This window comes from Lactuca sativa, chromosome 3, assembly GCF_002870075.4.
Source record: "Lactuca sativa cultivar Salinas chromosome 3, Lsat_Salinas_v11, whole genome shotgun sequence".
NCBI classification, from domain to species: Eukaryota; Viridiplantae; Streptophyta; class Magnoliopsida; order Asterales; family Asteraceae; genus Lactuca; species Lactuca sativa.
In genome coordinates this window covers 39,403,533-39,475,621 of record NC_056625.2, presented here as the reverse complement: position 1 = coordinate 39,475,621, position 72,089 = coordinate 39,403,533, and the positions used below count along the sequence as shown (strand labels likewise).

Below are 72,089 nucleotides of genomic sequence, written 5' to 3'. Positions count from 1 at the left end.
ACTATCCATTTGTTGTTGTCCTTTTGAGGTATAAATTCGGTATCTTGATTTGTTATTATCTAGATCTCTTGGTTTGATGTTTTATCTTGATTTTGGTTTTATGTTTGGGCAGTCCCAAGAAGTTGAGGATTACAGGGGTTATTATGTTAGATCTGACCCTTTCATGACCTCTCTTGGCTTAAAGTTGCAAGCTTTACTAGGTTCTAGGTCCCATTCATTCAATAAGTCCTTTATTAATCTATTTTTAGTCCTAGGGTTCCTTTCTAGCATGCATGGACGTGAAATTGGAAACTTTACGTGATTTTCCAGCCTTGGGATTCTAGATCTGTGTTTTGGGACTAGGTTTTGAGGGTTTAAGGGCTTAATGGGTTAAGTCTCACTCTTTTGTGAGTAGGGTTCAGGTTTGGGCTCATTGTGGTGGTTCTTAAGGGTAAAGTTGGAAACTTTACCCTTCTAGACATCATTTTGAAGGAGATTTTGTAACGCCGAATTACATTCATAATCTCATTCATAATCGTATTACAAAACATAACTCCATTTCCACTTGTATGATAAACCAGGATCCTCAAAACATGACTCTTTCTCTAGTGTGTACAATCGACCCGGTGCCTTCCCGTGATACTGTAATAACCTGAAACACACAACACAAAACACTGTAAGCATGAAGCTTAGTGAGTTCCCCAAAATACCACATACAACACACATTAGCCACTCGAGGCTATAACTCTGTTTGACCCTCTGGTTAATGTGTCTCAGTGGGGCCCTCCAGTCCCTCAACTCTGTGGACCCTCTGGTCCTAAGCTCGTTGGACCCTCCGGTTCGGTCTGCTTGTGCCTTCCGGCTCATGAATCGTTGGACCCTCCGGTCCAGTCTGTAAACTCCGCATAGCATAAATCACAAAGACATAATGCATAGCATGTCACATACAATAGGATAACATAATACTCAATGTAAGCACATACGACCTTCCGGTCACACATAACTACCACTCAAAGTAACGTATAGTGAGAAGACTTACCTCGCGTATCTCGATAACTCGCAAATCCCGGAAATCACTCGTGCTCGATCCTCCGAGCTATAATCCTCCTATAACACCATAGATATCTAATTAACCCTTTCTCAACTAAGGTTGACTACCCCTATCAAGTCAACACTGGTCAACTCTGGTCAACGGTCAACGGTTGACCCGACTCGCCGAGTCCCTACGGGAACCCGATCCCTCTGAATCTCTTCCGACTCACCGAGTCACTCACCCGACTCGGTTACTCCACCCCTGGTTCGTAATCACTGAACAACCCGCACCAACTCGCCGATTCTGGGAATGGACTCCGCGAGTGCATTCCATGCACAACCCCAAACGACCTTCTGAGGTCAGATCCGCTTCACTAACTTATAGATCCAGTCTCCCTAAGCTTATTAACCACGTAAAGTTCAAGTCTTGATGCTGATCAAGCATTGAATAGCTCATGAATGGTGTTTTAGCCGTAAATACATTGATCCCAAGCCAATACCTCCATGGATGCATATAAAGCTTTGGTAAAGAGGTGCTCTGGACCTCTTTGGGTCCAGATCCAGGACCTTAACTCGCTAAGGGACCATGAGGACACTAGATCTAGCCACAAATGGGTTCAAAAGCCCTAAATCTACATGAACATCACAATAACAGAGAATGATTCGAGATTGTACCTCATTTGTGATGTTCTGGACCTCAAATCTTCAAGAATCCACCCCTCTCTTGCTTCCTCTTGGCTAGATCTCCTCTTTCCTTGCTAGACAACAACTCCAAGATCAATAATGGCTCCTTCCCTCACTTGAATCCCTCATTTGCTCTAGGGTTTCACTCTGGGGACTGATGAGTGCAAATGATGGCCATAAGGCCCTTTAAATATGCCTCAAACACGAGAAATTAGGGTTTCATTAAACAGCGTGGACTCGCCGACTCCGGACGCGAACCCACGCCCAAATCGCGATCATACTCGGCGAGTCTGAGCTCCAACTCGCCGAGTCCCCTCACAAATCACCAAAAATTATAAGAATAGCTAATACCTGGGAATCCGGGCTGTTACAATTCTCCCCCACTAGAACTAGACTTCGCCCTCGAAGTCTCGCTCTGCAAATAACTTCGGATGTTGCTCGCACATCTCCCGCTCCGGCTCCCAAGTCATCTTGGACCCCTTACGATGCCGCTACTGAACCAAAACCCAGGGTATCTCCTTTTTCCTTAGAACCTTGATTTTCCGATCTCTGATTGCCACTGGTCTCTCAGCATAATTCAGGCTCGCATCCACCTGAATATCCTTTAATGGAACCACTTGCCGACTCATCGACTCTACATTTCCTCAGTTGCGACACATGAAAAGTGTCATGAATCTGCCCCAACTCTGCTGGCAAATCCAAACAATAGGCCACCCGGCCTACCCTCGCGATCACTCGGAATGGACCAATATATCGGGGCCCCAACTTGCCCCTCTTCCTGAATCGAATCACTCCTTTCCAGGGAGAGACCTTCAGGAGTACAAGGTCACGACCAAAAATTCGAGCTCGGACCGGCGCCTGTCTGCATAACTCTTCTGGCGACTCTGAGTGGTCAACAACCTCTGCCTGACCTGTTGTATCTGCTTTGACGTCTGAAGCACAATCTCTGTACTTCCCATCACACGTTGCTCTACCTCTCCCCAGAAAATGGGGTCCAATACCCCCTTCCCTACAACAGCTCAAAGGGCGGCATATTGATGCACTAATGATGGCTGTTGTTGTAGGAAAACTCTGCCAAGGGCAATTACGGGCCACAATTCCCCCCCCCCCCCCCCGAAATCTAATACACATGCCCGAAACATACCCTCGAGCGTTTGAGTCGCTCGCTCTCTCTGAAGTGTCCACATACATCACTATGGTAAACTCTAGCTCGTTTCTCATATTCATCTTCGATACCGAGCACCAGGTCAGCTTTTGGCCCCACAGCTGAATCCCCAAAGGTCACACATAACATGATCCAAAACATCTCACTAACTTCCTCCCCGTGACCACTATCACGGCCCAGTAACATGCAAGTCACGAAATTCCCTATTCCTCATGAATAAATACAATCCAATCAAAGATCGACTCAGCTCTAATCTCTGGCGTCTGCTGCGCATATTCTCCCGCGCGCCTCGCTGACCCTCTCGGTAGAGACGGAGACCCCAGTCTCGCCCCGGTTTTAACCACTAGGCTCCAAAAACTCGACACTAGGGCTACTCAAGCCTAAAACTCTTCTGCATCATGCACTTACCGGAGAACACTCCATCATCACACTCTCTTGCCATCTAGTGGGTACTATGGCTTCCCACACATTACAACAGCCTCTGACTAGTGAGTACTACGGCTCCCCGTAGTATCACCACGCCAACTAACTCGTGAGTACTACGGCTCCCCGTAGTACCACGACTCCCTCCCTCTGACTTGTGAGTACTACGGCTCCCCGTAGCATCACAAAACCCTCTGACTGGTGAATACTACGGCTCCCCGTAGCATCACGACTCTCTCTCTCTCTCTGACTTGTGAGTACTACGGCTCCCCGTAGCATCACAACACCTCTGACTGGTGAATACTACGGCTCCCCGTAGTCTTCACCCTATACTCTCATTCTCATTACAACGCCACACTATGTTCAATAACTCATGCACCGAAGACTATCATAGATAGCTACACACACTTGCCCCGATATGCATTACGGACTCTGGCGGCAACCGCCATAACACAGAACCTCCCTCTGCGGAGATCCACTTCCTTAAATAATCCCTCTTGATGACAATACACGAAGGGCTCCCACTAGAACCGTGGATACATGATACATCACTGGTCATCTTAAGCCCAAGACTCTAAATAACTCTGAAATCGGGACGCTATACGCGGAAACCACAGAACACCCTAACAAAGCATCACGATGTCCTGTCTCTACCACTGATTCCCTTACTCCCAGCACCATACACATACAACAATACATTTCCTCTGAATCCCATAACAATTTCCTATATCACTCGATGCGCAACTTCAGTGCATCCATACACTCAACTGGAATACAAGGAAGGCGCTAACCCTTCAGAACACACTGATGATCTTCCGAAACCCTTTCCACTACTGCTCAAAATCCAAGCAAGAATACACCCAGCCCGGGAGTTGGCTACTCGACAATCTTCTACCCATTTTCAACCCAGAAGTTCTCAACTGCCCATACCATCATTACGAGCCTTCCACTTGAGACGACTCTGACCACCACCAGATTCCTGATCATTGACCACCCGCCGTGGAGACACCCATCCTTCTCTCAGACATATACCACATGCATTATCTCTCCCTGCTCCTTTCCTTGATCACCAATGACCCTGATCTCATGAATTCAAGTCGCAGGTTTCTACATCCAACCCCTAACCGCTATTGCACAAATCTCCGGGTCTCTCAATAAACCACCCGGTTCTCCCCCATTTAGGGTTCGAACCATCACTATCTGACACATCAACAACCTCACGAACTATTTTCACCAGCAACAACGCACCTACCCCTAGAAAGTGCTACACAACGCCCGATAATCCCCTTTAAGGAAATCAATCGATCTCATAACTCTGAACCTCAGGTGAAATCCTCAAGAACTTCTCGTCACGACTGCCTCTAGTCGTTCCAAGTCTCATACCAATCTAATACCAAGCAACTCAACTGTCCAATAACATCACTGACTCATAAACTGGACCACGAAATCATCATATTCCCCCACCTCGACTCATCAACCGACGTTCCAACACATGGATCATCCCAAGAACAGGGACCCACTCCCATATTCAATACGCAACATAAATAGGAAAACCACTGCACTGATTAACTCGACTGGACTCCCCCACTGATACCTCTACAATACGCCTTACTATACTCAAATAGGTGTAACGTGGTCCTTGACTATCTCAGTCCCATCTGACTATCTGTTCATGGTAAATCACTGTCTCGCAGCACACATGCTACCTGATACTCTGATGGAAAACCTTCATCAATGACAACCTGCAGGGTTTTACCCCCAAACCCAAAACTTAATCATCAGGCCTCTCATGTTCCGCACACGAACATAAACAGCACCACTCAGGTCATAGAGGGTGACATCTCCTCTATCGACTGATTGCTCAGCTCAGACCGAAATTCGCCCCTCCCTCTAACTCCTTACCAAAAATACCCTGACAGGCTCTCGACCTCCCTCTCAAGGGACGCGTCTTCGAACTCAATCATGGCCCACAGGCCTAAAACCCATAGCGTCTAATCTCTACCTCATCAATCATGACCGGATAACCGAAGAACCACAAGCATCATTCACTACGAACCATGGTACTCATCCCATGACATCTCTTCTCAATATGCTCCGGTGTATGGTACCCGAACCATAGCATCACTCCTCCATCTGCTCCGATGTATGGTACTCGAACCATAACATCATTCCTTCATCCGCTCCTATTTATGGTACTCGAACCATAACTTCACTCCTCGATCCGCTCCGATGTATGGTACTCAAACCATCACTTCTCAATCCGCTCCGATGTATGGTACTCGAACCATAACATCACTCCTCAATCCGCTCCAATGTATGGTACTCGAACCATAACATCACTCCCCAATCTGCTCCGATGTATGGTACTCGAACCATAACATCACTTCTCAATCCGCTCCAATGTATGGTACTCGAACCATGACATCACTCCTCAATCTGCTCCGATGTATAGTACTCGAACCATAACATCACTCCTCAGTACGCTTCGATGTATGGTATTCGAACCATAACATCACTCCTCCATCCGCTCATTAGAACCTTCAGAATATTCCCTGTATCAAGTATGGGTCCTCTGCTTTTAGTAGTACGGGCCCATACTACCTGCCACATCTACCCATACTTTCCACACGGACTATCCCGGAGCTCCTAAGTAGCTGCTCGACCTTCTCGTTCACCAATTCCGTCGCGCGCTTGCTCCCCAGCGAAATTCTCTACTCTGCCAGCGCACTCATCTGGCTAAGGTTACTCCTTAGGCTCTTCCTAGATTCCCACACTTCTCTGCCATCAGCTTTTGAAGAGCTCCTAATGATGCAAGCCATCTACCTCCTGAATATCGTCATATTCACTTGGTAGCTGACTCCCATCATCGAGAGTTCCACAAAACACGAAGCAAGCAGCATTCGAGCATCGAAGAATATATATGACTCACTCTGGGTGATAACTTCGCTTGCTCTGCTCATCCTCGAAAGTACCACCGAACTCTACAACTCTTCCCCTCGCGGGTTATAACTATTCTTTCTCTAAGTACCACGGTACTTATCTAGGTATCTCCCCTAGATTACTCCTCTACTCAAATCCCCTAAAGGATTCCAACTAGATATTCTCACTCATCACATACTCAAAAGCACATCGCATATAACAACAATCCCTAGGCTAAGGCATCACAAATCAGGCCACTCTAGTCCTAAGATATGAAATACCTAGCCTGTCTCTAGCATGCAATAATATCTCATAAAGTGCATCATACATATCTCATGACACAAAAGTAAGGGTATTTTGGGAAATCACCGTTCGGGCTCTGGCTGATTGTACACACTGCTCTTTCTCGCTTTCTCTTTGAACTCTTATTCTCTTTAGAAAATTATTTCTTTGAAAAATTTTCTTACTTCCTCAGTTTGAGTCCAGATTTACCCGAAGGCGCATCCGAATCCCTCAAACCAAGGCTCTGATACCAACTTGTAACGCCGAAAATTTCAAAACAAATTTTCATTTAAAATAATCGTTTAATTCTTAAAAACACTTTGTTAAAAATCTCATTCATAATCGAATTACAAAACGTAACTCCATTTACACTTGTATGATAAACCAGGATCCTCAAAACATGACTCTTTCTCTGGTGTGTACAATCGAGCCGGTGCCTTCCCGTGATACTGTAATAACCTGAAACACACAACACAAAACACTGTAAGTACGAAGCTTAGTGAATTCCCCAAAATACCACATACAACACACATTAGCCGCTCGAGGCTATAACTCTGTTTGACCCTCTGGTCAATGTGTCTCAGTGGGACCCTCCAGTCCCTCAACTCTGTGGACCCTCTGGTCCTAAGCTCGTTGGACCCTCCGGTCCGGTCTGCTTGTGCCTTCCGGCTCATGAATCGTTGGACCCTCCGGTCCGGTCTGTAAACTCCGCATAACATAAATCACAAAGACATAATGCATAGCATGTCACCTATAATAGGATAACATAATACTCAATGTAAGCACATACGACCTTCCGGTCACACATAACTACCACTCAAGGTAACGTATAGTGAGAAGACTCACCTCGCGTATCTCGATAACTCGCAAATCCTGGAAATCACTCGCGCTCGATCCTCTGAGCTATAATCCTCCTATAACACCATAGATCTCTAATTAACACTTTCTCAACTAAGGTTGACTACCCCTATCAAGTCAACACTGGTCAACTCTGGTCAACAGTCAACGGTTGACCCGACTCGCCGAGTCTGGCATGGACTCGCCGAGTCCCTACGGGAACCTGATCCCTCTGAATCTCTTCCGACTCACCGAGTCACTCACCCGACTCGGTTACTCCACCCCTGGTTCGTAATCAATAAACAACCCGCACCAACTCGCCAAGTGTGGGAATGGACTCGGCGAGTGCATTCCATGCATAACCCCAAACGACCTTCTGAGGTCAAATCTGCTTCACTAACTTATAGATCCAGTCTCCTTAAGCTTATTAACCACGTAAAGTTCAAGTCTTGATGCTCATCAAGCAATGAATAGCTCATGAATGGTGTTTTAGCCTCAAGTACATTGATCCCAAGCCAATACCTCCATGGATGCATATAAAGCTTTGGTAAAGAGGTGCTCTGGACCTCTATGGGTCCAGATCCAGGACCTTAACTCGCTAAGGGACCATGAGGACACTAGATCTAGCCACAAATGGGTTCAAAAGCCCTAAATCTACATGAACATCACAATAACAGAGAATGATTCGAGATTGTACCTCATTTGTGATATTCTGGACCTCAAATCTTCAAGAATCCACCCCTCTCTTGCTTCCTCTTGGCTATATCTCCTCTTTCCTTGCTAGACAACAACTCCAAGATCAATAATGGCTCCTTCTCTCACTTGAATCACTCATTTGCTCTAGGGTTTCACTCTGGGGACTGATGAGTGCAAATGACGGCCATAAGGCCCTTTAAATATGCCTCAAACCCGAGAAATTAGGGTTTCATTAAACAACATGGACTCGCTGAGTCCGGACGCGAACCCGCGCCCAAATCGCGATCATACTCGGCGAGTCTGAGCTCCAACTCGCCGAGTCCCCTCACAAATCACCAAAAATTATAAGAATAGCTAATACCTAGGAATCCGGGCTGTTACAGATTTGAGTATTGGAGCTCCTTGATTCGATGGAAATAGCTTAATGCATTAAGCTGTTGGATTTCTGGCTAACTCGACGAGTTCACAAGTGAACTCGGCGAGTTGATGAGGGGTTTCCCGATCTGTGAAGTTAACGAAGAAACTCGACGATTTGGGTCAAATCGGACCGTTGACTTTGACCTTTGACTTTAATCTTTGATCAAGTTTGACTTTTAAGGGGTTTTATGGCATTTTGGGTTGTATTTAAGGAGTTGTTTCTATTTAGGGGTTGAGTAGAGTTGATATTCGGAGTCGGGACCTAGTTAGCTATCGTTCGGTATTTGAGATGAGTCTTCCCACCACACTCATGGGTAGAAGGGACCAAGGCCGGCCCATTAATGGTTACGAAATTATTTGTATGGGAATATGTAATTGTTTGTTATTGGATTTATATGTGTAGACCATGGGAGGAGCATATGGCTCAGGGATATAAGACCATGGGGGTAGCCTATGGCGTTCCAATGAAGACTATGGCAAACTTATATGTATTTATGTGTGTGCATGGTATTATGTGATTATATGATTCGAGTGTTTTGGAAAACTCACTAAGCTTGTGCTTACAGTTTTATTTCATTTTTCAGGTACTTCTTCTGATAAGGGCAAGGGCCCGACTTGATGGCGCGACATGTATTCCCCCGGTGTCTTCACATTTAGTTTGTGTACTCTGAATTTTAAAATGATACGGATATGTAATGTGATTTTTGGATATCTTGTGATTGATATTTATGAAATTAAAAGCTGAAATTTTCTGTAAAAATTTGGGTTGTTTCAAGTTGGTATCAAAGGCTTGGTTTGAGGGATTCAGGCACACTTCTGAGTGTGTCAGAACTCAAACTAAGGAAATGGTAACAAATTTCTTTTCAAAGAAAAAAAAGTTAAATTTCTTGAAAACAATTTTGTAAGAAAAAGGGGAGAATGCAATGCGCGTAATCGGCCGAGCTCAAGTAAGTGTTCCTAATGTTTTAGCCATGCTATAGTATATTTGGAAATTAATGTTGCATGGATTATATGCTAAGTGTATGCTTTCAAAGTTGTACATGTTTAGGATTGCATAGCCCTAGAATGATGGAATCTACCTTATTCATGTTCCTTGTTTGGTTGTGGTTTAGGGTAGAATCTTTATTTGGCAGTCTATGTGATTCTCTTTGTGTATAAATTGCATGTATAGGGCAACCTGCTATGATTAACTTGTGTTTCTGGTTTGGTGTGGGTTGAGAATCTTAGAGCAGTCTAGGATCTGAGTTAGTGTTGTGTTTATGAGTCATGATTTGTGATTGGATGATTTAGGGATATCAGGAATGGCCTTGGGGAAGGTACAGGTAGGTGTGGAAGGTAGTATTGGGCCCATGCTACTGAAAGCACATGACATGTACCCGAATCAAAAATAGACCTGATAGTTCTTAGAAGTCCGGTGAGGAGGAATCTCTTTCGAATTCCTTATCTTGGTTATTTGTGATATTTTCAGTTGAGGATGGTGATGATCACGCGAGGTTTAGGTTCAAGATCAAGATCAGGTTCAGGTTTAGGCTCGAGTGCAGAGCCCTTCGATGAGAGGTTGCGCGATTTTATCGCAACCGAGGTGACTCGTGGCATCCTTGACGCTACCCTGGTGATTTTCGGTACCATCAGTGAGGGCATCATGGAGATCATGGAGGAGCGGTCAGGTCTTTCCGAGTCGAGATTGTTGCATACTAGATTGGGGCCTGAGCTCCCTCGTTCAAGGAGTTTAAGGCATCTGGAGCGCCTGAATTCTTTGGGGTCAGGGATCCCATCACTAGCCGACGCTGGGTGGCAGACATGGAAAATGCCCAGCGCACGAGCTCTTTCCCCGAGGCGAAAAGGTGGGGTTTGCATCTTGTATGTTGAGGGATCGAGCACAAGATTGGTGGGAGGAGGTGACCTCCGCGAGGTGGGATCTGTGGGTGTGGCTGAGATGTCTTGGGAGGATTTTGTAAGGAGGTTTGATTGAGAGTTTGCACCACCCATTAAGGTACAAAGTTTGGTGAGAGAGTTTCAGGATTTGCAGCAGATCACCGAGACTGTGGCGAAGATCACCCTCAATTTTCAGTAGAGGGCACTACTAGTCCTGCAGTATGCTGCGGATGAGGATATGAACAAGACGAGGTATCATTACATGCTAAGGCATGATATCCGGGAGTTTGTGAGCTTTCGGGGTGCAAGACCCTAAATAAGATGGTGGAGAAGGCCCGGGAACGGGAAATTGAGCTAGAGATCTGCACGAAGTGGAAGCCTGAGCAGTGAGTCAGGCCAAGAAGCCTAAGACCGATCCTCCTAGCAGGGGTTAGCAGGGTCATGGTCGTTGTGCCAAGTGCGGTAAGCCGCATAGTGGAGCCTATTAGGGTGCTCTGCATTGACAAAGCCCTCTGGCTGACTCATGTAAACATCTTCAGCTAACTTCCCATTAAGGAAAGCGATTTTGACATCCATCTTCCATATTTCATAATCATGAAATGTAGCTATGGCTAGCATAACCCTTATAGATTTAATCTTCGCAACTAGTGAGAAGGTCTCATCATAGTGAACTCTGGGAGTTTGAGTAAAGTCCTTTGCAACCAATCATGCCTTATACGTGTGTACTTTCCCATCCATTTCGATCTTCTTCTTGATGATCCATGTGCACCTGACCATCTTATGACCTGACACATTGTCAACCAAGTTCCAAACTTGATTGTCATACATGGATTGAATCTTTCTTTCCATAGCCTCTTTCCATTTCGCAGACTCCGGGCCTGCCATGGCCTTCTTGTAGTTATTAGGTTCATCCATATTTATCAGTGTACTATCACTAATAAACGTATCACCCTCAGTAGTTATATGGAATCCATATAATACGGGTGGAACACTAACTCTACTGGAACGTCTAAGAGGTAAGGATTCGTCAATCGGTTCAACATGAGTTTTTTCCTCGGGTTGATCGTGTTGGATTAGTGTCTAAGTCCATAACTATTTTGGTATGTACTTGACCCGATGGTGCATGGTCCTTTTGGGTTGCCTTCACCAAAGCAACTTGATAGGATGAATTATGGAGAGAAAGGATTAAATATGATTTATTAATATATTATGAGAATAATATATTAAAGGAGAAATCATATTGTTTAATTAATATTAGTCAATAATTAATTGGTAATTAGTTTTGTGACTAAAAGAGATTAATTAAACTTAAGGGACTAGAATTGTAATTATAAGATAATTGCAATTTGGGCCATGGATTGCCTTGTATTAAGGAGTGGACGAATTCTATGGGGGAAACCCATGAGGAAATCGTCCAAGCCCTTAAGGAAAGGAATCCATGGGTTTCTTAGGGCTTAAGCATCCAAATTAGGGTTTCCTTGTTAGATAACCCTAATAGCCTCACTATATATAGTACCCTTGTGACCCAAAAACGTGGCTAAGACTTCTCCTAGGGTTTCACACGTTTTAGGGCAGCCTCCATCCTCTTGCTCTTGGTGTTTGTGAACCATTAGAGGAGTGACATTTGTGACTCTAAGCTTTCTAAAGTCAATAGAAGAAGGAATTGGGATTGTTATTGCTATATAACAATCAAGGTATGATCTAAACCCTAATTATATGTTATATTGGTTATCATATTCTAGATCTAGGGTTTATAGTGTTGGATAACCTCCATGTACAATAGAGAAACCTAGATCCAAGCATTAGGGTTTGTATGAGCACATAGGATGTTCTTATGACCAAAACCCATCAGTGGTATCAGAGACTAGATTGGTTTCTATTGTATTGATGCTTTGTATGTTGAAAAAATTCGATTTTTGTGTTTCTGGGGGCTGAACTCGCCGAGTTTTTTAGATGAACTCGCCGAGTCCATGATGAACTCGACGAGTCCATGCCTGACTCGACGAGTCGGCTGGTCAGAATGAGGGAAAACCGGGATTTCTTGCTGTTTTTGCTTGAGGATACTTGCCTTATCATATTAGATAAATATAAATCCGATTTTTTTTGATATATATGACTATATTCTTGATCTAATTGAAGATATTTATCAATTAATAAAATATTTGTTTCCTTATGTGATAATTGATTAATTATTTTGATTAAATTGGTAAATTATTTTGCAAGAAATCATTAAATAAATCAAATATGGATAATTATGTGATTAAATGTTAATTTAGATTATTTGTTATTTGATCCTTGTGTTATGAAATGTTTCATATTTTCCCCTTTAGGTTTTATAGTTTAAATTTGACCTCAAAAGTTTTGTTGTTTTGAAATTTAAATAGTTGAAACCCTATTGTTTTGAAAATTGTTTCAAAACTTGCTCTCAAGTTTTGGAATTTAAATTTTGATTAATTGTGTAATTTTGATGTATATTTAAATTCTAAACCCTAATGTTTTGAAATGTTTCAAAACTTGCCCTCAAGTTTTGAAATTTAAAAGGTGATTAAAAGTTTAATTTAGGAATGTTAAATTCTAAAACCCTAGTATTGTTTTGAAAAAGATTCAAATCACACCCTTATGGTTTTATTAATTAATTAAGGTGTATAATTAAAAGAGATTTAATAAATCCATAAAGTTTTGGTTTACAATTTAATTGACTTAAAAGTATAATTGTTAAATTTGACCACCTAATATTTTAAAAGTGTAAAATACACCCTATACTATATATATAACATTAAAAGTCTAACATTATATATATATATATATATATATATATATATATATATATATATATATATATATATATATGAGTAAAGTCAGTCTTACCGTTAGTAGGCCTCATTCACGAAGCTGGTCTATAAGGGATGTTTAAGGAAATTGCCTATAAAATGGCGATTGAATGGGTATCCACTCTTACCCACCGCACTCTTGACTAGTGGAGGGTCGTTAGCCGAACGGGTAGGATAGGATGAAACTTTCCATTATAAGTTCCTTGAGGTAGTCGTGGAATTCAATACTAAGGTACTCACCTACTCGATTGGATCAGAGCATCTTAATTTTCCTGCCCAAGTGATTCTCCACTTCTTGTTTAAACTCTTTGTACTTTTCAAAGGTTTCTGAATTGTGCTTGATTAAGTAGATATACCTATATCTGCTATAATCATCGGTGAAAGTCACATAGAAGCGGTTCACATCCCTTGTGGTGGATCTAAAGGGCCCGCATACATCGGTATGTATGAGATCCAATAAACCCTCACCCCTTTCACAAGTACCAGTAAAGGGTGACTTGGTCATCTTTCCAAGTAAACAAAACTCGCACGTGTTATCGTTCCTAAGGTCGAATGACTCCAACACTCCATCCTTTTGGAGTTGGGCTATGCGCTTCTTGTTGACATGTCCAAGACGACAATGCCATAAGCATGCTTTATCCAAACCACTGGAAGAATCATTATACAACACCTCATTTCCTAAGTTGTCTACAACCATCACAGTTTCTGATGAGTTGAAAACCTTTTTAGATCGATTAGACCTTCAAAAGGTTAATGAAAAACAAATAATCAAACAATGCAAACAAAAGTTGAATCAAAATAAAGCTTAATGATTCCAATATAGTCACACCTCAGCAGAGCTCGATAAAGAACTTCCGCTGTAGAGGTGAGCTAGGGTTTTAGAATGCAATTAATGAGAGTAATAATCAAAAGAGTTAATGATAAGATTGCATGCGTGCAACTTATATACTAAACTCTATTACAAAACATATGGCTGGACAGGCCCAAACCGGTGACAAAATTGGACTAACAACCGAGCCCAAGACGCAACACTATAAGCCCAACAATCTCCCCCTTTGCGTCAATTGGGGCGAGACTTCACTTCGGTGGAGGTTGAGGAGTTCGCTTCACAACTTTGAACAACCTTGGAATAATGGCAAGTATAGTTCGTCTCAAATCCATATACCACCAAATCATGTCGGTGAACTGCTTCTTGTCTACCTCACTGTTTTGATCACATTCCTGGACAATCTCGAGAATATGATTCAAGCAGGAATCAGAGAATAGATGTTTATCAGCAAGAGCAAACAGACATCTTTGACCTTCACGCCTAATAAACATAACAGTTTGAAACTGTGAGTCTATTTTACCCTTCACCATTTGCTGCATATCCCATGCCTTCCCGATTGGCTTGATTGAAGGCTTTTTTCGAATCGCTAAGGCAACCTCTTGATCCATTTTAGCTACTTCGTGAATGTAGCAAACCAACCTCCTCTTGATGTGACCTATTATTGGTTCATACTCCTCTGGGTTGCCAAGAAGAATGTTGTTCAGGAGAATCCAATCATGCGGATTCAGATTCGGTAAGTCAGCAAGTGTGATTGTATAGCCGAACCGTCTGATCCTCGAGTCAGTTTGAGCTTGATGTTGACGAACTTCCCTGCTGGAGTAGGCTTCAGTACTTGAACAGTTGTAATCTTCTTGTTACTCCAAGTCAGGTACTGGGGTTGAGAGAACTCATGATAATACTCAAGCAAGTCCTGATCAACCTTCGGGTCTAAAGAAGGAATCGCCACTGTAGACTCAAAGCAGTGAAAGATGAAGGCCTTGCGAGTGATTGGCATATCGAATTGAGAATCTTTAGAATTCTCAATATCGAACAGGATCTATCCAATGAGAGCTTGGTGCTTCAATAACCTCCTTTCTAAGCCTTTCTTACGACAACAAAGGAAACTTCAATTTCCTTTGATTAATTAGATTCACTTCTCTCTCTCTCTCTCTCTTCATTCTCTTGATTGATCGCTTCTTGAACCTTATATTTAATCTATTGAACAGAGGGCTTGGCTTTGTAAGGACTTGATTTAGGAACCGTTTCTTCAATATCATCAACATCGTCCTCATCATCATCATCAACAGTTCCTTTTCCTTTATTTTGAACACCAAAACCCGAAGCTTCTTTCCCCTTCAGTTCAGTAACTACCTTCGGTTGTTGTGGTTTCGGTTGTTGAGGTTTCGGTGGTTGAGACGAAGGCTTCTTTTCTTCTGCCCCTTGTTGTGGAGGGACAACGGACTCCGGAACACCCTTAATGCGACTCAGAATATCAAGCGATGGCCTCAACTTCTCAGCCAGATGACATCTAACAGAGATTGTAAGAACTGAATCATGGGCTTTTAGAAGATGAAACCCACTGAGGTTTTAACCACACGCCGCTCTGAAAGCAATGCTTCAAGTTCCTTATTCGCTTGATTGAGGTTCAGAGTCTCGGTTTTAGTTGAGTGGTTTTGAGAGTGAGCTCATACATCACTCTGCTTTCCAAGGCAAGATTTGCCTGAACTTTATCCAAACGTTCAGAGACAGTGACTTGTAGCTAGAGTTGATCAGAGGTCAATTTCTTGCGAGTTGCCTCAAAATGCTCTTTCTCTTTTTGAAGAGATTGAGTTAAGCTCTGAATAGAGGCGTTGACTTTGTTGGCATTTTGCTTTGTAGCACCCTGTAAGGACTCAAGAAAAAGATTAGAATCTTGAATTAGTTTATTAACTTTTTCGGTCGCTTCAGTGCAAACTTTGGTTGAAGCATCAATAGCATAGGTGGCTTTGGTGATTAAGGCTTCATGTTCCTTGACCCAGGTGGCCATCATGCTTTTGATAGCAGATTCAGAAGAAGAATCCTGAGTAGATGATGAGGCCATAAGCTTGTCAAGCTTTTCGTTCAGCTCCTTGATATGATAGTTAGTGATAGGTGCATCATCATCATCATCGCTTTGCACTATATAGGCACTGTAATAGAATGTGTCAAAGTCGACATCCTCTCCTCCAAGAACTGGGGCGGTTTTGGTTGATGGTGTAGGTGAGAGATGTTTAGATGTAACAGGGGGGTCAGCCACTGAGGTACGAACCCCCGTATCAGATACGTTGGCACGAACCTCAGGTTCGGTAGTATGGGTAGCCGTGACAGTGGTTGTTGTAGTGAATATAGGAGTAGGAATGGGAATAGTTGTTGTGGGATTGGAGGTGATAACAGATGGGATTGGAGTTATGGAGATTGGGATTGAGATAAGTGGAGATGAAAGTGGGATGGAGCAAAGAGGTACCACATGTGCAGGTGAGACAGGAGGTGTATTACCATGGGCCGAACTTTCATCATCCGAATTGAAGCTGGAGCTTTTGCTTTTTGGAGAGTTCGGTTGACGATCTGAAGGAGGGTAGTCTAAAACATAGGAAGAAACACGACGTGGTTTCTTGGAAAGTTTCTTAATCTTTTTCTTCTTTGTTTGGGAGGGGCTGCCTTCTCAGACTTTCGCTTCTTAGGAGTAGTGACCTTGGAAACTTGACCCTCCTTCTCCTTCTTCTTTAAATCAGGTTTTTTGCCCCTCTTCGATGGTTTATCAGCTTCCTCTAAGGATTGAATCATATATGGAGTTAACTCTCTTGGCCCAGAAGAAGGAAGAGTTTTGTATGCTTGAAAGAGTTGGGTTGCATCAGGCACACAAGCATACTTGGAGGCAGGAATAGAACCGTCAAAGGGAAACCTGGAGGGATCGATGACTATGATCTTAGTTGTATGAAACGTAGCGATTGAGGAAAGTAATGAGTCATCCATGATAGGGACATGAAACCTATCCATAGCCCAATGGGTGACCAGAGTCCAAAACCTACCACATGAGATTTCTGAATGACACGAATTAAGCTAAAGAAAGACTTTGCACCAACTATGTCCCAAGAATAGAACCATAGTCCAGGTTTACGCCAATGTAAATACCATAGAGAAGAGCCATGAAAAGCTTACTAGCCCCATCTGAACCAACAACCCTATCAGAAAGACCTTTGAAGAGCAGGGTGAAGAGGCCATTCCATTGAGGAGGAGACTTCTTCACTTTGGTTACAGTGGTGAGGAGTTTCGTATACCCCATACAGTAGAACATGGAGAAGAGCTGAGAAGTAGTGATTGATTCAGGGTTGACCATGGCGGTGTCGTAAGGAAGTCGTAGCAACGAGCAAAATCTATCCTTGGAAATAGACGTCTTTTGATCAAGAACTTCAAAGAAAACCCTCTCTTTTGTCTTGTCATAGGTTGCTATGGAGTACACATGTGAGAGAAAAGACATTGGTACAGATTCAAACTTCGTCAAAGCGATGACGAGTGGAGAGTACTTTAGACATTCCACCACATTGAGCATATAGGGATCGTAGGAAAACGGTGTGAGATCGATCAGAAGATTCTGATTTGCCTTGATGGAGAGAAGAGTTGATCGAGCAGAGGTTTCATAGACTGAAGAGGATTCTGCCATTATTGAAGCTTGATGTAGAAGAAGATGAACAGTGGAGAAAGAATTGCCGGTATTCGCTTTGAAAATATGAGAGCAGTAAAAGAGTAAAGGTAATTTGTGAAAACCTTTTATACTATCAAGCAGGAGAGAGAAAGAAATCGTAATCATATCACAAACAAAAAAACCTCAATCGATGCCTAGAAAACCGGGATTGTAAAACTGTTACACCTAGATAGGCGGTGACATCAGCGATCGTTTCAAATTCACATGTCTTTTCATACTTATCTCATCCTTATCGATTCAAATGTCGGACTCTTCATATCCATGCTGACTCATCTTTTCGCTTTTAATAGACTACATTCCATCATAATGAACCGAAGCTATATATCTGAAAAAAGCTTATTAGAAACCGAACTAGAGATTGGAAAACCAAAGATCTTCGTGCAAGATAGTGTCAAAGATAAAGAAATAAAGAAAATAATTTGTAGGATAAATGTGATGTCTAGAAAGACATAAAACAATGGATCCCGAGCATGAATCTCTACCTTCAAACTTAAGTGCTTGTTTGGTTTCCCGTTGATTTACGATCAAATGCCTGTAAGAGACATTGAAAGGCATCTTTTTATATATAGCTATTAGGGTGGCTTTGCGCTTAAATCCATACTTTGGTACTTAATATAAGACCGAAAGTGGAAAAAGTACTTGTGAGACTAGTGTAGCCTTTTAAACAAGTAGGTTTTGACCATTTTCAGTGACTGGGTGATAAAGAAAATCTCAAAAACTAAAAAAATAAAACTGGACTTATAGGAAGAAACTTCTTGGTGGAAGACAATTTCATAAATACCACGCAAAAATAAAAAGAGATTTCAAGTAATAGCTCGAATGTATACGTAATCACCATCAATTCATATAAGGTGTTGGATTTTGGGTTTCACTTAGCACGTGGTGAACGTATCTAAGATCATCAACACAGATGTTGTGTAACCATAAACCTTAGGGGTAATTGCTGAGAATCTCGAGGGTTACAATTGTGGAATGAAGGAGATGGAGAAAAAAGATAAGGTGGCTAAGAAATCGTAAGTACCCTTGCTATTTGAAAGTGACAAAGCATAAAACTCTTAACTCAATATGAGAAGAGTAAGGTAGCTCATGACTTGAGTAAATTTAGCAGCCTAATTGGGAAGAAATGATTGGTGTCAATCAAATCATTAAGGCTTCACTCACAGTCTTGGAGGCTTCGGTCTACATACATCAGCATGCTTCTAGGGACACTTAACTAGTACAAAGATAGAAGTGGTATACCTGCTTTAGCTAACCATTATTGCTCCTGTGATCGTCAAGATTAAGAAAAGAAACAACAAGAATCAAAACAGATTAGAAAAAATATTTTTGAAGTTTTGGAATCTAAAAAAATAAATAGAAAACAAAGAGAACAGAAAATAAAATATTTTTGGAGTTTGTGAATAATAAAAAAAAAATATATTTTTGGATTTTATGAAAAGTAAGAAAAAAACATAAAATAAATAAAGTGTACAAAGGGTACAACCGAAAAGTCACCATTTTATATGAGGCGAAAAGGACCGAGCTTTCGCTCTATTTCGCTTCCAACTTATAATGAGGTGAAAGCGATTTCGGTACAGATTCAGCTTCCATCATTCCTAATCCTTGTAATATTTTATTAAAACTTGCTTCAGGCAAGGCTTTTGAAAAGATGTTAGCTAATTGATCAGTGGTAATTACAAAATGTATTTCGACATTACCGTCTTCCACGTGATCCTTAATAAAATGATACCCCTAGTGCTATGTGTTTCGTTTTGGAGTGTTGCACTGGGTTGTGACATATCCTTATTGCACTTCCAGAGTCACAATATAATGGAATTTTCTTCATGTTCAGACCATAGTCTCGAAGTGACTTTGTATCCAAATGACTTGTGATGTACATGATGTTGCAGCTATATACTCTGCTATGGCGGTAGAAAGAGACATATAGGTTTGTTTCTTCGATTGCCAGCTGACAAGTTTGCCATCAAGGAAATGGCATCCTCCAGTAGTGCTCTTTCGGTCCAGTCCACATTCTCCTAGATCAGCATCTGAGAATGCCTGAACAAAGAAACCTGATTTTGTTGGGTACCATAGACTGAGAGAAGAGGTTTGCTTTAAATAACAAAAGATATTCTTCACAGCCAACATGTGAGGTTCTCGAGGATTAGCTTGAAACCTGGAACAATAACAAACATAAAACATTATGTCTGGTCGACTTGTTGTTAGATACATCAATGACCCTATCATTTGACGATAGAGGGTCATGTCAGCAGCTGGTTTATCCAGAGAAGGTGTTAACTTCGTGCCAAACGCCATATGAGCCTTCACTTTTGAGTCTCCCATCATTCCAAACCTAGCAAGCAAGGTCTTCGTGTAAGCCTCTTGATTAATAAAAATGCCTTCGGGTCCCTGTCTAGTATTTAAGCCAAGGAAGAAGTTAATTGGACCCATTGAGCTCATTTCAAATTTAGTCTCCATCAACTTTCTGAATTCTGCTGTTAAGCCAGGATTCGTGGAACCGAAGATGATATCATCGACATAAATTTGAACAATCAAAAGGTGGTCACCCTCTTTCTTACGAAAGAAGTTTGGTTCAACCGAGCCTTGTTTAAACTTTGACATTTTTAGAAATCGAGTTAATGTTTCATACCATGCTCTTGGTGCTTGCTTCAGACCATAAACCGCCTTGTCCAGAATATAATAATGATTTGGATACTTCTCGTTCACAAAACCTGTAGGTTGCTCTACATACACCGTTTCTTCTAATTCTCCATTTAGAAATGCACACTTAACATCCATTTGATATACTTCAAAGTTCTTGTGAGCAGTGTAGGCCAAAAAGATTCTCACTGATTCTAACCTGGCTACTGGAGTGAAGGTCTCTTCGTAGTCTATTCCTTCTTCTTAACAGTATCCCTTCATAATCAGCCTTGCTTTGTTATGAATTACATTCCCTTCTTTGTTCATTTTGTTTCGAAATACCCATTTCAGACCAACTACAGATGCATCCTTTGGTGTAGGAATCAATCTCCATACCTTGTTTCACTGAAACTCGTTGAGTTCGTCTTGCATTGCCTGTACCCAATCAGAATGATCGAGTGCGGTGTTGACAGTCTTTGGTTCAATTTTGGAGATAAACGAATTAAACATGCAAAATTCCACTTGAGAGAATAATGCAGTTTGCTTCGCTTTCAGTTGAGACCGAGTAAGAACTCTTTCTGATGAATCACCAATGATTTGGGTTTTTGGATGATCTTTTGATCATTTGGTGAGAGGAGGGTAATTTGGATCATAGGAGGGATCCAACTCAACATTTACTTCTTCTTCGAAATCTGACTGAGTATCAACATCATTTGTATTTGCATTCTCCCCTTCAAATGATGAGACAGTTTCGGCTTCAGGCATTGAATTCTCCCCCTCAATTGGAAATTCGGTTGATATGTTGGTTGATGGGTTCTCCCCTGGAACAATAATTCAGGGTCATTTGATGAAGATGAACCCTCCCCCTGAAATGTAGAACTTTCTTTTGGAGGTTCGCTTTGACTAGGCTATTCGGTAGACCCCGGTTGTTCTTTTTCCATATCCTTCGCTGCGTCATCAATGATTCGCTTCAAGGTATCAATCTTATTGTCAGTTGCCTTTGCTTCAGAGTGAATGGATTTCTCTGATTCATCAAATAATGACATGTATTACTCAAATAGATTCAAAATGGAAACAGTGACTTGACTAGACGTTGGAAAGATTTCCTCCATTGAACCTTCAGTTGTTTGAAGCTTCTTGACGTAGTTGTCATCGGAGGTGACATAATAGGTTTCTTCAATTTTATTGGAACACTTGTTCAGAACCCTATATGCCTTGGAGTTTAATGAGTAGCCAAGAAAAATTCCTTCATCATCTTTGACATCAAACTTGTTTCGGTGCTCCTTTGAATTGAATATAAAGCATCTAGAACCGAACACATGGAAGAACTTGACATTTGGTTTACGATTGTTCAAGATCTCATAATGAGTAATAGAAAAATGCTTGTTGAGAAGAGATTTGTTCTAAGTGTAGCAAGCAGCATCAATAGCATCAACCCAGAAATATAAAGGTAACGAGGCGAAACTGAGCATGGTTCGGGCTGCTTCACACAATGAGCGGTTTCGCCTTTCAACGAAACCATTTTGTTGTGGAGTGTAGGGAGCAGAAAAGTTGTGAGATACTTCTTTTTCAGCAAGAAAGTCTTCAAATTCATTATTCTTGAATTCCAACCCATTTTCAATTCGAATATTTCGAACCAGCTTATGTATTTGAAGCTCTATTTGCTTGATAAAAGCCTTAAGTTTTGGTGTAGCCTCAAATTTCTGTTTAAGAAAGAACACCCATGTGAAACGAGAAAAATCATCTACAATTACTAGTATGTATTTGTTACCACCAATGCTTTCAATAGCCGACGGTCCACATAAATCAATATACAGAAGCTCAAGTGGTTCGATGATCTTTGTGTTGACACGATTTGGATGACTTTTTCTGCTTTGCTTTCCCATTTCACATGCAGCACACAGATTCTCTTTATCAAACTTGATTATTGGAAGTCCTCGTACATGATCACCAATAACTAGCTTGTTGATGTCGATGAAGTTAAGGTGCGAGAGCCTTCGGTGCCATAACCAACTTTTTTCAGAGTGTGCTTTCATTAGCAGACACACAACTAGCATTCCTCGAATGGGATTCAGGTTTAGTGGGTACATTTCACCTTTTCTTTTGGATTTTAACAGAACTGTTTTGGATTTCTTCTCTACTGTTTGAGATCCTTCATCATCGAACGAAACCTTCAGTTCTGTTCCCACTACCACTTGTGAAACACTAATGAGATTGTGTTGTAAGCCCTCTACGTATGCTACTTTTCTGATCGAGAATTCACCATTTGTGATCATTCATAGCCTTTTATTGTGCCAAATGAGTTATTGCCATACTTAACACATCCACCATCCTTAAGAGCTCGAAACTCCCAAAGCTCTTCCTTTCTCCATGTCATGTGACGTGAGCAACCACTATCAATCTATCATTCGTCTTCAAACTGCTCGTCACGCATAACCTGCAAAAATTTAAGCAGATTTAGGAACCCAAAATTTCTTGGGTCCTTGTGAGCGTTTTTCAGAACAGGGTATTACAATAGAAGAATCAACCAAGTAAGTTCGTTTTATTAGGGTTGTTTCATCTTTTCGTTTTATTGTAAGAACCTTGATTTTATTTTCTTTTGACACTTCGACCTTAGGTTTATTGTTTTCTAACTTTTGGTTTTGTTTCCCTAGGTCAGTATTCATCTTCTTTTCGTCTCCTGAGACGATCTTCCCTTTTCTCTTCACATCTTCTTTAGAATTGTGCCTTGAGTGAGAGGAGTGTGTTTTAGAAGCAAAACATTGCTTTCGGGTCCTTTCGCTTGAGGATGAGGAGCCGAAACTACCCTTTCGGTTGTTGGGTTGAGGACCAAAACCACTTTTTCACTTTCCTTCGCTTCTATTTTGGGGACCAAAATTTCCTTTTTGGTTTGTTTGGCTACATGAATGGCATTGAGCACGAGAAGTTGATTGATTCATTGACGCTCCTTTATCCTTAGCATTTGAACTCTTGTCTGATCGAACATAATTTGGGTTTTGGGACTTCCAAAACTGTTTCCTTTCAGTGAGATTCTTCTTGTATCTCCTGTTACGTTGATTTTTCTTTTCAAACACCTGTTTGGGAGTTTTATGGATGTTTACCTTCGTTTCAATCTATCTTTATGACATTCGCTCTTCAACGAGGAGGTTTCTCTTGCCACCTTAACTGATTCACATTAAATCTTTTTGGTACTACTGGTTGATGGCACATCAAAACGTGTAGGCTTGTGGAGTGGTTCTGCCACATATCTGCCTTTAACCGTCCATGAAGTTCTCTTAGAAAGACCGACTGTTTCATCAGCATTGTCTATTGGTGCTGACCAAAAAAATTCATCACATCCTCCAGCATTATCTTCATCGACTAATGTTGTGAGTTCGGCTGTTTGCTTCTATGTAACGCCTGTAGCTATATAGACTTAATTTGGCGTGGTTTAAACCTTCTGATACACCACAACTTTTTCTTTCATGACTTTGGACTTGTTTTGGGACAAACGAGCGAACTCAACAGAATTTTCAAAAATAAGATTTTTGGTAGGTTCGGGTTCGCTCTTGACAAATTCAGAACTGTCCACCTCATCTTCTACAGATATTTCACTCATATCATCATCCTCGTCAAATTCAGAAGTATTTTCAATATTAATTTTTGTTTCTGAACTCAACTTGGCATTCAAAGAGTCAAATTTCTGTATAGTTTCGGTTCTAATCTTCAATTTATCATTTTCATCCAATAAATTCTTAAGCATGTCCTTATGGTCTTTGGACTGGATAAAAGATTTAATTTTGTCAAGACCAATTTTATAGCCAGGAGAAACTTCATCAGACGAGACAACAACTTCACAATCATAAACATCAGCATCAACTTTGTCCTCTTTTAATTCAAGGAAAGGAAGAATCATTATGTGGATTTTCCTGCCTATTTTTCACAATCTAGATGCAACAGAGTAATATTGGAATATAAACGTTTAGCAATTAAACAAAAAACGTTTCTCTGTTTTTAAAGCTTCAAATTATCCCTTTGCAAATAAATTGTCTCATCCTTAATTCTAATTACCTCTTTCTCCTTTTGCTCAATCCATATTCGCCTCTCTTCACTCTTCAAAGACACCCTGGTGAGTTGATCAGTTAGGTTAGAATTTATGAGGCGATTTTGGGTCAAACTACCACTTAAAATAGAAAATTTAGATTTTAAACCATTCAGTTCTTTTTCATAGTTTGTGACAGAGATTTTTAACTATTCGAGAATAGAGTGTATCTTCTTGATGAATTGATCACACTCACTGACCTGCTCTCCAATAGGCTTGGCAGCGAAGCACCTTTCTTCTCATTCCTTCGCTTCTTCTTGACCCCCATCGGCGGTGTAACCCCTCATCTGTGACACTCCAGCTGTCACCATCAAGCATTTTCCTTCAGTAACATGCTCATCTTCTTTTTCCACGAAAGCCCTGCCATGAGTAGGCTTTCTCACTTCTTCATCCTCTGAGTCGGTGGACCAAACTTCAACACCACCAAACTCTTCATTTGCAACATTTTCCAGCACAATAAGAACATTCATTGTGTTATTTGCAACAGCTTTCTTCTTCTTGATCTCTTCCAGCTTTCGCAGGTGGTATGCTTCATCATCTTCACTTTCATTCTTCTTCGTCATCTTTCTTAACATACAGTCTTTGGCAAATTGGTTTTTGCCTCCATAAAAGTGACAAATGAATCCTGAGTCACTTGACATCTTGATCTCTTTCTTCGGTTCTTCTTGTTGGTGAGTGATCTTCGGTTCCTCCTTCGCTTTTTCGGAACTGTAGTTTCCTTGCCAGTTTCGGTTCTTATTGGTGGGAAACTTTCTTCGAATGAACTTCTTTGGGTTTGACACCATCAATGCATATTCTTCATTGGTCAAATCGAATTCAGACAAATCTAAATCTTCTTCCTCCTCAACTGTATTCTTTCCTTTGGAAATTAGAGCCAAGGAACCCGTGCTTGAAACCACATTCGTTTCTTTAGTCACAACACCTTCATGTGACTTCAGTATCCCTACTAGCTTCGCCAAAGAATAAGCCTTGAATTGTTCATGGGCCTTTACTGTAGATACTACAGCCATCCATTCAGATCTTAGGCCATTCATGAATGTGACCTTCTGTTCAATAACTTTCCTCTCTATGCCATGCTTTATCATTTTGCTAAGAAGATGATCAAAGGCTTAAATAAGCTTCTATTCAGGTTTCTGCTTGAAGTCTCCAAAATCTGAAAGCAATAGAGTCTGAATTGAATGCTCAAGATCCTCATCTGTAGAATACAACTCTTTTAGTCTGTCCTAAACCTCTTTTGCCGTTGTGCATGAGCTAACCAACCGAAAGGTGTCAGACTGTAAGGCAAACCTGATCATTCTAAGCACTTTAATATTGGATGCAAACTTATCCTTCTCATCTTGAGGAACATCTTTAACATCAACCATAAGTTGGTTGTACTCCTTCTGAGTCTTTATGATTCTATCAGTGCCAGAGTGAGCGAACGGACCAACAGTGATCTCTTCCCAGATCACATGGTCTTCAAAGTGATGTGTTCGTACTTCGTAATCCTGAGTATAAAGAATGGGAATTCTAGTTGTGGATCCAATGTTGTTTGAAATATTAATAGGGTTTGTGTTGGAATCGTCGTGTGACATGATGATATTATGAAAAACATGTTCAAGATCAGACTTGTAAACAAAGTTAGTGTAAAATCGAAATCTAAGAACAACGTCAATAACAAGATGACGGTTTCTAACAGAGATCAATATTAGCGGAAAAACCCTAAAACCTTCTTCAATAGAAGATATGTGTATAGATTACATAGTCTCTTGCTCTGATACCAATTGATGAGTTGAAAAAATCTTTAGATCAATTAGATCTTCAACAAGTTAATGAAAAACAAATAATCAAACAATGCAAACAAAAGTTGAATCAAAATAAAGCTTAATGATTCCAATATAGTCACACCTCAGCAGAGCTCGATAAAGAACTTCCAGTGTAGAGGTGAGCTAGGGTTTTACAATGAAATTAACGAGAGTAATAATCAAAAGCGTTAATGATAAGATTACATGCACGCAACTTATATACTAAACCCTAAAACAAAACACACGGCTGGACAGGCCCAAACCGGTGACCAAACTGGACTAACAACTGAGCCCAAGGCGCAACACTATAAGCCCAACAGTTTCATATATACCATTACAAAGCAATGCTTCAAAATAGAAATTACGATTAAAGAAAGCATTAATAGAACCATTTTCATTATTAAATAAAAATCTAAAACCTTGTTTATACAAATCATGAAAAGAAATAATGTTTCATGTCATTTATGATGAATAGCAATAATTATTCAAATGTAGACCTAACCCACTACTAAGCACTAAAGAGTAAACTCCAATCTTGGTGACAGACGACGCTTTCCTATTCCCCATTATCAAGTTTATCTTCCCATGCTCCACATCCCTACTTCTTCTTAGACCCTGCAAATCAGAAGAAATGTGAAAACCACATCCTGTATCGAGGACCCAAGACATAGCATGTGATGAGTTATTAGATTGAATAGTATAAATACCAGTGAAGGTGGGCTTTATCTTCCCATCCTTGATGTCCTACAGGTACTTCGGGCAGCTTCGTTTCCAATGCCCTTTTTCGTGGCAGTAGTAGCACTCTGCATCCTTTGGGTTGGAATAGGGAGCAGCAGGACCAGCTTTGGTTCCATTAGAAGAGGTACCATCGTGAGACTTTCCCTTATGGCTCTAAGAAGGAGCCCTCTTCTTTACCTTTCCTTGCCTAATAACCAAGACAGGGGCAACAATAGTAGGAGTAGATGTAAAAGATTTGCCTTCCAGACTACTCTCAGCAGTCCTTAGCAGGCCTTGAAGCTTCCTTGTTCATGTGGTAGGTCATACGAAACTGTTCGTAGCAAGGAGGTAATGAGCGTAGAATTATATATATATATATATATATATATATATATATATATATATATATATATATATATATATATATATATATATATATATATATATATATGGCCAGCTCCTCATCGAAGTTAACATTAAACTTCAGCAAGCGGTCCACATATCTCTGCATTTTCTACAAGTGGGCCGTGATGGACTCTCCATCCTTCATTTTGGTAGTGATTATCGCAACGATGATCTCATACCGTTCCTGCCTAGCAATTTGATGGTACATTTCCATTAAATCTTGGTGCATCTCGTAGGTATAGTAGTCCTCATAGGATATTTGGAGTTCAACAATCATTGTTGCGAGCATGATGCAATGAACCTTCGTAGCATCTCGCTCATGAGTTTCGTAAGCAGCGATTCCTTTGGGAGTGGCAGTGTTCACATTAACCACCTTCAACTCCTTGTCGAGAACATACTCTTTGTCCTCGTACGGGTGACCATGTGAATGTTGCGGATCCAAACATTAAAGTTGGACCCATCGAATATCACCCTCTCACATAAGTTCATGAGTGAGAATGAGCCGGAAGGGGTCGAGCCAGAAGCGTTGTTGTTGTTCGAAGTAAACATTTGAAATAGAAAAGGAAAAAAGTTTAGATTAGATAAGAATCCCCAATTAAACACCCAAATGAGAAATTAGGGCTAGGAATCAACACAATTATTTACAATTCAGAAGAGGGATGTCGTAATCTAATTGCAAATCATTTGAAGGTAGGTAAATGACGATTTACCAATTTCCACCATGAAAAACGAAAAAGACAATTAAGTTTTAAATGTATTGAAATTCCTAGATCTTTTGATATTTATTGAACTTTTCAATGGCATGTTTAAATCTCGATATGCCCTTCAAGTTTATGACTGGGATACCGAGGATCACAAACAAGGTGTGCATAACCATGCAAATGTACTTGGTACACTCAATGTCATTTACCACCTACTCAATGTGCCAGTTAGCCATATACGCTCCATTGATATATGATAAACAACGAGCTAGCCTTTGCCACTTTTGCTAGTCCCAAATTAGTGTGCCGGTTATCCACACACGCTCCACTAACGACTTGGCAGGGTGCAAAGTGTAATTTCATGGAATAGCATCATTTCACATTTTTCCTAAAGTAACTAAGATTGGGAATTTTATAAAAACATTTAGTTACTTTATTAATCATTATACTTATTAGTGAGGAATTAGTTGCCATATCCTACCCATTCGGCTAACGACCATCCACCAATCAAGGAAGCGATGGGTGAGAGTGGACACCCATTAAACTGCCATATTATAGGTAGCAACCTTATACCCCCCTTATAAATCGGTTTCATGAATGAGGCCTACTAACGGTCAGACTAGCTTAATATTATACATATATATATATATATATATATATATATATATATATATATATATATATATATATATATATATATATATATAATTAATCATATAATGCTATAATAATATAAGGGTTGAATTTTAAACTTGTAAAATTCTAGAGTTTGGAATTTAAATATTTCAAAATTAAAAATTTAAATCCCAAAACTTAAGGGCAAGTTTTGAAACTTTTCAAAACATCTTTTAGATCAAATTTGAAAAATAATTAATTAATCATATTATTAATATTTATCACATAATTTGACCTAATCTATTTTCTTGACAAGATAATTCAAATCAAAATACAATAATTAATCTTTATCACATGAAACAAGTAATTATCTTATTTATGACAATTATGTTTGAATTGCATTAGGATAATCCATAACTTATTGAAAAAATCGGATTAACAGCCAAAAAATGTTTTGGTAATTATAATAATTCAATTTTAGTCAAAATCCTGAAAAATCAGCCCCCAGACTGCCCGACTCGTCGAGTCACAGAATGGACTCGTCGAGTTCATCAGGTGACTCGATGAGTTCATCAGGCAGAGGCAAGATTTTTCGATTTTCAGCTTTGAACAATTTAACAATGCATCAAATACAAAAGAAAAATGACCTAGGCTTTGATACTACTATTGGGTTATAAGCAAAACATCAATCCTATGGTGCACATGCAAACCCTAAAGCTTTGGATCTAGGTTTTTCTATTTTTACATGCAATAATCATCCAAAGCTCTCAAACCCTAGATCTAGCATATCAAAATCGAAATCAACATAAATAAACTAGTAAGAATGCTACCTTTGATTGTAGCTTGATGATCTTGAGCTTTCGAGAACCTAGCACCTCAAATGCGATGCCTCTAATGAATCACAAAAACCAAAGTAATTAAATGATCTTGGAGAGAGGGGGAAGGTTCAAAACTGACTCTATAATCCTTAGGGTTCAAGTGGTTGCTTTTGGGATGCCAAAGGGGTCCTTATATAACTGAAGAATTAGGGTTTCAGTCAAAGACCTCATCCGGTTGCTTAGGCTCTAAGCAGCCCACAAGAAATTTCAAGCACCTTAGCCCTTGGACGAAATACTTATGGGCTCCTATAATATTTTTTCCAAACCCTTCCAAAGGGTTCCTCAGCCCATTATGCAATTATCTTATACTTACAAGTTCAGTCCCCTTAATTCAGTAAACCTCTTTTGACCACAGAATTAATTCTTGACCAATGTTACTGAAATAATATGATTTCTCTTTTAATATATTATTCATATAATATATTAATAATCCATAATAACCTCTTTCTCTATTATTTATCCAGTCAAGTTACTCTGGTGAAGGTAACCCAAAAGGCGCATGCTACAACAAGGTCAAGTACATACCAAATATAGTTATGGCTTAGACACATAATCCAGCACAGGGTACTGATTGTGCGAGATTTTCCTGATGTATTTCCAGAGAAGTTACATGGGAGGCCACCCGAGAGGCAAGTGGAGTTCCATATTGATTTAGTACCTGCTGTGGCTCCGATAGCTAAGGCGTTGTATCGTCTAGCTCCGCCTGAGATGCAGGAGTTGTCTACGCAACTTCTGGAGCTGCTAGACCGGGAATTCATTCGTCTGAGCAGTTCCCCTTAGGGAGCACCAATTTTGTTCATGAAAAAGAAGGATGGGTTGCACATGATGTGTATTGATTATTGGGAGCTGAACAAGCTAACGGTGAAGAACTGTTATCCGCTTCCGAGAATTGATGATTTGTTCAATCAGCTTCAAGGTGCCTCGTGGTTTTCCAAGATTGATCTTCGGTCAGGGCATCATCAGATGAGGATCCAGGATGAAGACATATCGAAGACGGCGTTCAGAACTCATTATGGTCATTACGACTTTGTGGTGATGCCATTTGGGCTCACCAATGCTCCTACAACGTTCATGGATCTCATGAACCAGGTTTGCAGACCGATGTTGGATCAGTCTGTGATTGGTTTCATTGATGATATTTTGGTCTATTCTAAGACCAAGGAGTAGCACGAGTAGCATTTGAGAGCGGTGTTGGAGACCTTGAGAAGGGAGAGGCTTTATGCCAAATTCTCCAAATGCGAGTTTTGGTTGCTTGAGGTGCAGTTTTTGGGGCACATCATCAACCAAGAGGGTATTTTGGTGGATCCTGCCAAGATTGAGGCGGTAATGCGTTGGGAGGTTCCAAAAAACACATCTGAGATCAGGAGTTTCTTGGGATTAGCGGGGTATTATCGGAGATTCATCCAGGATTTCTCCAAAATTATTGTACCCTTGACCCGTTTGACCAAGAAGAGTGTGACCTTTCGGTGGGGTCCAGATCAGCAGTCGGATTTCGAGACATTGAGGTGGAAATTATGTGAGGCCCTGATTCTAGCTCTACCAGAGGGATTGGATGATTTTGTAGTGCATTGAGACGCTTCAATGTCAGGGTTGGGAGTTATGCTAATGTAGAAGGTACATGTGATTACTTATGCCTCAAGGCAGCTGAAGCCTCATAAGGCAAATTAACCCACTCATGATTTGGAATTAGGGGCAGTGGTTTTTGCCCTTAAGATTTGGAGGAATTATCTCTATGGGGTACGATGTACCATCTTCACCGATCACAAGAGTTTGAAGTATTTAATGGATCAAAAGAATTTGAATATGCATCTGAGGAGGTTGTTAGATGTGGTGAAAGATTATGACTGTGAGATATATTCAAATCGCGGAAAGGCCAATGTGGTAGCCGATGCTTTGAGCCGTAAGACAGAAAATGCCCCGGTTCAAGATGTTTGCTTAAGGATGACAGTGATTTCACCTTTATTGGATATGATTAAGGAGGCACAGGTGGAGGGTTTAAAAATGGAGAACTGGAAGATCAAGCGGATTTGGGGGCAAATTCCATTATCTGTTCAAGATGGTCGAGGGTTATTGACTAAGTGTGGCAGAGTTTGTGTTCCGGCATCCGGAGGTGTGAGGCAAAGAATATTGGAGGAGGCACAAAAGTCCAAATTTTCTATCCATCCAAGGGCTACAAAGATGTATCGAGACCTGAGATTGAGCTATTGGTGGCCCTGTATGAAGCGGGAGGTTGCGTAGTTTGTCGAGCGGTGTTTCGCCTACAGGAAGGTCGAGGCCAAACATCATAGGCCTCATGGCAAGATGCAGTCACAATGTAACGACCCAATTTTCACGTCCAAAAATTTCGTTATAAAACATTACATGAAAGCATTAATAGTTAAAACATTGTTTGATTAAACCATTTCACATCGAAAACCAAATTGAGAACCACAACATTCGATCAATCAAATATCAGAGTATCAATCCCAGAATAAACTCGTAACTGCGGAAACAAGAGAGCGTGTGTGTGTGACATGCTGCTACCGCGCCGACTCCTTTCCCCTAGCTGAGGAGGTACCTAAAACCAAAACTGAAAACCGTAAGCACGAAGCTTAGTGAGTTCCCCCACTGTACCACATACCATATAATCTCATAACATACATATATTGTCAGGCATATCTGGGTGCCCGACCTACCCCTTCGGCCCTCTCGACCGGGTATTGCCTAGCATATCTGGGTGTTGGCCTCCCCTTCGGTCCTCTCGACCGGATATTGCCTAGCATATCTGGGTGCTGGCCTCCCCTTCGGTCCTCTCGACCGGATGCTGGGGAACTATTCCTCCCCTCCACTACTACCACATAACATATATCACAATATCAGAATCTATCTAACATGGTTGGGTATGACTACCCCTTCGGCCCTACCGACCGGATACCTCGGGGACTATCCCCCCTACTAGCGCATAACATCATATCATACTAGCATATAAACATAACACAGGTAGTAGTAATCTTTAGATGAATATCACGGAGATAATCATCTACATACAACTCTTACTGGTGGGCCGGAATTGTGGCCGTAGACCCACCGCTACTGGAAGGTAACTCACCTCGAAGTAGCTGCTGATCTGATCCGGAACTGACTGTCTACTGCTGCTGCTCCGGAAATCCTCCGGCTGCAATTCCCACAACATACTCAATCAAACACTGCTAACTGTCCTTTGGGTAAAATGGCCATTTTACCCCTGATCATGCCCTAAGTCAAAGTCAGAGTCAACTTTCAATTGACTCGACTCGCCGAGTTGGCTTTCCAACTCGCTGAGTCCCTACCCAAACGATTGTCCTGAATCCCGTTCCTACTCGTCGAGTTAGGAGACGACTCGACGAGTTCTCCTTCTAAACTGATATTCAAGTCCTTCATCCTACTCGCCGAGTTGTATGAACAACTCGTCGAGTTCATCTTCATCCGATGAACACTTATGCTAAGACTCGTCGAGTTGTATGAACAGCTCGCCGAGTTCATCTTCATCCGAAGAACACTTACGCTGCGACTCGCCGAGTTGTATGAACAAGTCGCCGAGTCTGTTCTTGATCTAAGGAGATTGCCTTGAACTCGCTGAGTCAGGGCATTGACTCGCCGAGTTCCTCCATAGATGAGTTCAGCTTCCGACTTACTGAGTCACACCCCGCGACTCACTACTCACTCGACACTACGAAAAGGGGACAAACTCGGAGACTCGCGAACCGACTCGCCGAGTCAGATGAACGACTCGCCGAGTCGTTACCATGCAATTACTATATGGTCGATTCTGCTTAAATCCAGCTCATGCCATACATAGATCTGGGCTCCTAGGGCCAGGTTATCACGTAAAGTTTCCAACTTTACGTGTAAATAGACCACCATGAGGGTTTTAAGGTCCAAAATGCACCAAAAGGGGTAGATCTAGGGCTTTCATGCAATATGGTTCCAAAAAGACAGTAGATCTGAGCTCCTAGAGCTCAACCATGCCTAGATCTAAAGGTCAATTAGCTTATTACAAACCCTCAAACATACAGAATCTTGGAAATGGCTCAAAGAGGACTTTAATGGAGCTATAAGGGACAATAAGCTTAAAAACAGAGGGGAAACGAGCTATACCTCAGGGGAAACGTTGGAATGACACAGAGATGCTTGGCCTCCTTCTCCTCTTCTTGATTCACTCTTCTTTCTCCTCAAAAACTTCAAGAACACCACAAAACACTTCAAACTCACAAGGAAGCAAGGCTAGAGAGAGATACAGGGCTCTGAGGGTGAATGGGGGCGAGATTGGGGCGGAAAGAGAGTTTAAATAGGGTGCAAACCCCTGAAACTGAGGGTTTCATCCAACAACGGTGACTCGTCGAGTCCGGAATATGGACTTGCCGAGTCACCAACTTAAACGTGTCCCGGGTCCCGTATCTACTCGGCGAGTCGGACCTATGACTCGCCGAGTCCAAGGCTAAAAGAAGAGAAATACTCAAATAAGATTTACGTACCAGGAACCAGGTGCTACAAATCTCCACACTTATTTTAGACTTCATCCTCGAAGTCTGCTGCTCGATCCTGAAATAGCTCGGGGTAATGCTCCATCATCTCGTCCACCGGCTCCCAAGTCCATTCTGAACCCTTGCGGTGCTGCCATTGCACCTTCACTAGCTCCACCCTCTTGTTCCTCAAATCCTTCGACTTCCTGTCGTGGATTGCGACTGGGCGCTCAACGTAATTCAGGCGGTCATCAATCTGAATATCCTCTAACGGCACAACCGCTGAATCGTTCACTAGGCACTTCCGCAGCTGAGAAACATGCAAAGTGTTGTGGATCTGGCTGAGCTCGGCTGGCAGATCCAGCCTATACGCCACCTTGCCCACCCGGGCTACGACCCTGAACGGTCCGATGAATCTCGGGACCAACTTGCCCCGCTTCCTGAATCGAATGACCCCTTTCCAAGGCGACACCTTCAGGAGAACCATATCCTCGACTTGGAACTCCAAGTCGGATCGACGCTTCTCGGCGTAACTCTTCTGTCGACTCTGAGCAGTCTGAAGCCTGTTGGATCCTCTCGGTCGTCTTGAGCACCACTTCGGTGCTCCCCATGACTCTCTGGCCAACTTCACCCCAGCATACCGGGGTCCTGCACCTCCGTCCGTACAACATCTCGATGGGAGGGCAGTCGATACTCGCGTGATAGTTGTTGTTGTAGGAGAACTCGGCCAGGGGAAGATAGGTATCCCAGCTACCACCGAAGTCTCGCACGCACGCCCGCAACATATCCTCCAGAGTCTGGATGGTCCGCTCGCTCTGACCATCCGTCTGCGGGTGAAAGGCGGTGCTAAAATGCAAACGAGTGCCCAACTCGTCATGAAATCTCTTCCAAAATCTGGAAGTAAAACGCACATCCCTGTCCGAGATTACCGAAATTGGCACCCCGTGCCGCGCCACGATCTCCCTGATATAGATGTCGGCCAATTTCTCGGCCAAATGCTCTCCCGAATCGGGATAAAGTGAGCACTCTTGGTCAATCGATCCACGATGACCCAAATCGAATCCACTCCACGCGCGGTCCTGGGAAGCTTCGTGATAAAATCCATCGTGATATCTTCCCATTTCCATAGTGGAATATCCAACGGTTGCATCTTGCCATGCGGCCTCTGATGTTCGGCCTTGACCTTCCTGCACGTCAAGCAGCGCTCAACGTACCATGCCACATCCCACTTCATGCAGGGCCACCAATAATCTAGACGAAGATCCCTATACATCTTCGTCGCCTCGAGATGAATAGAGAATCGGGACTTGTGCGCCTCCTCCATCAAAATCTGGCGCACGCCTCCGTGATACGGCACCCACACCCTACGGTGTAGTGTCAATAGTCCTCGGCTATCATAATCAAAGGAGGAAACCTGACCCACCACACGCTCGCTCTTCCGATGCTCCTCCTTGATAGCCTCCTGTTGAGCCTCCCGAATTCGCTCCAACAGGGGAGTCACCACGGTCATCCTCATGCAAACGTCCCTGATCGGCGCCGCCTTACGGCTAAGCGCATCGGCCACCACATTGGCCTTCCCCGGGTGGTAGAGGATCTCGCAATCATAATCCTTTACCACGTCCAACCACCGACGCTGCCTCATATTCAGATTCGGCTGATCCATGAGGTACCTCAAACTCTTGTGGTCCGTGTAGATGGTACATCGAACCCCGTAGAGGTAATGCCGCCAAATCTTGAGGTCAAAAACCACCGCCCCCAACTCCAAATCATGCGTCGGGTAGTTCGCCTCGTGAGGCTTGAGCTGCCTCGAAGCGTAGGCAATGACATGCCCCCTCTGCATCAGTACCGCGCCCAACCCAGAAATAGACGCGTCGCAGTATACCACAAAATCCTCTACGCCCTCTGGCAGGGCTAAGATCAGCGCCTCGCACAGTCTCTGTCTCAGCGTCTCAAACGCAGCCTGCTGCTCGGGTCCCCACCGAAAGACCACGGCTTTCTTCGTCAGCCGCGTCAGGGGTACGGTTATCTTGGAGAAATCCTGAATAAATCTCCGATAGTAGCCTGCTAATCCCAGGAAACTCCAAATCTCAGATGGAGACTTCGGAACCTCCCATCTCATCACGGCCTCGACCTTGGCCGGATCGACCAGAATCCTGTTCTGGTTGAGAAGGTGTCCGAGAAATTTCACCTCGCGCAACCAAAACTCACACTTGGAGAACTTGGCATACAAGCTCTCGCTCCTCAGGGTCTCCAACACCTCTCTCAGATGCTCCTCATGCTCCTCCTGAGTCTTGGAATAAACCAAGATGTCATCGATAAAGACTATCATAGACCGATCCAGCATCAGTCTGCATACGCGGTTCATGAGGTCCATGAACGCGGCAGGAGCATTGGTGAGCCCAAACGGCATCACCACAAACTCATAGTGGCCATAGCGCGTCCGGAACGCGGTCTTCTGCGTATCCTCCTCCCTGACCCTCATCTGATGATAACCCGAACGCAAATCAATCTTGGAGAACCAAGATGCTCCCTGAAGCTGGTCAAAGAGGTCATCAATCCTCGGGAGCGGGTAACGGTTCTTCACCGTTACCTTGTTCAGCTCCCGGTAATCTATACACATCCGATGCGACCCGTCCTTCTTCTTCACGAACAAAATCGGGGCTCCCCAAGGTGAACTACTCGGTCGAATGAATCTCTTGTCTAACAGCTCCTGTAGCTGTGTAAACAACTCCTGCATCTCAGGAGGAGCCAACCGATACGGTGCCTTGGCTATCAGAGCCGCACCAGGAACAAGGTCAATCCTGAACTCCACCTGTCGCTTCGGAGGTATCCCAGGAAGCTCCTCCGGGAAAACATCTGCAAAATCTCGAACCACCGGAACCTCGCTTACTGTCGCCTTACCCGCCTCTCGAGTATCCATCACATATGCGACATATCCTGCGCATCCCTGCTGAAGGTAGCGTCTCTCCCTTGCTGCTGAACATATTGCGGGTCCAAACTGCGTCCACTCGCCATGAATCACTAACTCTCCCCCGCTTGGGGTCCTGACCCGCACTAGCTGCTGCGCGCAATCTATCACCGCCCCATTAGGGATCAACCAATCCATGTCTATAATCACCTTGTTCCCGTGCAACGGAATGGGAACCAAGTCTACCAAGTAGTGCTCCTCAAACAAACGCAATATGCAATCTCGAAACACCATCGATGCTCGCACCGATCGATCATCAGCAATCTCTACCTCTAAAGGGCAATCTAACTCGCCCGAAGTCTCATGAAACTTCTTGCTAAGCGCAAGGGAAACAAATGATCGGGATGCACCCGAGTCGAACAACACCTGAACTGGGATGTCGTTCACATGGAACGATCCTAATGCATACATATACATACGGAGCACATATCAATATCATAACATCATAAAAATAAAATAGAGGGAAAGAATCATACCCGTCACCACATCGGGTGCGGCGCGTGCCTCCTCGGTAGTCAACTGAAATGCTCGGCTCCTCACCACCGGAGCCTCTGCCTTGCCCTGCCGGCCATCCGTGATCCGCAGGGTCGCTGGAGCTGGCGCCTTCACCGGCGCTGAAACTGTCAACTGGGGGCAATTGGCCTTCTTGTGGACCTTCTGGTTGTAGTGGAAACACAGCAACTCCGATGTCTGAATAACTATTGTTGGAGCAGTGCAATCCCTGCTAAAGTGCCCAGGCTTGCCGCACTTGTAGCAGCCTGATGATCCCAACCGGCACGCTCCCTCGTGCGTCTTGCCGCATTTCCTGCAGCGTCCCCGTCCCTGTTGGCCTTTCGGCCCGCATCTGATCCCTTGGGCTTTTTCCCCGAAGCCCCTCCTGACTAACCCTCTTCTGTCTTCCGTTTCCGGATGTGCTCCAAATCTATCTCCCTCTCCCTCGCCCTGGCAATCATGGAGTCCAAGGTGGGGCAAGTTGAAAAACTAACGTGCTCCCGGATATCAGCCCGGAGCACGTCGTGATAGCGGGTCCTCCTCATATCCTCGTCACCCGCATACTGTGGCACCAACAAAGCCCTCTCCCGAAACTTGGCGGTGATCTCCGCCATAGTCTCCGTCGTCTACCACATGTCCAGAAACTCCCTGGCCAACTGCTGAAGCTCGACGGCCGGTGCAAACTCTGCCCTGAACCTGGTCACAAAGTCCGACCAGGTCATAGCCTCGATAGTTGAGGCTCCCAACGAGTCACCCACTAACTCCCACCAATCCCGGGCTCGGTCCCGTAAACACCCGGCTGCATACCTCACCTTCGACCCCTCGGGGTAGAAGCTAGTCAACTGTGCAGACTCGATGTCTGCAATCCATCGCATGGCAGCAATGGGGTCTTTCACCCCCATGGAAATCCGGCGCACCACTGCCCCTGAAGTCCTTGAAGGACAGTGTGCGAGATCCCGACTGGCTAGATGCCATATCACTCCTGCATGCCCGAAGGCGGTCCTCCATCAACTCGATGATCCCTTCCTTGATCGACCCAAAGAGGATGGGGGTCGACTCAAGGATGCCTCTGGTAATCTCTGACGCAATGAACTCGCGTAGTCCCTCATCTACCAGCTCGGAACCTGATCCCAAACCTGACCCCTCTCCTGAACCGCCATCTACCGGCCTCGATCCAAGTACCACCATTCTGCAATACATAATACAATCATTAGTGATATTGATACTTCCTGAGGGATCACTGCTACTTACAAGTTCCCTGGTCTTATCTTGGTCTTCCTTGGTTCGGGTACGGATCCTCTACTTTCAGTAGTACGGGCCCATACTACCTTCCACATCTATCCGTACCTTCTTCAAGGAATGCCTCGACTCCACCAGATCCCTTTCACTACTGCTGATCACTGCTATACTCATCCTAGGCTTGCCCTAGGGAAATCTCTGATTCTACTCTATCCAGTCCTCAGCTGCTGCAGGCCTCCTTGTAATGCCAATTAGCCATTACCCGAATACCATCACATGTGACGAGGCTCAGATAATCCTTCGAGTACCCGACTCGTCCCTACAATGGTTGGACTCAAACAAGAGCTGCGCAGTAGGATCAAATCCGGCACTCTAAGATTATTCAACCCTGATCACATGTGACGTGACATATTCGCCTAATGGCTAACTCCCATTATTCAGAGTCCCGCATAGCACGAAGCAAGCAGCATTCAGACAAGGGTAACAATCTCAATCAACTCTATCTGCTTACAGGAACTGTACTAGCATAAAGTGCTAAGCTCATATTATCAGGCATAACCTAATCAGGCTATCCTACTTGCTGTCTACTCAATAACTAGCATGCAATTCTCATACAACTGAAACACATAAAGCAGGCACATAAGGCATCACTCCTAGATCCTTAGTCCTATTCTAGTATGCTGTTCTACAAAAGCTGATAAACATGACATAAACTCGTATGGGTACTTTGGGGAACACTTACTTGAGCTCGGCCGGTCGCGCACATCACACACTTCGTTCTTTCTCGAAACTCTTTTCTCAATTTTTAGAAAACATTTTCTTTTAGAAAATCTTTTAATCCCTCGATTTGAGTTCAGACACCCCCGAAGGTGTGTCCGAATCCCTCAAACCAGGGCTCTGATACCAACTTGTAACGACCCAATTTTCACGTCCAAAAATTTTGTTATAAAACATTACATGAAAGCATTAGTAGTTAAAACATTATTTGATTAAACCATTTCACATCGAAAACCAAATTGAAAACCACAACATTCGATCAATCAAATATCAGAGTATCAATCCCAGAATAAACTCGTAACTGCGGAAACAAGAGAGCGTGTGTGTGTGACATGCTGCTACCGCGCCGACTCCTTTCCCCTAGCTGAGGAGGTACCTAAAACCAAAACTGAAAACCATAAGCACGAAGCTTAGTGAGTTCCCCCACTGTACCACATACCATATAATCTCATAGCATACATATATTGTCAGGCATATCTGGGTGCCCGACCTACCCCTTCGGCCCTCTAGACCGGGTATTGCCTAGCATATCTGGGTGCTGGCCTCCCCTTCGGTCCTCTCGACCGGATATTTCCTAGCATATCTGGGTGCTGGCCTCCCCTTCGGTCCTCTCGACCGGATGCTGGGGAACTATTCCTCCTCTCCACTACTACCACATAACATATATCACAATATCAAAATCTATCTAACATGGATGGGTATGACTACCCCTTCGGCCCTACCGACCAGATACCTCGGGGACTATCCCCCTACTAGCGCATAACATCATATCATACTAGCACATAAACATAACACAGGTAGTAGTAATCCCTAGATGAATATCACGGAGACAATCATCTACATACAACTCCTACTGGTGGGCCGGCATTGTGGCCGTAAACCCACCGCTACTGGAAGGTAACTCACCGCGAAGTAGCTGCTGATCTGATTGGGAACTGACTGTCTACTGTTGCTGCTGCTGCTCCGGAAATCCTCCAGCTGCAATTCCCACAACATACTCAATCAAACACTGCTAACTGTCCTTTGGGTAAAATGGCCATTTTACCCCTGATCATGCCCTAAGTCAAAGTCAGAGTCAACTTTCAGTTGACCCGACTCGCCGAGTTGGCTTTCCAACTCGCCGAGTCCCTACCCAAACGATTGTCCTGAATCCCGTTCCTACTCGTCGAGTTAGGCGACGACTCGACGAGTTCTCCTTCTAAACTGATATTCAAGTCCTTCATCCTACTCGCCGAGTTGTATGAACAACTCGTCGAGTTCATCTTCATCCGATGAACACTTATACTAAGACTCGCCGAGTTGTATGAACAGCTCGCCGAGTTCATCTTCATCCGAAGAACACTTATGCTACGACTCGCCGAGTTGTATGAACAAGTCGCCGAGTCTGTTCTTGATCTAAGGAGATTGCCTTGAACTCGCTGAGTCAGGGCATTGACTCGCCGAGTTCCTCCATAGATGAGTTCAGCTTCCGACTTACTGAGTCACACCCCGCGACTCACTACTCACTCGACACTACGAAAAGGGGACAAACTCGGAGACTCGCGAACCGACTCGCCGAGTCAGATGAACGACTCGCCGAGTCGTTACCATGCAATTACTATATGGTCGATTCTGCTTGAATCCAGCTCATGCCATACATGGATCTGGGCTCCTAGGGCCAGGTTATCACGTAAAGTTTCCAACTTTACGTGTAAATAGACCACCATGAGGGTTTTAAGGTCCAAAATGCACCAAAAGGGGTAGATCTAGGGCTTTCATGCAATATGGTTCCAAAAAGACAGTAGATCTGAGCTCCTAGAGCTCAACCATGCCTAGATCTAAAGGTCAATCAGCTTATTACAAACCCTCAAACATACATAATCTTGGAAATGGCTCAAAGAGGACTTTAATGGAGCTATAAGGGACAATAAGCTTAAAAACAGAGGGGAAACGAGCTATACCTCAGGGGAAACGTTGGAATGACACAGAGATTCTTGGCCTCCTTCTCCTCTTCTTGATTCACTCTTCTTTCTCCTCAAAAACTTCAAGAACACCACAAAACACTTCAAACTCACAAGGAAGCAAGGCTAGAGAGAGATACAGGGCTCTGAGGGTGAATGGGGGCGAGATTGGGGCGGAAAGAGAGTTTAAATAGGGTGTAAACTCCTGAAACTTAGGGTTTCATCCAACAGCGGTGACTCGTCGAGTCCGGAATATGGACTCGCCGAGTCACCAACTTAAACGTGTCCCGGGTCCCGTATCTACTCGGCGAGTCGGACCTATGACTCGCCGAGTCCAAGGCTAAAGAAGAGAAATACTTAAATAAGATTTACGTACCAGGAACCAGGTGCTACACGTTAGCCATTCCCATTTGGAAATGGGAAGATATCACCATGGATTATATCACGAAGCTACCTAAGACGGCGCAGGGTGTGGATTCCATTTGGGTTATTATGGACAGGCTGACCAAGAGTGCGCATTTTATACCAATTTCCAAGAGTATCTCCGCCGATAAATTAGTAGACATTTATGTGCGGGAGGTGGTGATCAGGCACGAGGTGCCGGTATCTGTGGTCTTGGACCGTGATGTTCGTTTCACATCCAGATTCTAGAGGAAGTTTCATGATGAGTTGCATTTCAGTACTGCCTATCACCCTCAAACCGATGGGTAGAGCGAGCAGACAATCCAAATGCTCGAGGATATGCTTTGGGCATGTCTATTGAATTTCGGATAGAGTTGGGATACTTACCTTCCATTCGCAGAGTTCTCATATAACAATAGTTATCATGCTAGTATTGACTGACCCCAGTTTGAGATGTTGTATGGTCAGAGTTGTAGAACTCCAGTTTGTTGGGGGGAGGTAGGGCATCAAGTTATGGGAAGCACTGAAGTGGTGCTCAATACCACTGAGTTGATTCAGCAGATGTGTGATTGATTGAAAGTTGCGCAGAGTCGTCAGAAAAGTTATGTTGATCGACGTCGCTCGGATATCGAGTTTTAGGTGGGGGATTTTGTTTCGTTGAAGGTGTCACCATGGAAGGGTGTTATTCGGTTTTAGAAGAGGGGCAAGTTGAGGCCCCGATTCATTTGTCCATTCAGGATTTTTGCCCGAGTTAGCAGGGTTGCTTATCGATTGGATCTATCGGATTAGCTCAGTCAGATCCACAACACCTTCCATGTGTCTCAGCTTCGGAAGTGTGTTGCTGATGAGGCCGCAGTCATTTCCTTGGATGATATTCAGGTCGATGGGAGCCTGAATTATGTGGAGAACCCCATTGCAGTTCTGGAGAGAAAAACAAAAGCCCCGTGGAACAAAGAAGCGAAGCTAGTTAAGGTGTAATGGCAGCACCGGAAAGGCTCAGAATGGACGTGGGATCCCGAGGAGGAGATTATAGAGCATTACCCAGGATTTTTCTAGGCAGTGGACTTCGAGGACGAATTCTGATTGAAGTGGGGGAGATTTGTAACGCTCAATTCTGGTATAAGCTTAATTCTCTAATAGTTGTATTTTTCAATTGGGACTCGACGAGTTGGAAGCTCCAACTTGTCGTGTCGAGAGGGATTTTGGCCGCGGATATTTGTGGACCAACTCAACGAGTCGGGGTGTCCCAACTCGATGAGTTGGTGGCTGTGAAGAAACCATAATATTTAGGGTGTTGCACCATATTTAAAGACCTTAAGTCCCTTGGCTGGCAACCTTACCAGCCTCCTTGTCCTGAAACCCTAATTTTATGCATTATCCTCCAAGGTTGAGTGTGTGAGCTTGTGGTGAGCTTGAAGAGTTAGTTTTTGGTATTCTTTGGAAGGAGCTTTGAAGTTGGAGGTGTCTAGTTTGGAATGATGGCTTTAGATCTAGAAACTCTCCATTTTTGCAGTCCTTTTGAGGTATAAAGTCTATATATTGATTTGTTATCATCTATATCTCTTGGTTTGATGTTTTATCCTGATTTTGGTTTTATGTTTGGGTTGTCTGAAGAAGATGAGGGTTCCAAGGGTTATTATGTTAGATATGACCCTTTCATGACCTCTCTTGGCTACAGTTGCATGCTTTACTAGGTTCTAGGTCCCATTCATGCAATAAGTCCTTTATTAAGCCATTTTGAGTCCTATGGTTCCTTTCTAGCATGCATGGCGTAAAGTTGGAAACTTTACATGATTTTCCAACCATGGGATGCTAGATCTATGTTTTGGGATTAGGTTTTGAGGGTTTAAGGGTTTAATGGGTTAAGTGTAGCACCTGGTTCCTAGTACGTAAAATTTATCTTAGTGTTTTTCTTTTTAGCCTTGGACTCGGCGAGTCGTAGGTCCGACTCGCCGAGTAGGGACGGGATCCGGAACACGTTTAAGTTGGCGACTCGGCGAGTCACCGCTGTCTGATGAAACCCTAAATTTCAAGGGTTTGCACCCTATTTAAACCCATTTTTCCGCCCCAAGCTCTCCCCCATTCACCCTCAGAGCTCTATACCTCGTTCAAGCCTTGTTCCTTGTGCGTTTGAAGCATTTGGTGTGTTTTCTTGAAGATTTGGAGTGGGAAGGAGAGTAGATCAAGAAGAAGAGGAGGAGGCCAGGCATCTTTGAGCTATCTCAGTGTTTTCCTTAAGGTATAACTCGATTTCCCTTCTGTTTTCATGCTTATAGTCCCTTTTAGCTCCATGGAAATTCTTCTTGAGCCTTTCCCCAAGCTTGTTTGTGCTTTGTGGGTTGTAATAAGTGGTTAGCCTCTAGATCTAGGTGAGATTGAGCTCCAGGAGCTTAGATCTACTGTCTTTATGGACCCATATTGCATGAAAGTCCTAGATCTACTCTTTTGGTGCATTTTGAGCCCTAAAACCTTTATTGGTGATTATTTACACGTAAAGTTGGAAACTTTACGTGTTATTCATGCTCTAGAAACCCAGATCTATGAATGGCATGAGCTGGATCCAAGCAGAATCGCGTGTATAGTTTTTTGCATGTGGCCGACTCGGCGAGTCATTCATCTGACTCGGCGAGTCGAGTCGCAAGTCCCTGAGTTTCCTCCTTTTCGCATTTGCGGGTTGGGAGTAGTGAGTCATTGGGTGTGACTCAGTCAGTCGGAAGCCAGACTCACTCATGAAGTCACTCGGCGAGTCAATGCCATGACTCGGCGAGTTCAAGGCAATCTTCTTGTCTCAAGAACAACTCGGCGAGTTGTTCATACAACTCGGCGAGTCACAGCTTAGAGTGTTCTTCGGATGAAGATGAACTCGGCGAGTTGTTCATACAACTCGGCGAGTAGGATGAAGGACTATTGGCCTTTGGTTAAAAGGAAAAAAAACCCGTCGAGTTAATGCCTAACTCGACGAGTAGAGACGGGCTCATGGTCAAACAAAGGGGATAGGGACTCGGCGAGTTGGCAAGCCAACTCGGCGAGTCTGGTCAACTAGTAGTTGACTGTGATTTGACTCTTGATTTGTTAAGGGTAAATGGTCAATTTACCCTGAAATCGGTTAGCAGTATTTGACTGAGTATTTTGTGGGAATTATAGCCGGAGGATTTCCGGAGCGGCAGCAGCAGCGGATAGTCAATTCCCACACAGATCAGCAGCTATTTCGAGGTGAGTTGCCTTCCAGTAGCGGTGGGTCTATGGCCACAATGTCGGCCCACCAGTAGGAGTTGTATGTTGGATGATTTTCTTTGTGATATCATCTAGGTTTGCTACTACCTGATACGTTATATGCTGGCATGATATGTTATATGTGATAGTAGTAGAGTTCGGTTGTTAGGACCGAAGGGTAGGTCAGACACCCCAGATATGTCTGACAGTATGTGATGATATGATATATGATGGTATGATATGTTATATGTGATAGTGGTGGTAGGAAGGGAATAGTCCCCGAGGGTCGGTTGTTAGGACCGACGGGTAGGTCAGCACCCCAGAATGGCTTAACATGGGTAGGTCAGCGCCCCAGAATGGCTTGACACGGGTAGGTCGGCACCCGAGAATGGTCGTACCGGGTAGGTCGGGCACCCCAGAATTGCCCGACAGTATGTATGATATGTGATTGTATGGTATGTGGTATATTAGGGGAACTCACTAAGCTTCGTGCTTACAATTTTCAGTTTTGGTTTCAGGTACCTCTTCTTTGAAGGGGAAGGAGCCGGCGCGGTAGCGGTACATCACACACCTACTTGTATTCCGCATTCTGATATTTTCCTGGGAAATTGTACTCTGACACTTTTATGATTATGACAATTTTTTCCATCGTGCAACATCTTTTGTGAAATGAAATGATCATTGAATGATTTATTCCTAAATGTTTTGCTAAGTACATGTTTTAAAAACGAAATTTTTGGCTCGTATTTTTGGGATGTTACATTAAGTCTCACTCTTTTGAGACTAAGGTTCGGGTTTGGGCTCATTGGAGTTCCTTGATTCGATGGAAACAACTTAATGCATTAAGTTGTTGGATTTTTGGTTAACTCGGCTAGTTCACTTCTAAACTCGACGAGTTGATGAGGGTTTTCCTGATCTGTGCAGTTAACGAAGAAACTCGACGAGTTAAAGGACAACTCGGTGAGTTGGGTCAGCTCGGACCGTTGACTTTGACCTTTGACTTTAGTCTTTGACCAAGTTTGACTTTTAAGGGGTTTTAAGGCATTTTGGGTTGTATTTAAGGAGTTGTTTTCGTTTAGGGGTTGAGTAGAGTTGATATTCAGAGCCGGGACCTAGTCAGTTATCGTTCGGTATTTGAGGTGAGTCTTCTCACCACACTCATGGGTCGATGGCACCAAGGTCGGCCCATTAATGGTTACAAAATGATTTGTATGGGAATATGTAATTGTTTGTTATTGGATTATTTGTGTAGACCATGGGAGGAGTCCATGGCATTTGGCAAGACCATGGGAGGAGCCCATGGCTCATGGATATAAGACCATGAGGGTAGCCCATGGCGTTCCAATGAATACCATGGAGGGAGTCCATGGAAAACTTATATGTGTTTGTCTGTGTGTGTGTGCATGGTATTATGTGATTATATGATTCGAATGTTTTGGGAAACTCACTAAGCTTATGCTTACAGTTTTATTGCATGTTTCAGGTACTTCTTCTGATAACGGAAAGGGTACAGCTTGATGGCCTTGCATGCATTCCCCCAGTGTCTTCATATTTAGTTTTCGTACTCTGAATTTTAAATTGATACATATATGTTATGTGATTTTTGGGCATCTTGTGATTGATATTAATGTAATTAAAAGTTGAAATTTTCTGTAAAAAATTGGGTTGTTTCATGATGCGTCTTACACAAGAGGCATTTGTATTATTATGCAATCATTTTACGTAAAGAAGTTGGTTGCAAGCTAGTAGGACAATAAACATTGAAGAGAAGTTGGCTATGTTTTTACATGTTATAGGACATAATGAACATTTTCGAGCGGTTAAAGGAAGATTTCATCACTCCACACAAACCATTCATTAATGTTTTCATGGGGTCCTAACTGCAATGATGTGTTTTGCAAAAGAAATTATAGTACCAACAACTCCTAATCCAACAAGACATGCCTCAGAACGACAAATACGGTTAAAAGCTATATTTCTGGAGCAGTAGGTGCACTAGATGGAATTCCTGTGAATGCAATTGTGCCCGTTGATCAACAAATGCGGTATAGGGGAAGAGGAAAATGTGAATGTTATCAAAATGTATTAGGAATTTGTGATTTTGATATGATATTTACCTTTGTATGGGCTAGAAGGGGGGGGGGGCATAACACATGATTCAAGAGTTTTGAAAGAAGTTGCATTCAATCCGACTTCCGGATTTCCATTCCCTCCACCAGGTTTCTAATCTTTATATAATTTTATCTATATTCTTTATATAAGTTTTATTATCTATATTATTTATATAATAAATGTCACTCACATATAGATAAATATTACCTTTATGACGCCGCATATACCAACACTCACGGGTTCATGGCTCCGTACCGTGGCACTAGGTATTGGTTAGCCGATTTTCGAGAACGTCGACCTTTAACTAAAGAAGAAAGGTTCACTCATGCTCATGCACAACTTAGAAATGTTATTGATCGTGCTTATGGTGTATTGACGGCAAGATTCACAATCTTAAAACAAATGGTTCCTTATCCTTTTCCGATACAAAGAGACATAGTCATTGCTTTTGTCGTGGTCCATAATTTTATAAGGAAATACAATATCCAAGATGAGTTATTTGCAAATTTTGAAGAGAACGTTATGGTTAATCCTGATGCGCACAGTGAAGGAATTGAGGGCGAAAACACATAAGACATAGAATGGGGTTCAGAAGCCGTTGAATACATGGCTACTTTGCGTGAGCAAATTGCTAATCAACTACTTTCATCCGGTTTACTTTAGAGTTGTATGCAAATTAGTATGTTAGTTTCCATTTCCGTATGTTTCTATTTGGATTTTAATTGATTTATGTTTAATTACTTTGTAAGACAATTTATAATTGGATTTTTAAATAATTATTGTGTAATTTTGATTTTGTATGATGATTTGTATGTTTTTATAATTATTCAGCAACTTCATCCAACACAGAATAGAACAACAGGGTAATATGATCATTTTTCATCATTCAGCACACTCAGTCAAATGTACAATCAAACAACATGGTTTCTTTCCCAGTCATAAAACTTTCCCGAATAGCACTTTCCCATACAATACTTTTCCAGACAACAACCATCAAACGGGACCTATGTGTGTAAAATATCTTCGGATATGCTTGCATCGATTAGATATATTCTAATTGTCTGCGTGGTTGGACCTCCCACAGGTTTATGGCAAGCAACACTGGTGTTGCAAAACTCGGCCGAGTACTCGGAATCGGCCCTCTACCGAGGCTAGTTATCTGAACTTGGCAAAAAACTCAGATTAAGTCAAACTCGGTCGAAAATCAGTCAACATCTCTCTAACTCGGGCCTACTTGGTATTACTCGGGCCTACTTGGTCAACAAAATCAAACTCAGTCAAAATCGGTCAAAGGGTTACAATTGTTATAAAAAGAGAAAAAATCAAGAATTTCAAGATTAAGATGTATAATACACTTAATGATTTATTATTTAACACACAAATGTGATTATTATTATTATTATTATTATTATTATTATTATTATTATTATTATTATTATTATTATTATTATTATTATATATATATATATATATATATATATATATATATATATATATATATATATCTTAAATTTTCAGTAATTATTCACGAAGTGAAACAATTGTGTGTATTTCATTTTTTATGTATTCACATGTATTTAATTTTGTTATATATTTCAATCAAATTATGATTTTAACATATATAATTTTCTTAAAAATATTTCTAAATAAATTACCGAATCCGAATATTCCCAAAGTACTCGCTACTCGGCAGTTGGCCGAGCAAGTAACGAACAAGGAGTTATACAACCTTGAGCAACACGACAAACTCGTGCAATGGGTTCATTTCTAATACATGGACATGAACGATTTTTATGTATTACTTGAATTCTCAATTTATACAATAACAAGCAAAGAGTAAATGGACATAGTAACATCCATCATCAGGTGCTTTTATACATACTTCATCCCAAGAAAACATTCACAAATTCAACTCCAAGTGCAAATACGACCTATTAGTATCCCATCATGCACAAGAAAATAACATCTTTACTCAACATCATCTTCATCAACGGATTGAAGAGGACCACTCCCAAGCACAGACCCTTCATTCTCAGAGACAGCATCCGAAGGCCCATTTCCAAACAGACATACCTGCGGCTCTATCTGGTTTAACCTCTCATATTCATCGTCCGACAAGCCCCAGCTGAATATATCAATATTCTCATGTATTCTGTCAGGATTCACACTACATGGCAACACACTTGTCCCTCTTTCAAGACCCCACCTCAAAATAACCTACACACACAAAGTCAAATAATAAAGCCAGTGGTTAATTAATAATAATTACCAATTACCATGCATCTAGCTACTTTGTGCTTGTGGTGAAAAAAAAAAAAAAAAAGGAAGTGTAAGTGTACCTGTTCGGGAGTCTTTTTATGTCTGTCGGCTATTTCAGCCACCACCGACAACTTTAGCATCGGTCCATGAACCGATCTTGACCTTCTAAACGACATTCGATGTGTTTCAGGATCTTCCTCGCTTGACCCGTTTTCAGATTGTTTAGGACCCGTTGGTACTCCTAAGGGTGTGTGAGCAGATACATGAATGGATTTTGATCGACAGAACTTCACAAGCTCATCTTGCCTCCAAAAAGGATGCAACTCCACCTACATAATAGAACCTCATATATACCATATATATTTGTTGTGGTCAAACAAGAATCTGTTATGGTTATAAGAATCAAACCTGGTTTACTGCAGGTATAATTCTGGCGAATTTAAGCAACTCATTTATCTGTTGTATGTTGAAGTTACTCAATCCAATAGCTCGAACAAGACCCAAATCCACCAATCGTTCCATTGCTTTCCATGTTGTTTTCAACTTACTCCATAACTGTCTATATTCGCTACTTGAATGTGCCGGAGGATCAGTGGCGTCACCAAACTCCGGGCTCTCCGGCCAGTGCATCAAGTAAAGATCCAAGTATGAGACTCCAAGATTCTTGAGAGAAACTCTAAGAGAATTTTCGATCTTATTGATGGAATTCATGGTGCAATATAGCTTTGATGTCAAGAAAAGATCTTCTCTTTTTATTGAACCCATGAAAACGTGAGATAAAGCTTCCCCAACTTCAGCTTCGTTCCCGTAAAGGTGTGCACAATCAATGTGACGGTATCCGGCGGATATAGCCGTTTTCACGGCCTCCGCACAGAGGCCGCCGCCACTCTGCCATGTCCCGAGGCCTATGGCCGGAATCTTGGCGCCTGTATTTAACAGGAAGCTGGTTCCTGATATCGCAAATTTCCCTTTCATACTCCCTTGGAGAAGATATAGATCAAGAACGATAGCGCTTAAATTACAAATAACCAAGAAACTATGAATACCTGAAAAGCAATTAAATAACGAAATTTGAAGCAAAGAAGAGAAAACCCGTTATGAACAAGATTAGAAGAAAACAAGAAGTCTATCAAGATTCAAGAAGAAGAAGACTTGAGTGATTTAAGTAAGAAAAACCCTGAAAGGATGTATGAACGTCCGATTGTTGTGATGAAAAATAACAGTCGAATGATCTTCGCTTGGAAATTATTTATGAAGAAACTGAAAGGATTGAAATTAATGAGGAATCGAGTCTACACTCTGCAACCCAGAAACAAGAATACGAAAGAAGGCAACGAAGTGGGCCCACAGAGCCTATAGAAAAACTAATTTAGAAAGGGGAATCGTCAACTAAATGTACCTAGAACTGGCGTTATATGTATAGACTAATGAAATTTTGGGTCAACAAGAATGGGCGACAAACAGGAAGAAGACGACGTAATGCAAAACAAAAGGGTTTATTTGCTTTAAATTAATAAAATACATAGCATAGCCTCCCTCGTGGGAATTGAAGGACCAATTCCGACGTGTATAGCGACTGTTTTATTGGTTGCTAATCAAGAAATAATATTTCAACCAAAATCATTCAAAGATATCCAATCGTATATATAGTAAAGGGTTTTTTCTTCTTTCATAAATCTCACAATATTTTTATTTTTAATTGAGAAAAGTCATAATTTTTTTTTTGTTGGCTTTGGCAACAAATGAGAATAAGAATTATCACTCTAGACCAATTTAATGATTTTCATTGTTAATTCTGTTAAACTTTTTGCAAAATCAGTCATAAAAATTCAAATTTGGTCATTTTAGTTTGGAAAAACTTACATCACATGTCCAAAACTCGCTTTTATGTTTTTTCACTGATTTTTTTATATTTATTTTTTATTTTTAGTCAAAACTAAATTTGTTTCTATATTTTTATCGTTTTTTTTTATATTTTTAGTTTTTTTTCGTTTTTTTGTGTTTTGTTTTTCGTCAATTTGATAACTTCTTTTGGTGTTTTTTTTTCAAAAAGTGTATAGTGTATGAATATTTTTATATATTTTTCGTATTTGCTTTGTATTTTTTTTTGTTTTTTTTTTTTTTCGTATTTTTGTTATATTTTGTTTTTCGTCAATTTGATAATTTCTTTTGATATTTTTTAAAAAAAATGTAAAGGTTATGAATATATTAGAGTATATTACGTTTTTGGTGTTTGAGTTTTTTTTTTTGGTTTTCTAAAAAAACGAAAATAAAGAAAAAAATAAAAAATCGATATATATATATATATATATATATATATATATATATATATATATATATATATATATATATATATATATATATATATATATATATATATATATATATATATATATGGAAATCTCCATTTTAGTCCTATTATTTTGCCGGCGTTTACGAAAAAGTCCTAAACTATTAAATGTTAACGGAAAAGCCTAAAATATCGGATAAACCCGCGAATTCACCCAATTTACCCGGTTACCACTCTTGCAACCAGTGACAAACCGATGTGGCATTAAATGAGATTAGGTGGAAGGTGAGTCGACCAAATCACACACCCATTCCTTCAACGATAGATCACACACAGTTATGGTAAGAAATTAGGGCTTTTTACGTGCGAAGAAGATGACAACTGTGGGCACGAGTTCGAGTCTTCCAAGCTTTGCTAATGGAAGACATTTGGGATTTTGATACTATTGATGTTGAAGTAGATAAGGATTTGAAGAAGCAAACCAAGAGATGCAATGATGCGTTCTTGAACAGCTTGTGTCCCGACATAGCTGGTGAAGAAGGTGATGACTTTGCAATCCCTGAAATTACACATATCGACGACGAGGTTGACTTAAATGAAGATGATGTGGTGGAGAATGAAGATCATTTTGACTCAATGCGAGAAGGAAGTGGGTCTGATGAAGTATACGGGTATGATGAAGAAGTATCAAGTGAAAGTGACCATGATTCTAAGCTTGAGTTTGAGTACAGCACTCACGATCCAAAGGTTAAATGGAACAAGATGAGACCACTTCTGGGAGAGAGGTATGAATCACCCCATCAACTGAAGTTATGTTTAACTAACCATGCTATCTATATTGGTTATAAGATAAAGTTCAAGAAATGTGACAGTGTTAGGCTAGTTGTTGTATGTGCTAGTGATCCATAAAAATTTCAATGTCCATTTAATGTTAGGGCTTCGTGGATGAACACAGAGAGGTCGTTTCAAATTAAGAAACTTGTTGACAAACATAGGTGTGTTAGGAATTACAAAAATACCAACCTTATGGGTCCAACATGGTTAGGAAACCAATTTCTAAAAGAACTGATTAGGAAGCCCAAGTTGAAGTGTAAGGAAATGCAGGTAATTATCCAAAGCAGATTCCACTACAGTGTGTCCTGGTCAAAGTGCTATAGAGCAAAATGTAGGGCCATGTCTTTGATCGAAGGGAGATTGAGTGACCGCTGTGCTAAACTATGGGATTATGGTGGTGAGCTGTTGAGATCAAATCCAGGTAGTTCAATTAAAATTACTGTGAGTCAAAACCAGGATAACACAACTACTTTCCAAAGAATATATATTTATTTTAAGGCAATAAAAGAAGGATTGAAGGTTGGTTGTCGTAGGGTTATTGGACTAGACGGGTCTTTTTTAAAAGGTCAATGTAAGGGAGAATTGTTAACTGCTATTGGGAGAGATGCAAATAATCAAGTGTATCCCATTGTCTGGGCTATAGTTGACATAGAGAACAAGTTAAACTGGAAATGGTTCTTGGAATTGATAACAAATGATTTAGAATTAGATGGTGGAAGGGGTATGGCAGTTTCTGATCAACACAAGGTACTTCACAAAAACTTTACTATTTCTTTACTATATACTTTATACTTAGTTTATTTGATGTAATTGTTTTTGTTATTTGATGTAATTGTTTTTTGTTATGAATAGGGGCTTCTTGAGGCTACAAAGGAAGTCCTACCACTTGCACAACACAGACAATGTGCAAAGCATATATATGCCAACTTCAGGAAGGTGTATAGTGGTGTGGAGTTTATAAATATGTTCTGGGCTGCTGCAAAATCAACTGTTGAAGGGGGGTTCAACATGAACATGCAAAAGATTAGGGATATTAGTCCATCTGCTTATGAACATCTAATGGCAAGGGATCCCAGTTCATGGTGCATGGCCTTTTATGGTGGAGGATTGGCGTGTGAGGCAGTAGAAAATGGAATCGATGAATGTTTTAATGCAATTATCGTGGATGCTAGAAAAAAGCTCCTACTGGCCATGCTTGAGGAAATACGACTATACATGATGGAAAGATTCTATAATCTGAAGGAAGAAGGACAGAAATGGGATAATAAAATATGTCCAACAACAATTAAGAAGATGGAAGCATTTGGTGAAACTATAAAGTAAGTTATCCTAAAATTTAATTCACTAATATGATCTTTCATATGCTGATGTACTCTTAATTACAGGACCTGGTATGTTCATCCTAGCGGGGTAACTGCTTTTGAAGTGAGGAATGGTTTTTACTCTTATGGTGTTGACTTACAAGAGTATACTTTTACTTGTAATTTGTGGGTTGTATCAGGGATACCTTGTGTACATGCCCAAGCTGCCATTATGTATATACAACAATGTTGGAATAGTGTCTAAGGCTGCAACTATATTAGGCAAGTATTTGACCCGATTGTGCATGGTCCTTTTAGGTTGCCTTCACCATAGCAACTTGATAGGATGATTTATTATGACAAAGTAAATATTATTAATATATTATGAGAATAATATAAGGAATAATAATATTGTTATTTGATTAATATAAGTCATAAATTAATTAGTATTAATTTGGTGACTTAAAGAGATTAATTAAATAAGAGGGTATAAACTGTCAATTGTTTGATAGTTACACTTTAGACTGTAAATCCTTATTGGATGAAGGGTGGACGGATTCTAGGGCTAGGGATAGCCTCAAATCGTCTAATGCTTATCTAAGGAAAGGATTTGGATTGCTTTAAGGAAAGATTATCCAACTAGGGTTTAAGGTGAAACCCTTAAGGAGTCTACAAGTATAAATAGACCCCATGGTCAAGGGAAATTGGCATCTCATCTAAAGTAAAGAACCCCTGGCCGATTTCCTTCTAACCTCTCTCTCAAATCATCTTCTTTGCTATTTGGTGTTTGTAAGCCATTAGAGGAGTGATAATTATGACTCTAGAGCTCCAAGACAACAAGATCAAAACAAGAGATTCAAAGGTAAACTTCTAGATTTGATTTTGTATTGTTTTATACCTAATTAGTCATTAGAAGTCTTGGATTCAAAGCATGTTTAATTAGAAAGCCTATATCCAAGCATTAGGGTTTTGCATGCGCACGTAGGAAAGTTCTTATGGCTAAAACCCATCAGTGGTATCAGAGCCTAGATTGGTTTCTATTAAATTGTTGCTTGTTTGTTTGAATCTTGTTTGCAAAATTCGAATTTTGTGTCTCTGTGTCATGAACTCAACGAGTCCCATGGTGGACTCGACGAGTTGGCCTGACTCGACGAGTCCAGTTGGGAACTCGACGAGTTCGAGCGTCAGGAAGGGCCAGATTCTGGATTTTTTCATATTTATCTTATGGAAACTTGCCTTTATCATATCAAATCAACCCTAATCCGATTTTTTGATATATATGACTATAATCTTGATCTAATTAAAGATACTTATCAACTAATAAAATATTTAATTTCCTTATATGATAATTAATTAATTATTTTGATTAATTTGGTAATTATCTTGCAAGAAATCATTAAATAAATCAAATATGGATCATTATGGAATTAATTGTTAATTGAGATTATTTGTTATTTGATCCTCCATGTTTTAAATGTTTAAAACTTGTCCTCAAGTTTTGAAATTTATGTTTTGTGATTAAAAGTTTTAATTTAGACAATTTAAATTTCAAACCCTAGTTTTTTAAAAGTTTAAAATACAACCCTATACTAATATAATATTACAAGATTATATATATATATATATATATATATATATATATATATATATATATATATATATATATATATATATATATGTATAATTAAAATGCTAGTCTTACCGTTAGTAGGCCTCATTCACGAAGCTGATCTATAAGGTGGGTATAAGGTTGCGGCCTATAAAATGGCGCTTAATGGGTGTACACTCACACCCACCGCTTGCTTGATCGGTGGAGGGTCGTTAGCTGAACGGGTAGGATAGGGCAACCTCATCCTCTCATTAAAAGTATAATATGAAATACAAAGTAACTACACTTTTTTAAAAATTTCTCAATCTTAGTTACTTTAGGAAAAGTGAATTGATGCAATCCCATGAAATTGCACTTTGCACCCTTGCTAAGAAGTTAGTGGAGCGTGTGTGGTTTACCGGCACACTAATTGGTTCTAAGCAAAGGTGGCAAAGGGTGATTCATTATTTATCATAATTCGATGGAGCGTGTGTGGTTTACCGGCACATCGAATAGGTGATCGTTACAATGAAGGCACAATGTGAATCTGCATGGTAATTCACACCCGCTTTGTGATCCTCGGTATCCCAGTCACAAACAAGAGGGGCATATCGAGATTTAAACATGCCATTGAATAGTTTCAATGAATCTCATCCGAACCTAGGAATTCTCAATACATTTAGGACTTAAAGTTATGTTTTTATGGTGGAGAATTAGTGAATCGTCATTCACTTACCTTCATATTATTTGCATGTTAGATTACGACATCCATTTTCTAATATGTAAATATTGTTTTTGGATCCTAGCCCTAATTTTTCTTATTGGGTGATAATTAGGGATTCATATTCTAATCTATCTTTGTCCTTTCTATTTGTAGATGTCGAACGCAATCAACACTGCTGCTAGTTCTTTCACATTGATGAGCCTTTGTCAAAAGGTCACTTTCGATGGGACAAACTTTAGCGAATGGATAAGATACATTCGCACCATAGCTCGCTATGAGGATAAGGAGTATGTCCTCGATGAGAAGCTCGAGAATATCAACCCTGAAATCGCTACTCCGGCTGAAATGACCGCTTTTGAAACTCATGAGCGCGATGCAACGAAGGTACATTGCATCATGATAGCCACCATGAACTCCGAATTCCAAAAGTCCTATGAGAAAATGTACCCGTATGAGATGCATCAAGACTAATTGGAGAGATACCACCAAAACGCGAGACAAGAGCGTTATGAGATTTTCACTAACATGATTTCCGCTAAGATGGGTCATGGAGAGTCTCTTACCGTGCACCTGCAAAAGATGCAAAGGTATGTCGACCGCCTTCGCAAGTTGAATGTTGACTTTGGGGAAGACTTGGCGATCGACATGGTGCTTCACTCTTTGCCTCCGAGCTACAATCAATTTAGGATGACCTACCACATGAACAAAGAGGAGGTCACCCTAAGCAAACTCCAAGGTCTCTTGAGGGTCGCTGAGAGCAACTTCAAGGACAAGTCTGTTGCACCAACTCCCAATCCGCCCGCTGCTCCTGTCTTGGCTATTGGACAAGGAAAGGGAAAGAATAGGAAGGCTTCATCTAAGAACTATCGTAAGGTTAAAGCCCGAGATGGTGCCTCTTCTAGTGGGACCAAATTTGATCCTGCTAAGCCCTGCCCTAACCCGAAGGAGGCAGAGTGCCACCACTGCCACAAGATAGGACATTGGAAGAGAAGTTGCCCAGAGTACCTGCAAGCCATCAAGGAGGGAAAGATCAAGCCGTCTTTCACAGGTATATACACAATCAAATCTAACGATTCATCTCATGCTATTTCTTGGGTTCTTGATACCGGTTGTGGTTACCACATTTGTTCTAATGTGAAGGGACTAAGAAGAAATAGGGATGTGGAGGCTGGAAGAATAAATCTAATCATGGGGAACAGAAGATTGTCGCCTGCGACCAAGATTGGAGTGTATTCTTTAGTACTTAGGAATGGTTTAAGTTTAGATTTGAACAATTGTTGCTATTCGCCAGAAATGGCTAGAAACATCATTTCATTTCATGGTTTATTTAGACAAGGTTTTAGATTTTCTTTTAATAATGAGAATGGTTCTATTTTAGCTTATCTAAATGGTGTCTTTTATTTTGAAGTTATACCATGTAATGGAATATATGAAACTGTTATGATTGTTGATAACTTAGGAAATGATGTTTTGAACATAGATTCTTCCAGTAGTATGGATAGAGCATCCTTATGGCATTGTCGTCTTGGACATGTCAACAAGAAACGCATAGCCCAACTCCAAAAGGATGGAGTGTTGGAGTCATTCGACCTTAGGGAAGATGACACATGCGGATCTTGTTTACTTGGAAAGATGACTAAGTCACCCTTCACGAGCACGTGTGAAAGGGGTGAGGGTCTATTGAACCTAATACATACCGATGTATGTGGACCGTTTAGATCAACCACGGAGGATGGGAACCGCTTCTATGTGACCTTTACCGATGACTATAGTAGATATGGGTATATCTATTTAATCAAGCAAAAGTCAGAAACTTTTGAAAAGTTCAAAGAGTTCAAGAATGAAGTGGAGAATCAATTGGGCAGGAAAATCAAGATGCTTCGATCCGATCGAGGAGGAGAGTACCTAAGTCTTGAATTCCACGATTATCTCAAGGAGTGTGGAATAGTTTCACAATTGACGCCTCCTAGGACACCGCAGTTGAATGGTGTGGCAGAAAGGCATAATCGAACCTTATTGGATATGGTTCGCTCTATGATGAGTCGTGCTTCACTGCCAATCTCTTTTTGGGGGTATGCCTTAGAGACTGCCGCCTATATCCTTAACCGAGTCCCTACTAAGAAGGTTGCCAAAACACCTCACGAGATGTGGACAGGGAAAGCTCCCTCGTTGGCACATATCAAGGTTTGGGGTTGCGAGGCTTTCGTAAGACGAGATACTCACGACAAGCTCGAACCTCGAAGTGAACGATGTATTTTCATCGGCTACCCGCAGAAATCCTTTGGATATCTCTTCTATAGACCGAAGGACAATGTTGTCTTTGTTGCGAGGAGAGGAGTTTTCCGAGAGCGGGAACTCATAGGCCAAGGAGACAGTGGGAGGCAAATCGAACTTGAAGAGATTCAAGAGTTGATAGATGAAGGAACCTCTACCGCTGGCAATCAACCCGAGGAGGAAACTCCAGTTGAACCGATTGACGAGTCCTTACCTCTTAGACGTTCCGATAGAGTTAGAGTTCAACCCCAGTTTTATGGTTTTCATATTACTACCGAAGGGGATACGTATATTAGTGATGGTACACTAATAAATCTTGATGAACCTAATAGCTATAAGGAAGCCATGGCAGGCCCGGAGTCCGTAAAATGGAAAGATGCAATGGATAGTGAGATCCAATCCATGTATGATAACCATGTTTGGAATTTGGTTGATAATGTGTCCGGACGTAAGACCGTTGGGTGCAAATGGATCTTCAAGAAGAAGACCGACGTGGATGGAAACGTACACACATATAAAGCGCGATTGGTTGCGAAGGGCTTTACTCAAACTCCCGGAGTTGACTATGATGAGACCTTCTCACCAGTTGTGAAGATAAAATCTATTAGAGTGATGCTAGCAATTGCCGCATTTCATGATTATGAGATTTGGCAAATGGATGTCAAGACCGCTTTCCTTAATGGGAAGTTGGCTGAGGATGTTTACATGGCTCAGCCAGAGGGGTTTGTGGATCCGAAGAATCCGAATAGAGTGTGTAAGCTTGAGAAGTCCATTTATGGACTTAAGCAAGCGTCTCGCAGATGGAATCTTTGCTTCGATGAGAAAGTCAAAGAGTTTGGATTTGTACGAAGCGAAGATGAACCGTGTGTATATGTCAAAGCTAGTGGGAGTATAGTAAGCTTCCTCGTTCTATATGTCGATGACATATTACTCATAGGAAACGACATCCCGACTCTGCAGGAGGTTAAGTCCTGGCTCGGGAAGTGCTTCGCTATGAAGGACCTCGGAGAGGCTTCTTACATTTTGGGAATAAGGATAGTGAGAGAAAGAAGTAAGAGACTAATAGGACTTAGTCAGAACACTTACTTAGAGAAGGTACTAAAACGTTTTAGTATGGAAAACTCGAAGAATGGGGAATTACCAATACAAAGTAATGCCAGGTTGAGTAAGACTCAAAGTCCGAGTACCGAAGCAGAAATAGCAGAAATGAGCCGAGTACCATACGCTTCCGTAGTTGGCTCAATCATGTACGCTATGACTTGTACTCGCCCTGATGTAGCCTTTGCTTTGAGCATGGTTAGTAGATATCAAGGGAACCCTGGCAGAGCCCATTGGATTGCAGTGAAGAATATCCTTAAGTACCTTCGGAGGACGTAGGAATGGTTCTTAGTCCTCGGAGGGAGTGATGACTTGAAGGTGCGAGGGTATAGTGACGCCAACTTTCAGACCGACAGGGACAACTACCGTTCGCAGTCGGGCTGGGTCTTTACCCTGAATGGAGGAGCAGTGACATGGAAAAGTTCCAAACAGGAAACTGTAGCTGATTCAACGTGCGAATCAGAGTACATTGCAGTGAGCGAAGCGTCGAAGGAGGCAATATGGCTGAAGAACTTCATTGGTGATCTTGGAGTTGTGCCCGCCATAAAGGAGCCCATGGAGATTTTCTGTGATAATGAAGGAGCGGTTGCCTTGACCAAGGAACCGAGGGATCATGGTAGATCTAGACATATCGACAGAAAATATCACTTTATTAGACATCGTTTAGAATAAGGACAACTCGTAGTGAAGAGGATATCATCAGAAGATAACCCAGCAGATCCGCTTACGAAGGGACTGAGTAGGGTTAAGCACTTGCAGCATGCTACGAGTATTGGGCTGAAGGATGATATTAGCATAGATTAGATAGTAGTAGAAACGTGTAATAGATAAATGTAATTAACATTTGATGATTAAATAAAGGAGTTTTATTTATGAGTAATGTTACTGTCTTATGTTAATTGTTTAACTATTGTTTCATTTTGCATGTTTTGACTTCCAGAATAATTGAATTTATTAAGAATAATCGAATTATTCAAATTGTCCACAATCGTTCATATGTTGGAAGTAGATATGAATGAAGATTGTCGTGAATTGGTGCGTAGATTGTCTAAATGGTATTAGACATAGCAAAGGGTTGCTGTAACGTTCATGAGTGCTTATGAACTAGTTTTGAGCATTAGAACAAACCCGTGCTTGCTGGAATCACCTTATGGAATATGATATAAAAGGGTGATCGCAAGACGATAATATCATATAGTTTTAAAACCTAGATATATGGTTTGTTATTTGTTAATTGATTGTACATTGATAATGTGAAAACACATCAGTAACTCGGTGTTATAAAACGCATTGTTGTGTATAGTTGATTAATGAATAAGTAAATGCATATAAGTCGAAGTTTATCTATAACTTTTATCCTAAGAAGGTAAAAGCGATATCTCGGCCGCTCGATGATTTGATTTGACTTATTGTCGGGCCTGGTCAGAACTGAATTGATGTGTTCGATTAAGTTCTATGTCAAATAAATCAGAGATCGAGAAACCTAAATGCTTGACTAATCATTCCATAGAAATTGTCAGCATGATATCTAACAGAGGACTGTACGATCCCTTATCTAAAGGACAAGATTGATTAGATCAGAGTTTGACAGCGTCTTTGAGAGATATGATTGCAAATCGAATTGTACTTGTGCATATAGTTACTAGACTTATCCAAGTGGGAGACTGTTGGAATAGTGTCTAAGGCTACAACTATATTAGACAAGTATTTAACCCGATTGTGCATGGTCCTTTTGGGTTGCCTTCACCATAGCAACTTGATAGGATGATTTATTATGAGAGAGTAAATATTATTAATATATTATGAGAATAATATAAGGAATAATAATATTGTTATTTGATTAATATAAGTCATAAATTAATTAGTATTAATTTGGTGACTTAAAGAGATTAATTAAATAAGAGGGTATAAACTGTCAATTGTTTGATAGTTACACTTTAGACTGTAAATCCTTATTGGATGAAGAGTGGATGGATTCTAGGGCTAGGGATAGCCTCAAATCATCCAATGCTTATCTAAGGAAAGGATTTGGATTGCTTTAAGGAAAGATTATCCAACTAGGGTTTAAGGTGAAACCCTTAAGGAGTCTACAAGTATAAATAGACCCCATGGTCAAGGGAAATCGGCATCTCATCTAAAGTAAAGAACCCCTGGCCAATTTCCTTCTAAGCTCTCTCTCAAATCATCTTCTTTGCTATTTGGTGTTTGTAAGCCATTAGAGGAGTGACAATTATAACTCTAGAGCTCCAAGACAACAAGATCAAAACAAGAGATTCAAAGGTAAACTTCTAGATTTGATTTTGTATTGTTTTATACCTAATTAGTCATTAGAAGTCTTGGATTCAAAGCATGTTTAATTAGAAAGCCTAGATCCAAGCATTAGGGTTTTGCATGCGCACGTAGGAAAGTTCTTATGGCTAAAACCCATCAAACAAGATCCTGTGAGCTACATTAGTAGTTGGTTTAGTAAAGAGAAATATATATTAACATATGGCTGTAACATACTACTAATCAATGGTAGCAATATGTGGGTCGAATTTCCTTATCCAAAGCCCCTCCCACCTATTGAAAGAAGGATGCCAGTAAGGCCAGCCATCAAGAGAAAGAGGCATGTTTCTGAACATGAGGACAAGTTTTCACAAGTATCATCTAAGGGCAGAACTGTCCAATGTACAAACAGCCAGCAAAAGGGTCACAATAAAGTCTCTTGCAAAAATCCCAAGGTGATCCCTGAACCAAAACCAAAGAAGAAAATAGGAAGGCCTAAGTTGGATCCTAATCTTACCCATTGGAGAAGAGGTGGAAGGGGAGGAAGAGGTGGAAGAGGAGGTGGTAGACGTGGTAGAGGTGAGATGGGGGAAAGTATAAATGGACCACAGTTTGACGTTAAAACCGAGTATGAGGTTAAACCTGATGTTGAGGTTAAACCCGAGTATAAGGTTAAACCTGATGTTGAGGTTGAACCTGATGTTGTGGATGAGGGGGATGGAATTGACATATCAGATATGGATATAATATTAAGTTCCATTATAAATTTGAGTTCATCAAACTATAGTGATGCTGAAATCATCAAACTATAGTGATGCTGAAATAATGTCTACTCTTGGAATTAATGAATCTCAATTGAAGGAGTTTGGATCTATAAATGTGGTGAGTGTTTCTTTTTAAGGTCATTACAAATCAAAGCCAAATTTTGAAATTATTTGTTTTGTTATTCAGGAAACCAATGTTCAAGAAGAGGTCAATGTTTAGGAAGAAGAGGTCAATGAAGAAGAGGTCACTGTTCAGGAAGAAGAGGTCAATGTTCAAGAAGAGATTCAGAATGATGAGGATATCCAAGAAATCATGAGGAGGAACACCCAAGAACGTAGGATGAGGAACACCCAACAAATCAGGAGGGGGAAGCCATCAGAGAGGATAACTAACTTGAAGTTGAAGAAGCAAGTGGTCAGCAAATTTGGGATGACTGAAAGCAAAGCACTTAATTTAGAATAGGTCAATGGTAGCTCTTTTTTTGTAATTAAGTCATTGTGTTGGCTTTATATAACTCTTTGGGTAAAAATTTCCCTTTTTGTAAATTTTTTGGAAAGTCAAACACTATGACATACTTTGGTATGTAGTTTGGTATGGTTATTTGGTAATGCAGTTTGGTATGTACTTTTGTATGGTTTGTAATGCAGTTTCCTATACTTATTTTGTAATGCAGTTTCCTATAGTTATTTGCTATCCTAAAATTACAACCATAATCCAAATAATTGCAATCAAACCAAATATGCATTTTCATACTCAGATACCATTACATTAGAAGATCAATTTTTCCACAATTCATACCATTACATTCCAAAAGAAACAGGGAAACGTTACATCACATAGAAACATAAGTAAGCATCATAAAATTACATGAACATTAGCCAAACAATTGCAATTAAACCAACCAAACACCAAATCTTCCATCCCTTAACAACCATTCCACCTTCCACTTGCAGAGGAATCTGTTGCACTACTTCTTCCACATCTTCATCCATAAAGTCTTCAAATTCTTCACCATTGACTCCATGAATTCCTTGGTTGTGAAAATCATATATCATCTGTTTGTATCAGTTGTTTGGTAATGGAGGATCTATCCATTCAAAGAATTTGCAATAATTCTCCTTATCCTTCATTAGATGACATTTTGCACAATGTAACAACTATGGTGTTTAAGGGAAATTTAAAAGATTTGAAGATAAAAACCTCACATTTAACTGATATAAGGTTCTTCGGTTTCCATGAAGATAAAAACCTCACATTCAAAGACTCGAAGACACTCACCTTGTAACTGGGGCAACCAAGGAATCTCCTTCTAGGGTTCTTCGGTTTCCATGAAGTCCACCTGCCAACTGGTTCATCACAATCGCGCCTTCTTCGAACTTGCCTGGCTGACCTATATGCACTACTGTTGGAGACGGAAGAGGAGGAGGCCATATTCAAAACTTGCAATTTGGTAGATTTAGGGTTTGTGGACTCTTAAATAACGTAACAACTGAGGTAAATAACGTAAGAGAGAGAGAGAGAGAGAGAGAGAGGTATGATCGAGTCAGCTTCCATGTAAGCAAAATAGTGTCACATCGGTTTGTCACCGGGTGCAAGAGTGGTAACCGGGTAAATTGGGTCAATTCGCGGGTTTATCCGGTATTTTAGGCTTTTCCGTTAACATTTAATAGTTTAGGACTTTTTCGTAAACGCAGGCAAAATAATAGGACTAAAATTGAGATTTCCATATATATATATATATATATATATATATATATATATATATATATATATATATATATATATATATATATATATATATATATATATATAATAAAAAAAGAAGAAAAATATGAAAAATATAAAAAAATATAAAAAAACAAAAAATATATAAAAACAAGTTTAGTTTTAATTAAAAGATAAAAAAAATGAAAATAAAGAAGTTAAAAAACATAAAACCGAGTTTTGGACATGTGGTGTGGTGTAATTTTTTGCAAACTAAAGGGACCAAATTTGAACTTTTAGGATTAATTTGCAAAAAAAATAACAAAGTTCACCATAAAAATCGTTAAATGTGCTATATTGATAACTCTACGTCTCATTTGTAGCCATAGTAAAAAAAAATAGGGTTTTTTTGTCAATTACACGTGAAAATATTGTGGCTTTTATAATATTTGTCATTAGATAAATAAAAAATAGATTATTATTATTATTATTATTATTATTATTAAAACAACATGTTAGTATATGTTTGAGATAGAACCCACGACCTCCTTCTTAGAAACTATTTATTTGACATATTCTTAACCAAGTGAGCTGACTCCAACTTATTAAAAATAGATCGTTATACTAGCCATTTTCTTGTTGAAATTTATTTATTTTTTGAATCCCTCTATTTTTATACATTTGCTTGAAAAGTGCAAATGAAACATTTGCAATTCAATACTTTGTTTATAAGAAAGGGAAAATGACTTGATAGGGTAATATACTTTTTGAAATGTACACATTTAGTATTTATTCTTTTTTTTTTCTTGTAAAATAAACTCTTATACTTTATTTTTTGTAATAATGCAATCCTTGTGACCGGCTATACTTGGTATACCGGTCATATACGAATTTTATTTTATGGAAAATGACTTGATAGGGTAATATACTTTTTGAGTTGTACACATTTAGTCCTTTTTTTGTAAAATAAACCCTTATATTTTATTAATATGTACACGTTAGGTCCTTTTCACCGGATTCTACAGGTTTTGCTGATGTGGAAGCATAAGTGGCACTAAATAGCAATTAATTAACTTAGTCACCGGAGGTGGGTGATCCTCCAACAACAAGAAAAGGGCGGCGACCCTTCTCTTTCTCGTCTCTTTTCCTTCCGGTCGAACAGCAACAGTCAAACACCCTTTACCTGTTGTGTTTTTCCGATCTGTCTCTCTTTGCCTCCATCTTTGAGATATGTTGCCAGAAAAAGAAGAAAGAATCGACGAGGGGGCTACCAGAGCAGCTCCTCGCCGCCAACTACCGTCTCTACTTCATCCTGCCTCCCCCTTCGACCTTGTTGTTTTTGCTATCATTCTTCCTTGCTACCAGTGATGTGTAGGAACACACAAAGGAGTCGTCGAAGATCGGGGTTCTCCATCTTTTTCATGATGAATAAAAGTTGGAAAAATCTCGTTGTGGATATGTGGATGCCACCTGGGTATTTCATTTCAACAAAACAAAAGAAAGGGAAAATGACTTGATAGGGTAAGATACTTTTTGAAATGTACACATTTAGTCCTTATTCTTTTTTTTTGTAAAATAAACCCTTCCACATCAGCAAAACCTGTAGAATCCGGTGAAAATGACCTAATGTGTACATATTAATAAAGTATAAGGGTTTATTTTACAAAAAAAAAAAGAATAAGGACTAAATGTGTATATTTAAAAAAAGTATCTTACCCTATCAAGTCATTGTGCCTATAAGAAATTAAAAAGATAAATATGTATTGTTCTTTTCGTAGGAAATGAACAGATCAAGAAAGTTGTGATTTGGTGTGAAAACAGATGCACACTTTATTCAAATAGAAGTTGTCCTTTTATAGGCATTACATACGACTGTTACAACTTAAAGAAAAACAGTAAAAAGACACTAAAGGGCAATAAACAAAAAACTGAAAGTGAAACACAAAAACAGGAAACTAAAAGTAGGAAATAAAGACGAACTCCTAGCATTTAATTAGGATTTTATTCTTCAACATACCCCCTTATTTCAATGCTTTAGGAACGAGTAATTGATCTCTAAACTCTTCAAACTTGCTTTTTGGAAGAGACTTGGTAAATAAGTCTGCCAATTGCTATTCAGTTCTACACGACCTCAACTCCACTTTTCCTTGAGCAACAAGATCTCGAATAAAGTGATGTTTAACCTCAATGTGCTTAGTTCTACCATGTAGAATTGTATTCCTTGTCATGGAAATCTGTTGAATTATAAGAGTGAATATTGCAAACTTATAATTATATCCTTTCTAAGTATCCTTTGTTTGTTAATAATTGTTTATTTACTTGTTTGTATATATTGCTTGTATATATTAAATGTTTTGTGCAGGAGGATATATCTTGAACATTTTGTGAATCTATTGGATTGAAATAGTATATATGTGAAAATGGTGTAACACGCGGATCTAATCGGATACTTGATGACCCGTATAGTCTGTATATCATATATATTTGATTATGTATGAGAGTATGAGATATATACGAGTTTATCTTCTTCTCTGAGTCTATCTTCTTCTCTTTTCATATAGTCTTCATCTATTCAAAGAGTCAGGTTCTTGTTTCAGTTCTTGTTTTTGATTCATATAGTTATATGAGTGTAGATTAGATGAGGGAATCTGTAGTGAGGTTCATTTTGTAATGAGAGGAGTGATATGTAGTGAGGTTTGTTATGTAAGTATATGTGAAAAACCTTCTGGTTCTTAATAAATAAGAGCTGATGATGTTGTAATTTCTTGTGTTCAAGTTTCTTTTGATGGTATCAGAGCGAGGTTACGTTGATTCGTGATCTGTTGTTATCTAGATCGAGTTAGGGTTTCAGGTTCTTTAGCTTAGATCGAGTTAGGGTTTTAGATCTTTGATCTAGATCTGGTTTTGGTTTGGTTTAGTCTTCATCTGGTGGTTGATAGATCTGAACAGATCTAGGGTTTGTTTAGATCTGCTTAGATCGTAAAGTTGTGAAGAAATCATCAACCTGGTTGTTCTCTTGTCACGTCTTAAGAGTAAACGATCAAGATAGTAGTAAACGTTTAGGGTTAACATTGTGTTAATCTTAACGGTCAACGCTATTTTGACGGTCAACATTAAGATTGTGCAAACAAGGTACTAATTCAGGTTGATTCTGGCATTTGAATGCCCGATTTGGTGTTCAGCGGTGAATCTGTGTTTCAGATTCATCGGAACTACATTGCTGCTTGTTGAGCTTGTTTTTGAGGATCACTGTAAGTTTCGCACGCTTTCTAGTCTTTAACTCTTGATTGATCAGTTTCTCTTTGTCTGGTCTTACTGTTTTTGTTTAGTTTCTAAACATATTTGATTTCTTGATTTGTTATTTGTTTGATCATGGGTGATACACCACCAGAATCATCTAGTAAAACTGATGTTGTTGATTTTGATGATCCTCTTTATTTGCATCCATCGTATCATGCTGTAACAATTATTATAAGTTTCAAATTACTTGGTACTGAAAACTTTAGGGTTTGGAAAAGTTCGATGACTAGGGCTCTTAAAGCTAGAAACAAACAAGGTTTTATAGAAGGTACTGAATTAAAAGATAATAAGGATGCAATTAAATCTTTAAAGTGGGACAGAGTTAATGCTATTGTATGTTCTTGGATTCTTAACTCACTTTCTGAATCTATTTACATTGGGCATGCTTGTTCTGAGTTTGCTTTAGATGTTTGGAATGAACTTTGTGAAACTTATTTTCAGGCTGATGGTTCTGTTGTTTTTAACATTCATCAACAAATTAATGGTCTTACACAAGGGAGCATGTCTGTTTCGGATTATATTAATAAGTTGGATGGTTTATGGAAAGAGTTTGATGGCTTAACAAAGTGTCCAGATTGCACTTGTGAAGCAGCTACTCATACTAAAAATCATTCAAAGCTCATGAAACTTATGCAATTTCTCAATGGTCTTGATGATTCTTATAACCCAGTTAAAAGTCATATTCTAATAATGGAACCTTTACCTGATGTTAAAACTGCTTTTTCAATTGTTTCTAGAGAAGAGTCTAATCAGAAGCATGGAAGTGTTTCTGTGTTATCCACTAAAATTCAAAATTCTTCTGCTTTTGCTGGTAAAATTACTGATAACAAGAAATTTAAGGAAGAAATCAGAATTTAATATGTAAGAATTATGGGATAAAGGGTCATACTATTGAGAAATGTTATAAGCTTATTGGGTATCCTAAGGATTTTAAACCCAAGTCTGAGTTTAATAAGTCACCAGCTGTGACTGGTACTTCTTCTCATGTTATTGAAAGTACAAATACTAATGCTTCAATTGTTTCTTCTGATAAGTCTGGTCATCATTTTTTAACAAGTGATCAATACTCAAAGTTGATGTCTCTTCTTCATGAAAAAGAGTTGTCAGAAGGTGTATCTGCTAATGCTAATATGGCAGGTATATCTTGCAATAATGTTTTTTTAAATAAAATAAAATGGGTTGTTGATTCAGGAGCTAGTCAACATATGACTGCTACTGATTCACAATTTTCAGATGTTGTGGATGTTTCCAAACTAAATCTAAGAGTTGATCATCCTAATGGTTCAACTGCTAAAATAGATAAGATTGGAAACATCATTCTTTCTGATTCGATTAGCATGTCAGATGTCTTTGTTATACCTGATTTTCATGTTAATCTTTTGTCTGTTCACAAGATATGTAAAGAAAATAAGTGTAGAGTTGTTTTTGATGAAAATAACTGTTATATTCAGGATTCACTGTCAATGGAGACTGTGATGACTGGTAAAGAATCTGGAGGTCTTTATTATTTGGAAAATCAGTTGTTAGGTAGGCCAAATTCTGTTGTTAATTGTCATAAATGTTTTATATCAAGATTAACCTGGCATAATAGGCTGGGACATCCTGCTGATAAAGCTCTAAGTACTTTAAAACCAGTTTTAAATTTTGATAATGAATCAGTTATGCCATGTGAGGTTTGCCATAAGGCTAAACAAACTAGAGAACCTTTTCCTTTGAGTGAACATAAGTCTTTTTGTCTAGGAGAACTGGTTCATTTAGATGTTTGGGGTCCATATAAAGTTGCTGCTATTGGTGGTTTTAAATTTTTTCTTACTATTGTAGATGATTTCACTAGAGCTACATGGGTTTATTTGATGAAATCTAAAGATGAAGTATTTGGTTGTTTTCATGAGTTTGTTATGATATTGGAAAATCAATTTAATGCTAGTCTAAAAGTTATTAGATCTGATAATGGAACAGAATTTGTTAATCAAAAAATGAATAGTTTTCTTAAAGCCAAAGGAGTGATTCATCAGACTTCTTGTGTTCACACTCCACAACAAAATGGAGTGGTAGAACGGAAGCATAGGCATTTATTGAATGTTGCTAGGTCTTTGTTGTTTCAAGCTGGTTTGCCTAAAAAATTTTGGGGAGATTCTATTTTAACTGCTGTCTTTTTAATAAATAGAACTCCTTCATCTGTTTTAAATGGTAAAACTCCGTTTGAATTAATCTATAATCGTGTTCCAGTTTATGACAAAATTTGTGTGTTTGGTTGTTTAGCTTTTGCAACCAAGTTGAACAATACTGATAAGTTTTCTGAACGTTGTGAGAAATGTATTCTTATTGGGTATTCAAATGTTAAAAAGGGTTACAAATTATATAGTCTTGATAATGGTTTTTGTTTCTTTTCCAGGGATGTAAAATTTTATGAATCTGTCTTTCCTTTTAAGTTGGCTTCTAAATCAAATGAAGATTCTTAATTTTTTGAGAAAACTGTTTTTAATAATCATGATCCTTTTTCCAATGATGAGCTATTATTTTTTGAAAAATTTGATAAAAATCAAAATAGTGGTGAATTAGGGTTTAATAATTAGGATGGTGATACAGTTGTTGACCAACCATTTGGTGCAACTGATTTTGATGTGGATGGTAGTTCTAGTTTAGATGCAACAAAACTAATTAGGAGGGTACTTATGGTTGTGAAACATCTGGTTTGCAACCAAAGATTGTTGTATCCATTCCCACTAATAGTTCTGAGGAAAATGTAGATGATAATGTTGTAACTTCTGATTCTCAGTTGCTAGGTATTAGAAAATCTAATCGTGAGTCTAGATTTCCTCAAAAATTTAATGATTTTGTTGTAGAAGGAAAGTATAAATATGGAATTGAAAGATCTGTTAACTATTCTTTTCTTAGTCAAGATAATAAATGTTTTGCAACACAATTAAATAAATCTGTTGAACCACAATCTTATTATCAAGCATCTTTGGATCCTAATTGGATAAATGCTATGAATGAAGAAATAGAAGCTTTGTACAGAAATAATACTTGGGAAATCTGTGATTTACCTGCTGATAGGAAACCTATTGGCTGTAAATGGGTATATAAGATAAAGTACAAATCTAATGGTGAAATAGAGAGATTTAAGGCAAGGCTTGTAGCTAAGGGATATAATCAAAGAGAAGGTATAGATTTTGATGAGACTTTTTCACCTGTTGCAAAAATGGTTTCTATCAGAATTGTTATTTCTCTTGCAATTAATTTTGATTGGAATTTATTTCAACTAGACATAAATAATGCTTTTCTTTATGGAGAATTGGATGAGGATGTTTGTATGACATTACCACTTGGTTACAATAATAAAAATAATAGTAACAAAGTTTGTAAGTTGTTGAAATCATTGTATGGGTTAAAGCAGGCTCCTAGGAAGTGGAATGAAAAATTATGTGGTTTTTTACTTGAATTTGGTTTTGTTCAAAGTGTAAATGATTTCTCATTGTTTATAAAGGCTTCAAATGGTAATATTGTTATATTACTTGTTTATGTTGATGACATAATTTTGAGTGGTAATTGTGATGAAGAAATAAATAAAGTAAAAGCATTTTTAAAATCTAAATTTTTAATCAAGGATTTGGGAAAATTAAAGTATTTTTTGGGAATTGAAGTAATAGACATTAATAAAGGTGTTTGTTTAAGTCAGAGAAAATATTGTATGGAATTGTTGCATGAATTTGGTATGTTAGGTTGTAAACCTGTGAAAACTCCTCTAGAGTGTAATGTTGTAGTTAGAGGAGAAGGAATTGATACAAATGATACATTGGTACAAAATATTGTTCTTTTTCAAAAGTTGGTTGGAAAACTCATTTATTTGACTATTACTCGTCCAGATATTTCATATGTTGTTCAAGTTTTGAGTCAGTTCATGCATTCTCCAAGAAAATCTCATTTTAATGTTGTTGTGAGATTACTTAGATATTTGAAGTTAAATCCTGGAAGGGGTTTTTCAATTACAAAGGGAGATCTAAATTTAAAAAGTTTTGTTGATGCTGATTGGGCTAAGTGTTTAGTATCTAGAAGGTCAGTTACAGGGTATGTTGTATTTCTTGGAAATACAATTGTTTCTTGGAAAAGTAAGAAACAGGAAACTGTTTCTAGATCTTCTACTGAATCAGAATATAGAGCACTTGGTGTTATTTCTTGTGAAATTATGTGGATTTTAAAAATACTGTTTGATGTTGGGTTAAAAGACTTAACTCCTGTTTCAATTTTTTGTGACAATGAGTCAGCAATAAAACATGTACATAACCTAGTTTTTCATGAGAAAACAAAACATTTTGATGTTGATACTCATTTTATAAGAGATAAGGTATCAAAAGGAGTAATTGAAGTTCATAAGGTGAGTTCAGATTTTAATCTGGCAGACATTTTTACTAAACCTTTGGGAGTTGCTCAGCATGAATGGATTTGTAAAGGATTGGGTCTTATTGATCCATTTCAGAATAAGTTTTGAACTTATTTGAATTATAAGTTTGAGGAGGGGTGTTGAATTATAAGAGTGAATATTGCAAACTTATAATTATATCCTTTCTAAGTATCCTTTGTTTGTTAA

The 72,089-nt window shown here is 40.2% G+C and overlaps 1 protein-coding gene across 2 annotated transcripts; it reads right to left on the bottom strand.

Annotated features, from left to right (window-relative positions):
• Positions 1 to 48,868: 48,868 nt before the first annotated feature.
• Positions 48,869 to 50,749, bottom strand: LOC111896735 (NADPH-dependent aldo-keto reductase, chloroplastic). 2 transcript variants are annotated; one of them, XM_023892724.3, is made up of 4 exons: positions 50,529 to 50,749; positions 49,761 to 50,398; positions 49,433 to 49,681; positions 48,869 to 49,310 (listed from the first exon to the last, which is right to left on the bottom strand). In XM_023892724.3, exons 2-4 carry the CDS (start codon positions 50,325 to 50,327, stop codon positions 49,062 to 49,064), a joined length of 1,065 nt encoding a protein of 354 aa, XP_023748492.1. In that variant the 5' UTR covers positions 50,328 to 50,398; positions 50,529 to 50,749; the 3' UTR covers positions 48,869 to 49,061. The 2 variants fall into 2 exon arrangements, with proteins under 2 accessions (XP_023748492.1, XP_023748491.1); XM_023892723.3 differs by having other exon boundaries at positions 49,761 to 50,749.
• Positions 50,750 to 72,089: the final 21,340 nt, after the last annotated feature.

What these genes read in the sequence shown, in the direction of transcription:
- LOC111896735 (XM_023892723.3), bottom strand. Translation starts at nt 50,327, where the DNA reads ATGAAAGGGAAATTTGCGATATCAGGAACCAGCTTCCTGTTAAATACA. An exon ending in TTATACCTGCAGTAAACCAG is followed by an intron (nt 49,682 to 49,760) that starts GTTTGATTCTTA and finishes TCTATTATGTAG; the next exon opens with GTGGAGTTGCATCCTTTTTG. An exon ending in ATAAAAAGACTCCCGAACAG is followed by an intron (nt 49,311 to 49,432) that starts GTACACTTACAC and finishes TTGTGTGTGTAG; the next exon opens with GTTATTTTGAGGTGGGGTCT.